We start from the raw sequence: 68,225 nt of genomic DNA on the forward strand, positions 1-68,225 counted from the left end.
AAGAGTAAAACTAACCACATGAACACAGAACACAAGACCCTTTTCAAAATAAAACAGGAAACATGCAGACTTAGACACGACAACACAACTTAACAGGCCTAACACACATGACAGACTAGACAAGGAACCAAACATAACCACACAGACATGACGTATGAACCAGGGAGACTTAGTACAGGGGAGATGACATAACTAAGAAACAGGACTACACAGTAATCTAGAAATTAACTAGGTGAACTAAGCTAAGGCACAAATAAATACAAAAGATACATAAACTCAAACACTGGGTCGCTCGACCCAGGACCATGACAGGTGACATTATGAAAATGTTTACATTTACATTCTTACCATTGCCCAATCCTCTTGGAGTGAACAAATGACCTTCCCAAGGGTCTCTAAGAACCCATGAGCCGTGAACTACTGGTGCTGAAAGCTGTGTCTACTGAATACAAAATCACATTCACTGCATATAGGGCAATATCGTCCATACAGACCCTATCAGTCTTGCCCACAGACACACCATCCTTGAGCTCAACTTCTTTCTGCAAGCCCCATCACATCTTATTGGACATTGGTGGCCATGAGTCGGCATCAGACAGCACGTTGGCTGGGTACCAGGACACCATGTTCCTAATTGTCCCCAGCAAAAATGCTTGGGAATAAGAAGCAATCTTTGGCAAGATGCCCCCTCTGGAACATGCACTGACAGCCCGCCCATCTATCTTATCTCATTGGCATAAGTGCAACAAAATGAAGCCATTTATCCTCACAGGAAAATTGGAAAAAGTCAGTGAAAGATGACTGATGCATCCTACATTTAAACATATGTTTACTTCACAGCAATTTATAGATTTGAAACCAGAAGGTCAAACAAATTATTGACATTTAAAATAAATACGTAATAATTAGAAGGATACGGTGCATTAAATGTTGCAATTCTATGTAGCTAGATCTGGCCACAACCTGCAGCAATCATACTCATAATTACCTTGTGCAACTCTTGCCTCTGATAAATGTGGATCTAAATTTTATTTATTTGGACGTGCAGGCATCTCTTGCCAACAAGGCAGGATGAGGAAGTACACTGACTTGGTGTCAGTAGCAGTGAAAGAATGAATGTGAGTGGGCATGGGCGGATGGAGATCAATGATAACTAGATAGTTTAAATGATTGAAGGTCAGTGTCTCAGAAGAGGTGGAGGGAAGTGGAACACAGTAGCTGGGGAGGGAAGTGGGTTCACCAGCCAGGACTCTATTGTGCCCAATGACTACAAATTAGTGGAGGTCTGTGGCTAAGTCTTTTATGATGATTAGTCCCTAAGAAGGGGAAGTCTGTGGCTGTCAGTTGTGGGCAATTCGTGGGAGTGTGTGTGTTGCAGTTGGTGTAGATTACTTGTGGGGTGCTACTACAAAAAGAATAGGGTGACTAGGCTAAGTACCCAGGTGGAAAGAAGTAGCAAAGGGTGGATAAAGGTGATTGACTAATGGTAGGGAGTTCAGTATCTAAGAATGGATAGAAGGCTCTGGCTATGAATGGACAGAGAAATGGAAGGAGGTCAGCTGCTATAAAATGACGAAGTATGTAAATAAGATTGAACAGAAATGCATGGCTCAAACTGTATGAAGTACTGGAAGAGCTTATCAGCTAGACTTGGCTAGGGTTGTCAAAGTTCAGTGACTAGAAATGGTTGGAAGCTTTGAATCTTTTAAAAATCTGAGTCTAGGAACTGACAGTGGAATGGTAGCTGGGGATGGATGGAAATCAATGGCTAGGAATCATTTGAGTGTCTAGGAATGGACAAATGAATGGTGGGAAGCTAGTAACCATAAATGGATGGAGGTTACTAGATAGAAATGGACAGATACATGGAAAGATATCGGTTATAGTGAAAGAATAGTGAAAGTCCATGGATACAAGTTAATAGAAGTGTCTGGCTCAAAATGTACATGGTAATGGAAGAGCTCAACAGCTAGGTTTGGATAGAGCTGTCACAGTTCTGTGGCTAGAAATAGTTGGAAGTTAAGAATCTATTAAAAGTCAGAGTCTAGGAGTTGACACTGCAATGGTAGGATGGCAGTAGCTAGGAATGGATGGAAATCAGTGACTGAGAATCAGTTGAGTATCTAGTAATGGACAAAGGAATGGTGGGAGGTTAGTAGACAGGAATGGGTTGAAGTAACTGGATAGTAATGGACAGACAAATGGTGAGGGATCAGCAGCTAAGAATTGATGGAGGTCAGTGGCTAGGAATTTACAGAGGAGTGGAAGGGGACACTAGGTAAAGATGGAAAACGGTTGGTGGCTAGGATGGAAGTCAACAGCGTACAAAAGGAAATGGAAAAAGGGCAGTAGCTGTGATTTAAGTAAAGTCATTGTCAGTGCCTCAGAGTCACTGAGGGTTGCCAGTCTGGAAAGATTTAAGGAATTATGAGGTCTGTTTCGAGGAATTATTTAATCAGTGAGTTGAAATGGATAGAGATCAGTTGACGAATGTAAGCTGAAAGTCAATAGCTTTGAAATGGAGGTCAGAAGCCAGTAGCCGGGAATGGATTGTGATCAGTAGTCAGTAATTGGGAATGGATGGCGATAAGAGGTCAATAATCAGTAATGAATTATGACAGCTATTATCTATTATCAGACATATAGCTGCATTAGAAAGGCAGAGACAGAGGGCAGACAGAGACTTTTGTGACATAAGTTCACTTTGGGAATAGCCTACTTATCGTGTATAACCTAATTTAAAATTAATGGGGCCAGTTTTCACGGTTTTGTTGTCTCAGGAGGCATGCTCATCACCGCTCCAAATAGACTCTGCAAGGTGCGCTGGTTGGCCAGTAAGTGGAAATAGGGGCTCTAGACATTGTTTAATGTCTCAATGATGGTGCCATTATGGTTGTGAGTACTGTGTATGTCACCTAAGGCAACATGCCTTCATATAGGTCTACACATCAAAGTAAAACTATCTATATTAGCTTGCACCACCTTCTCAAAGGAAATGACTGCATTTTTTTTCTTTCTTTTTTGTCTTGTGGGATGATGTCCCAGCATAATTAGTAACTAAACATAATTTAAGGCTAAGCGGATAGAGAGCGACATCATCCAAATGATGATTTATAAATTCAATTCTCAGTTGTGAAGTAAATGAAGTGAAAATAATACAGTAAAACAGCTGCTAGTTTCACTTCTTTTAAAACATTAAAGTGACTCTACGTAGGTCAGCAAAAGGGGTGTGGCAGTTGGCATAATCGTTGCACAGAGTGTGTGCTTGTGGATGAGTGAACTTTGTGGTGTAGGATGTAGCACTTAATGGCATAACTCGAAGATGCATGGCGGGAGAGGGGAGAGAAAGAAAAAGAGCTCTATTCAGACGAGGGTGTGTGTGTGCAAGGATTTATGGTATAGAAAGATGCAGTCGCTGGTTTGGCTTGTTTCTCTGTTCCACACTGAGACATTGTTGCAAACTGTGTAGCTTGATGTTTGAAAAGAAAACCCAGAACATAAGGAATATTACCTCTGAATTGTCATGCGAAAAACAGAAATGTTTCTGCAGTGCAGGTGTAACATTACATCGAGACAGTGTGAAGATTTGGACCTTCTCCAAGCGGTGAAAGAACTCAGCTCAGGTTGTTCCTACAAGGCCTGGCAAGTAAACTACTGGGCGTGCCAATTAATGGGCTTCCGGTTGCACTCAATATAAAACCAACACTTCTGCCAACCTGCCTGCTGTGGAGCATCGGACTTTAAAGGGCTACACATTAACAGAAGCAGCATGAGTGGGGGATTAAAAAAAAAAAAATTGAGTGATAAACACTTCACAGTCCACTGCGTCAGAGATTGGAAGATTTCTCAGTCTTTGATATGCAGCAGGAATTCACTGGAATTAAAACATTTCTCAAGGTGAAGGGATGAATTAGACGCGCGTCCGGTTACAGCTTTCTCATGCTGATAAGGCTTTGCCTGCGACTTTACAGCTCGCTCCGATTATTCCACTGAGCTGCATTAGCAGATTGGTTCTGGGCTCCATATCTCGGCTCAGAGTCATGACAAGTGTCAGTTCACTGTCAGGAAGAGAGGGAACCACTGCTCCCGTTCTCACCCCTGCTGTCAGGGTTTGAGGAGGATGATTTGTCACCACCAGTGTCTGTGTATATGCTTCATTACTGCGGGTTCAAGCTGTGACTGTGAGGGTACATTACCAAGAACTCAGGCAAGTACCTTCATGGCTCTGTGGGCAAGAAAGAAGGAATCGAAAATAAGATTTGTTCAAAGTGTGTATCATTTTTGATGTGCTGTACTGTTCTGCCCTCATTCTCCTGTAATTCATATAGGCCTCAGTTTAACTAGAACATTACTAACAGAGATGCAGTGGTCTCTAAGAAAATGGGTGTTTTAAATGGAAGCCTTAGAGTCATTGAAAGAGTGGAGTAGTCGCATGTATGTGTGTGAACTACAACACAGTGTTTTCTGATCATGATAGTATGTAAGATGCTTGGTCCATAATTTGATCTAAACTATATAAACTACTGGCTACAATTGTAGCGACCAGATGATGACTCCAAATGTCTACATTGTCTCATGCAAATTATCTCTGCTGATCACAAAATGACAGGAACGCTCATGTGGTTATCAAAATATCATGCAGGGAAAAGGGCAAAAATAATCCTTATGGTCTGCATCTAGTTAAGTTCCTTAAGAGAGGTCTGTGATTTTTTTTAATGATTAAAATATATTTTTCGCTCAAGTAAATTATATCCATCTTATAAAAATAACTTCAAGTTAAAAATTACATTCGGTGGAAAACCAAAGCCTCTTTAGTGGGAATCGAAAAATTTTTGTATTTTTGAGAAAAACTCAACCAGTCCAGTTAGCTTCTATCAAAAGATTGTAGGGAAAAACAAATAAACAAACCCCAAAACAATGGCCTAAAAGAGACAAAAGTTCTGCAGAGCTGTGGGATTTGTTACTATGACTGATACAGGCAGTCACAAGATCTATAGTTAGTAAATAATTCAATAACAACATGTTATTGATCCATTGTGAGATTTTTTTTTGTTTCTCCTGATGTTGTGTATGGCTGTGTTCCTCTTACCTTCACCTAAATAAAACTCATGATGTGTATTGATTTACTGTGTGTTCACCCTGCTTGGGTATTACAGTGGGTGCATTTTACAGCCATCGAGGCCCCACAGGACACCAGAATGTGAGTATAGGCCCGAACAGCAAATATGTTTCTCGAATGTAAAACGGCTCCAGTTGATACCCTCCACTGAATTTTCTCGCGGTGGAGAGGGGCTTTAAGATGAGATTACTGATGGATGGGGCTGCTGCCTGTTCACACTTCTGGAGATTAATGGCTGCATGGCTTCATGTCCTGTATAGTAATCCATTTGTGGGACACTGCATCATTTTCTGACAGCTGAATTAGGGTTCTGTGTGATTGCTCACCTTAGTTTATAGCACAAAGGCTTGGAACATCATATCCTGTGAAAAGGACAGTGACATTTTTCCTTATAAGACTGTTATGTAATGGATACACATTTCAGTCTACACACGGTGAAGTGAATTGTCAGAGGTTCTCCATTTCACAGACGAAATTAAACTATCCTTAAAGAAAACACAGATTATCGCTCAAAGCAGGAGTCTTTGATGATTTTCATGACTGGACTACAACCAGCAGTGAACTGGTTCCAACGCTAACATTATGCTGAACATTTTGATGGTTTTCTTAAGTCAAAATGGATGTGCTGTTTTTTGTTTTGTTTTTTTAATTAGGGCATTAAATAATGTTAAAAATGTTCATTTATAAATATGTGCACTCTGTGCTGTCAGACACAAATACCTCTTCTCCACTGGCACACTGCACATCTGGATCTGGTTCTAGCTTCTGAGAATGAGCCTACAGCTACTTTTTTTTCTCCCAAATATAATTTGGCTCCTACAAAAGAGGCTTTGGTCTTCCCATGAAAGAAAATCCCCAGGGCTGTGATTTATAACCTTAAGGGATTTTTTGTTGTTGTCATTGTTTTGTTTGTTTGGTTTTTATAAATGGATATCATTTACTTAAGCTTAAAAATATATTTTGTTCACCCCCCAAAAAATTCACAAATCTCTGTTGAGTCCCAAACTTAACTCTATGCAACCCAATCAAGCTTAAGTGCAAAGCTACTACCACAAAGGCCCATTTTGAGCCACAAAGACCCATTTTTTCCAGCTGTACAAGCAGCAGCAGGGAACTACACTACCTGACCAATAAATAAATAAATAAATGAATAAATAAATTATCTGGAACTCTATGTGTCCCAAAATGAGGTCAACTAACTGCCTCCTTCCCCCCCCTTTCTCCTGGTCTGTCACTTTAACCCTCAACACACTTTCTTCACTACAAAAGCAGTAAATTCTTTAAAGATTTAAACGTTGTTTTTTTTTTAAAGTAAGGTCTTATATTGCCATGAATACAAAAACAGCATACTGTCTTATTGAATCACACTGCTGTATTAATCCCCCAGCTACAAACAGTCCCCAACAAATGCACCATTTAGTCCTGCTGGAGTAATGTTTTCCAAAACTCCAGAGCGCAGCTGTTTTAGGAAAATTATTGAACCTAATAAGCCTGGAGTACAGACATAATGGGGAAATCTCAGTGCACCAAGAAAGAAACGAACATATTTTGATGCCAGAAGAAAATCAGAACATTACCATAATGCTGATTCTTTATCTCTACATTACATTACTCTGTGAAAGGGCTAAATTGTAGTGATAAGCCTCAAGATTTATTAGTATCCTGCTGTTTAGTTTTTGTTCTCAAAGTCTTTTTTTTTTTTTTGTTTAAGCCTGAAAATCTGCTGCACACTACCTGCTCTGCACCAAACAGAAATGCAGCAAAAGAGCCCAACTTTGTGGAACAGCAAACCCAAAACAGAGCTAAAAGAGACGAGCTGGCCACAAAAGTGTGTCCAAAGTAATGACAGTGGGGGTCCATAAGAGTAGGATGAGTTAACCATTTGCCAACAACCTCATCATATTAATGAAAAAAAGGCAATGAGATGTCAAAATTGCATTCTCAACATACTTTTATAAAAATTTTACAGGTTTAAGATTATTTCATAAGCCCATGACTTTCCAGTATACAATTGGTTTGTAGCTCAGCCAGTAATCAGGAGCTCCAAAAACATTACACCAACACCTCAAGCCTGAACTTTTGATCCAATGCATGATGGATCCATGCTTTCATGTTTTTCACACAAGTCCTTGCTGTTTCTTTTTAACATTTTACATACCCGAATAACAAAACTACATAACTGTTCTGAAGTGGAGGCCAAGTTGATTAACTTCCAGGAGGAAACATCACATTTATTTTTCTCATAACAGCAGTCATATACTGGGAAAAATATAGTCTTTCTTAATTCACTTCCCACACATTAAAAGCCTCGTAATTTGACATAGAAAGATGTGAGAACCAGAGAAAGACGAAAACAAAGCGTCTTCAAAGGAAATTACAAAAACGTTTCTGTGTCCATTTAAATAGGAGTCTCCACATTACATCTGCCCTCCTCCCTCTTTCTTCTGTTTGGGCTTCTTCTTCTTCTTGGCTGCTTTGCTCTCAGACTCTGTTTTACTCTTTTTGGCTGGGTTGGGCTGTGATGCTGTCGCGCCACCATTGGGTCGTTTCTGTTTATTTTTCTTGTCTTGCTTCTTTTTGCCTTGTCCTTTCTCCGTCCCTGGTTTATCTGTGGAGGCCGTGTTGCCTGCTGCCGGCTCCAAAACAGGCTTATTGCGCTTCTTACGTTTTTTGGTTTCTGGCAGAAAACCCTTCTTCTTTGCGGGGCCCGACTCTTGTTCTGTCTCCTTCTCAGGCTTCGTTTTTTCAGCTTTAGGTTTCCTGCAACACACACAAGGTCAACATGACAGATTTTATTTTTAAAAAACAACTGCTGTGGTCAAGAAATAATTTGTTTATGTAAATAAAGTGCTGTATGAATCTACGGTTAAATGTGACTCGTTGTTTAAACTGTCGTCAGCAGGACTAGAAAAGCACTACATAAACACACATTAAGTATGCTAATGAATTTATGGAGTGCAACATTCGGCATCTTTCTTTAAGACACCTTGAGGTGTGGGCTGGAGTACCCAGGGATCGAACCACTGATCCTCCGATTTGCAGTCAAACTGCTCTACCTCCTGAGCATCGTAATCAAAGCACCGAAAACTGAATCATCAATCAATTTGAAACTCTATTAAAACACAGATTAACTACCCCAAACCTAAAACTTCAGAACAGTTTGTCCTTTAAATGTCCTTTACTCAGTATGTGAGGATTATGGAACTGAGGCAGGAACTTCTAATGGACATGAACAAAATTCAGAACAATCTAATCCAAAGAACGAGAAGACACTTAACATTCGTCCTTGATAAAATGCTGCTACTACTAACACTTCAAAATCCTTCCTAGTTATGACTTCCCATTTATTTTTACATTTTATTCTAGCAGAAATTACAGCAAGTCATTTATACCTGCAGCACACAAAAGAAAGGCTCAACTTCTTTGTCCTAGATTGGATCTTTGGATATTAAATACCATCACAGGCTGGCTTTTTTACATCCAGAAAAACCCGAGGAGATATAGAACAGATGGAGGTTTATTTAATCAATACTGGATATTCCCTTTGAGCAAAAAGAAAAAAAAAGAAAAAAAGTGGATACTTGGCTCAAGGTGTAGAAAAGAATAGTGTCTTATCGCTCAGACAGGAAATAGTGTTTCTATTACTCAGTCAAAGGGTTTCATAATGGCAGAGAGAAATGCGTATGCTCATCATCTGAAAGTGGAAAAGTGATTTCTCTCTCCCCGTCTCTGTGTAAAAGTGTTTTGTTCTTTCCTTTTTTTTCCAATAATGCTGGTCATTCTCATTTTTTATGCTATCAAATAAAACATTTGTACCTTCAAATGCCTTTAAAGACATTTGAAAATAGAGCTTTAAATCACATCAAACGATACTGGGGTATATTAATAAATGAATATGAGTTTTTACTTTACCATCTTTTCCAATCTGGGCATTTGAACTGAATATCAATCTTATACAGACTCAGAAATTTAGATTGTGGATGGCTAGCAACATGATCCATTTATTTCAGTGTTATTTGCTGTGCTTACTATTCAGCAGCAGTGGCTGCTGGCTGATAGAAGGAGAGCTAACATAGCTTGGAGGAAGCATACCACACTGCTTTCCTTATCCTGCTGTCTTAAGTGTAAAGCGACTTGTTTCATGTCTGCTCCACTCCACACAATAAGGAAGAGAACTACTGCAACCATGATTAAGAGCAGAATGCAGGAGATACTCAGGAGTCAAGATACATTTGGTGAATAATAATGCATACATGCATGCATGCATTATTTTTACACTTTCATGCATTTATCTCCCAACAGAGATAGTAGGTGGGGGGGGTCACATCAGGAAGAGCATCTGGTGCAAATTCAGTGTCAAATCAAACATGCAGAGCTACCCGCTGTGACGACCATTTGTGAATAATGGAGTAGCTGAAAGCCGCTTTAACTTTTGTTTTAAAGTCAGGAAAGCAACTGTTATTTGAGCCTTTATTTGATACCGGATCAGTACTCGGTCATCGGTAGATAAGCTGAGCTATCAATATGAGGATCCAAATTGAAAAAGTTGGATCCCCGAAACTTTAAAGTAATCAGCATATGAAAGGAAACGATGGTTTGCAGAAAGGTTTTGTGAGGTTACAGTCAGCTAGACCTTCAAACACCAAAATGTTATCAGTTCATCTTAAACAAGGGAAGATTTTTGCCATTTATCAACAAGACGACCCATAAATCAGAACTCCTATAATCAGTGCAGAAGCAAAATCATCGCAAGGATGTCCATCATTAAAAAAAAATCTCTGCCACTGAATGAATCTGTGCTGTTTAATACGTGTCAGTATTACAGGTTGAGAAAGTCTGCAAACATTAAAAAACTCCAGAAATACGACTTAGTGCACCGATCTTTCCCACTGAGTCCTTCTTGGGGGTTGGCAGCTATTAAGTAAAAGCCTGAGGATTACAATATGCACCCAAGCATGGTGTGATTTATACTTGTGAGCTCCTGGCACCCATGCGTAGCATTTAACAGAAGAAACGAGGATCGAGAACATACCCTTACATTGAGCTTCATTAATACGAGTTAAAATAAGCGACCCCTGGCACCAAACTGGTGTGTGTGGGCGAGGAAATCTGATTACTCACTTGCTGCACGGACACAAGGACTTTGCACAAACCTGATTTCTTCCTTTAATCTGATTTCTGCACAAGAATCACCTCTATAGCTCTTCATTTCAGAGATGCCGAAATAACTCACGTTACTCCAAAGTGTTTCATCACAGCCCAGTAGGTGTCTTCCAGCTTGCCGGTCTTCTTGAAAGCAATCACGCTGGTCAGGGACTGCAGGACCTGCTGGAGGGGCTCCAAATCCACAGACAGCTTCTACACATAGCATGCAACAGAGTCAGAAACTGGAAACACTTTACCTGCTTCTTCTCATCTCAACACTCCATGCAAACCTACCTGCTGGTGAACGTGCTTGACTATAAACTGGCAGAGCTCCAGAGTTTTCACCGCCTTCTCCTTCACCACCTTGCTCTCAGCATGACCAACTTGTCGAAGACTCTAGAAAGATGATGATAATGGGATTAGACTCATGTCCATGTTGGCCTTAATGCCTGATCCTGCTGTTTTCATTTGCTTCTGATTTGACAGCTTGGCCCATTATGCAACTACTGTTTATGGCCGCTGATTTAAACCTCTTGGTAGGTGAAGATGAACCTAATCAGTCAGCATTATCTTAACCATGTCTCCTGTGTTTATTTAAAACATGAGCTAATCACATATATACACTATACTCTGGGACCTTTTTCCTTTCAGATAATGATGAATGAAGGGGCTGCTCACAATCAGAGCGGTGTACCTGAGAGGACCATTTTATATTAGATCCACTCTCTTGGATCCAATAGTGGGAAAAAAAACCCCAGTCTGAAAGTGAGTATTTGGCTCACTTGCACATGGCTTCAGTATTTGAACTCCAGCCATGATTAATAGGAGTATCTACCATTATATAGGGCAGAAATAGAGGGGAAAACATAATAGCTCCACTTTAAGTTCTCTCTTTAGTTTCTCAACTCTAAACTGTCTTTTTATTCCATTTCTGCCACAACAAAACACAGTACAGACTATAGAAACCAACTGCATCTCAAACCTCCCCCCACCTCCCCCTTAGAGTACCAGATGAAGGATATAAACATAATCAGACGTCATCGAGTAATATATAAAAATAAGTGGTCATTTTGTTGCAAACCTCACGTACAATAACGACATTATGGTTGCGTGTTAATAATAGCCGCTGCAATACCTCCAACAAAGGATATAAATGGTAGGATATAATTTCCCAGCAGATCGTCTAATGGTGAATCTGATCTTTTCTAAATGAATATGACACATAACGTCTCTAATGGCCAAATGTTAGAGACAAAGAGTCCTTTTCATCTAGAAAGAAAACAGAGAAGACATCACATTCATAACACGCTCACAGTAAGAGAGATATCTAATGGGATCTATGTAGCTTTGTACATAGTCAACATATGTAACAGTGCAGCTCTGGCCCATCTGCATTCATCACACGTAGCATCCAGGTCTATCTGCATTTCTGATAACCTGACCAATAAAGACCATGTGCAACCTTAAACTCCATTACTGCGTGTCAAAGGCATGCTGAAGACGTATATATCCTCTTTATGACTTTTTTTTTTTTTTTTTGCCAAATTGAATCTGGGATGTTTTCCCCAGTTTCCTATTTAATTTAAAGATACTACACTGGTGAGCTGTGCATTGAATAAACGATACATTCTGCTCAAGATTTTCTTTGAGTCCATCTGGCCTTTAAAAATCAGATCTATAACTGACATCTGAGGACATAAAGGGAATCAATCTGAATTAGATGAAACAACTCGAAAACATTTTGACCTGACTTCATCTGGACAGCTGCTTTCTGTGGCACTGAACACTTCTGCTACACTCAGTCTGGCTACATGTCACTGCCTATCCCTTCATACAGATGGAGGTGGAACTGGAAGGTGAGCGGGGACCTTCTCATGCTACCAGTTAGGGCTGGGCCATATTATAACATGGTAATACCGGTACAATGTTAGGCAACGATAAGAAAATGGAATATCGCGATAGAATGTGGGTAAAAGGCGAGTGCCAGTGCCTTCGTTTTCATACGCACACGGCCGAAAAAGCATGACGGCAACGGAGAATGAGAAGGGAGAAAGCGGATCATTGAGTGAAACTGATGAACCAGAATTAGTTTGTAAAAATGGTGCCACTTCAGTGATGTGAAATTGGAATTTGTCCGTCAGACACATTTTTTTGTAGAACATGCAAGGGGGCCGTCATTATTGCCGTATTTGTCGGACTAAGGCGCTCATAAATCTCGGAGTAATCTGGGTCCTAACGAACACTGCAGCATCACTGACAGTTAAAAAAAATTGTCTAAATTCTTTCATCTTTAATAAAACGATCAGCATTGCTGCTTTACCAGGTGTAACTATGAAGTTTAACATCCAGGCATCCATAAAAACAGAATTTATTACACTTAAAGGAGTTAGAAGCTAGCAGGAAGTTAGCTCGCTAATTTCGCTAGTTACCTAAGTATGATATAGCATGTTCTGACTGAGAGATTTCTGAAAAAATTCAAACATACAGCTCTGCTATCACTTCCAACATAAATGAAGACAGGAAACTAAACAGCAGTGACGTTTGTAAGGTTAGTGAAGTTGGGCTAGCTGGTTTATAATGATGTGCTACGTGATCGCTAGCGACACAGCTATGTTAGCATAACATTAGCACAGTGAAGCTGGAGGATGAGCGCTAATATTTTTCCACTCGATGAAAGTTAACGTGAGAGTTTCTGGTGGTTAGGGACAAATGCAATCACATGTCAGGATGCTACAAACGGACCAAACTTCAGTTAGGAAAACAACTGAGATAATCCATCCACAATACGAGGTTAGTCATTAATATACTGCACCAACACAGGAATAGAGCAGCTGCGAGAGAATTCAGTATTAATGAATCAATGGTAGGGAAGTGGAGGAAGCTCAGGTTTCGGCTTTCCCCATATTCCAAAAGTGCTTCGTCTCTTTGCTATTACTGCCGCCCGGCATAATTTGCAGACGATGTTGTTTGTAGCCGCTGCAATGCTTTCGACCAAAACAGGCGCAGCTTGATGATGACACCATCAACATGCTCTATCGCGGTAGAGCGGTATAGTCAAAATCTCTACCGTTGGCCAAATTTATATCGTTTCTACCGTATACCGTTTATACCGCCCACCCCTATTTAAAACACATTATAATGTAAATGTAAACACCCAAAAGGACATTTTAATGTTTGCTCCAGTACTTTACTATCTATCAAAATAAAAGCCCCCAAGAACAGATTGCAGAGGTTTTTAATTTAATAGACACTTATATTTGAGTACAACTATATCATGTTCCATTACATATTACCATAAATGTTTAAACATTACTTATAAATATTAAAACAGAGGAACAGCTGAGTTGGATAAATGAAAGCCTACACCTGCATTTTTGAAATATTGTTATTGATAAATAATTCTTGATGGAAGAGAAAAGCTAGGATTTATGTGCAATTTCTTTGAAAACACTTTTTTTCACGACTAAGTTTCTAAAGTAGTACAGCTGGTCGTGTCGTTTGGTCTGGGAGGAAAAAGACAGGAGGTGGGGTTATTTGCAGAAGACCTGCAGAAGCATGCAATTAGGCATGTCTTCACCCTCCACTCTCTGGAGGACACACAGAGGACAGCGAGAAGAGCAGCGGCTCTAATCATCATTTATCACAGGACGATGCAATCTCATAAACCTTCTGGAATAATATAATAAAAATGCGAACAAGCCTGAAGCATGCTGGTGTATGAATGCCTCTACTTACAGTGAGGACATGATGTGCAGCTATGGCCTCATGCTGCTATACTCAAGGAAAAATGACTTTCAATCAGTTCCACAAGCAGAGGTTTACAGAATTTAAATGAGGGAAAAGGCCTGCCATCGGGTTCAGTGTCTTGCCTGGGGAGGCTTTGTCATGTGAGGGGCAGAAGATCAAATCGCTATCTGTGCGATTAGTGGATAACTCGCTCTACCACCTGAGCACTGGCTATAATGCAGAGGTGTGTTGACTCACCGCTGCCAGCTGACCTTTGACCTTCTCGCAGAGCTCGGTCCACTGAGGGCCGCTCAGCTGCTGCTGAACCTCCCTGCTTTGCATCGCCCGCAACACCAACACACATGCTTGACCCTGAACACACACACACACACACACACACACACACACACACACACACACACACACACACACACACACACACACACACACACACACACACACACACACACACACACACACACACAAAATGAAGCAAGTAAGACAAAGAATTTAAAGTTAAATTGAGCACTTTAATCAAAAATTAGCATTTATGATTTTTTATAATGTGTCCATGGAATAAAAGGCAGCTCAGACACAATGCTAACAGAAAAATCTCACCTCATCTCATTTCGAGATAAGAATAAACATGCTGAAATGTTTTTTAGTTTATTTTAAATGTGTCAGACGCCACAGAAACACATTTCTGAGAAATGTATTATTCACAAGGCTTGGTGGGAGATAATCTGTCTCCAAACAATTGAAGTCTGATGCAGACAGACTGGTGAAGTTTAACAAAATAACTTTCAATTCAGTTCAACTGTTTTTAAATAGTGCCAAATCAGATCAACAGTTGCCTCAAGGGGCTTTATATTGCAAGGTAGAGACCCTAAAATCATACTGAGAGACCCCCCTTGGAGCAACAACTTGTCGACAGTGGGAAGGAAAAAGTCCCTTTTAACAGGAAGAAACCTCCGTCAGAAGCGGGCTCAGGGACGGGCGGCCATCTGCCGTGATCGGTTGGGGGTAAAAGACAGAACACGGGACAAAAAAAAACAAAAAAACATGCAGCTAATTTCTCACATAACTGCTGGCGTCTCATATAAATGCAGACAGATTGACTGATTGATGGCAGCATGTTGGCAGTCTCCACTGATGAGTGCAACTTGTCTGCAGTGAGTCCGTTTGCAATAGGGGCCTGACTCAACTGGTTGCCAGCTGATTGTATTCTGGATATATTCCTATATAAAAGTAAGGTTACGCTTATGTCATTTTCTAGTTAAATCACTGTTTTGCAACTACATTGTCACTATACTTCTCTTATCCTTAAAGGAAACTCTTTAAAGGATAACTCTGGTGATACTCTAGGAGCAAAACCAGCAATACATTTATTATAAAGCAAGTAAACCCTATATGGTATAGAGTCTGTCGGTGTATTAAAATGATTTGTGATGTCACATGCTTGTTAATGTGCATGGACATGCTGTCCTGCTGCTGTAAATACTTAGTAGAGCGATAAATGTAAATTAATGCTTGCCAAAAAAGTGCAGTTTGCTCCCAGCTGTTTCAGTCTTTATTTATTATAAATATTTGTGAGCTATTTTTTAGTTTTATATCTCATTAAAGGAGGAAAAGCAGGGAGCTACTAAAAACAGTTGACTTTATTGCTTTTATGGAATCTGTTGACAATATAATAAATACAGAATATCACCAGTGCTATGTTTTAATATTGAAACACCATATGGTACAATAAGTCAAGGATCCAAACTCATGAACAGGTCTACTTATTCAGAGTGACACACCAACCGAGGACTGGGCATCACAGCTTTATTTGAAACTTTACTCTAGCAGACAGCACCATATGAGCCATATGTGCTCTAATTGTTTAACTTGCTCATGTGGGAGTTTTCCCAAAGTGAAGATGATCTTAAGTTCTCAATCAGTTAGTAAATGATATCATCTTTCAGTTTTATTCCCATGGCATGATGGGAGAAGAGAACTCTTTCATGTTTGTCATTTAGGATTAGGCTGCTTAACTGTTCCTATAGTAAACAACAAAAACAAAAAACAAAACAAACAAAATTGGGGGGTTTAAAACTTTTTACCTGCTGATGTTCTCTGACTCCAGATGTGATGTTCTGCACTGCTGTGTCCAACAGTTTCACGCATAAAACCTGCAAATAACACACAGGTGTCAGTTACTGCTTCAGAGGCGAGCGGCTGCACTCGGACGGAGGTGTGCGTTTTTACTCACGGGGAATCTGACGAATAAGTCGATGAACATCTGAGCAGTGAGTGGGCTCTTCCTCCGGCTCATGAAGGAGCACAGAGCATCTCTGAAGATAGTGGAGACCCGATCCACGTCGACATTACCCATGAACTTCAGCTGCACACATCAAATAGCAAACAGCAGACATCGGGGTTCAGATGCTAATTTAAAGCAAAAAGAACAAGCCTAAATAATAAAATTAGTCATGGCTGGATTCCAGTTAGCCATTTGTGTTTTTACTGGGAAAGCATGCGATTATTCAAGTAGACGATCGCTGCTACTCGTGCTACTACAAACACTTTCTAGTACAGGGTTGGAGCTCCTTTTGCTTTGAGCACTGCTTTAATTCTTCATGGCGTAGATCAAACAAGGTGCTGGAAACATTACATTTTAGTCGTTTTGATATGAGAGCATCACACAGTTGCTCAATATTTGTCAGCCGAGTACAGTGAACTCACTGAGTTCAAGAAACAAGTTTGAAATTAATGCTGCATCAGAAATCCAGACTCATCAGACCAGGCAACTTTTTTCTAATCTTTGATTGCCTAATTTAGGTAAGGCAGTGTGAATATTAGCCTCAGTTAGCAGCTGAAGAGAGAAGCTCCTGGTGTGGTCTTCTGCTGCAGTATCAGAGATGCTCTTCTGCATATCTAGGTTGTAACGAGTGGTTATTTGAGTTACAGCTGCCTTACTATCAGCTTGAAGTACTCTGGCCATTTCCCCCTGATCTATTGACATAAATAAGGCAATCAATAAGATGGGTATGTGGGAAAATCCCAGCAGATCAGCAGTTTGTGGAATACTCATACCCACAATGATGCCACATTCAAAGTCACTTAAACTGCCTTTCTCCCCCCACTCTGATCCTAGCAGTTGTCCAGGTGCATCTAATGAAAAGCAGTCAACTGTTTCATGTAGCCACTTGCCGCCAGACACCTCTCTCCATGACAGGAATTTGTATGCAAGCAAGACTTAAAGACATGACAGCACGACTAACTGAAGCAGCTTTGCAGTACTTTGATCTTGATTATGAGCAGCTGTGCGTAGGCTGCCTACTTGAATATGAGTAACTACATTGTGCACAGGTCTGTGGAGGGAAATCTGCAAGAAAAGAAATCTGCCAGTGCTACCGCGGCTAACATTAGCCACACTCAGCAAAATAATATTTGTTTAATAAAAAATGTGATTAATGGCTTCAATTAAGACTATTTTCTGAGTGCTTTAGAAAAGGTGATTAGTTAGTAGTTAGTTAGTTAGTAGGTAATTAATTTCTTTTCTTAATTAGTTGCTAAGAACAACTATAATTTTCACTTTGGGTATAAATGTGAGGAAAAAGTTGTGAGGTGAAAAATGTGGTGTATAAAATGATGTCAGAAAAAAAAAAAATCAAAACACAGAGAACAGAGGTGCCCCCCGAGTTCTGAGCGCTGAGGATGTTAGAATTAGGACCAGCAGTATTTCAGTGTACAGGCACAAACAAACAGAAACACACTTTCATTTGCATGTTTTAACAGATATTTGCACATCATTTAGATTGAAACTTGACTACTGTCGTGTCTGCTTGAATATTTGAAGAGAGAAGAGCCATTATTTAAAATAAAAGGCAAAAAAACCCCAAACAGATTAACGGTAACACTATTTGTGGAAAAAGAACATCCACTCACTGGTGTGGAGGCGTGAAGAGACAGATATGTCAAAACTGGGACAAACAAATCCCAAACTGTCTGCTGGAACAGAAGCTTATTTAAGGAATCTTTGTCAATACACTTTTAATAACAAGTCTTATGAAAACATCTGACAGCAGCAGCATCACGCAACGCTGGCGACGTGCATGGAACATCTGGTGAATGCCCCCCACCACCACACCACCACCAATCAGCCTGTCATTAAACTGAGGATTCACAGGACTCATTTCATTATTAACAGATCATTTTCTTAATTAAAATCAATATAGACAAGTTGTTTGGATTTAACTTATTGTTATCAAGCAGTCACTGATTTCATGATGTCATCGCTACAGTTAGCACAGACAGCGCTGGCATTAATATTGGCTTTCTGTAGGGCTCATGTTCGTGCTTTTCTCCTGCTGGGTATTAGCTCTCTTGGGATAATTAAGGCTTGACTGCACAACCAAAACAGGAAGAAGAAAAGTGCTTTCGTCTTCTCTGTAGCTATCAGTAGATTCCCTAAGGTAGCTGAAATAATGGATGGTAGAATAAAAGCAGTAACTGTGGAAGTGGCAAGAGGAAAGAGTGCCCCACTGGCCGAGAAAGCAAGTAAAAAATGGAGAATCGAGGAAACTGAAAGTAACTCAAAACTGGACCACAGACGGGCAAACAAGTAGAAGAAGAAAACTTTCTACATTAATGCTAACTTTAGTACATCCTAAATAGTAATGGCTGGTATGGCTTATTTACAGTAAAATTAAAACTGAACTGGTAAAAACTGCCATGAAAATCACAGGAAACAAATGTTTCCAGACAACATAGGAACAAAAATTGTCATTCATCAGGCGCATAAAATGGTTAATGATCCCTCCTGTATCCTTTTTCACGGCACGAGCTATTACCCTCAGGGAAACAGTACAAAGCAAGCGGCTATAAAACAAACCGCTATAAGCTCTCTTTCCTCCCAGCATCTATTGCACTTTTAAATAGGACTTAGCCCAATTTAAAAGCTCTGGAGCCACATCATCGTGTAATCGAATGTTTGCTGGTGTCATATTATGGGATTTATTGTGGGAATGCTGCTATGTTTAGCACTGTTTGTCCAAAAAAAAATTTTCCCACGTGGGAAAATAAAGTTTATTCTTATCTTCTTATCTTAAAAGTTGAGAAAAACAGAAAATACTAAGAAGTGAGTAAGGACAAAAGTTCGTTCAAGGACGAGAGAATAATCTGGTCAAAAGGGGGCCGAGTTATCCAGGACACTCCTCTAACCCAGTAAAGTCCAGAAACAGACCTGGAATCTGGTGCACAGCTGAGCACAACATGAGAGAAAACATAAGAACAGTACCTGCCTGTTGTGTAAATGTTTAATTACCATCTGTCTACTGACCAACTGTGTGACCTACAAGCAAAAAAAAAAGAAAAAAAAAAAAAGAAAGCCTGTCCTGTCCTTTATGTGACTTGTTTTGGGTAAAACTGGAAGAAAAAACACAAAAAAACAAAACGTACACATTCTGATCTAGACAGGCAAACCCCTGCAAGCAGGTAAACATGATGGCTGAAATTAGTGTGTGTGTCTGTGTACTTGTGTGTGAACATACGTCGGCCTGCTCCTCTGTGGTCTCAGCAGGAGGGGCTCCTCGCAGCACTTTCACCACATACAGAGAAGCACTGCAGGGAGAAAACAACACACTTAAGGCAAAAATAACTCTTCTCACACATTTAGAAATACGGTAGTGTCACATCATCTTCTCTTCAGCTCCGTAAAAAAACATCACTGCTGTACCTGAAGTAGTAAAGGGAGACTGAGGAGTCAGACAGCTTCTGGGATTTGGTGACCAGCTTCTCCAGCAGGTCATGGAGCTCCCCCTGTCTGTCACCGGCAGTCCTGCAGTAAACCTTGGACCTGCACAGGTGGTTCCTATAAAAACAGAGACATCAAACACTCAGGAGGACCTCAGGGGAAGCTGTCATTACTCATCCATTCATCCACTTTCTTAACAGCTTATCTGACTTACAGTTGTGGTCAGAAGTTTATACGTACTCGTCATGGGCATGAACGTCATGGCAATTTTATCCCCTTTGAACTGTTTTTATTTTTTATTCAGATGATTGTGCAGCCTACATCTTTAATGACTTCGAAAACAACAGGGAATTTGAATTTAATATGATTAATTTGGTCAAACTTATACATACACCCAGAAATATGTGGTTCAATGTCCCTTTGATGAGAGGTGCGCATCAACCAGATGCACCTTTGTCGGTTTCCTGGCTTTGTGGCCGAGTTGACAAAACCAGTGAAGGCTGTTCGAGAAACTTAATGTTAGCCTGCTTTATTTATTCCAAAACCAGTTTTAATGTGTTTTTGGGTGCACTGCCTTGTTGGAACACACAAATGTGTTCGAGTTTCAACCCAGCTGTTCATTTGAGGTGAAACTGAATTTTAAGGTACCGCTAGTCCTCCTTCATTACTCCACCATTCCAGTAACACTGGCAGCAAAACAGCCACAGAGCAGACCTACATCATGCTTGGTACAGTGGTAGATTTCTAAAGCCTCACCTTTACTCCTCCAAAGATATCTCTTGTCATTTTGGCCAAACAGCTCGATCTTTATCTCATCTGACCATAAAACATTTCCTGGGTCGTTCCTGAACATCCTAACCAATTTCCTCTCATCTGAGGATGATGCAGTTTGGATCTTCTTCCATACGTTGGCAAATTGGTGAAACATAAGAATAACTTGTACTTAATCTACAGTTTAAAAAAAGGCTCCAGAAGACCTACCCAACTTCTGTAAATCCACATATCTCCTTAGATCACTTTCCCATCTGAGTATTGGTCAATCCAATGAGTGCTGTAACTGCAGTTTTGCAGGAGGGCTCGAGCAGCCATGTCAGTTCAGAACAGGGTTCAAAGACAAACACACAGAGGGCTGAAACCCTGACTGACCTGAACTTAGTACTTAGATTCAAAGACATGAGCTTGGGCCATGTTAAAATCTATCACCTTGTCTTTTAGATACAAGCTGGGTACCTGAAACCTTCACCCTACTGCTTAGTAGGGTAGGGTAAGAAGTGGATGTATGCACACCCTATTAATTCTGTGTGTGGTGGTGGGTTTGGAAGCCATCTGAAACCCCAGAGCAATAAAGTAAATTTTATTAATTTGAGAAAATCTGTTTTGTCTAATTCAGCAGATTAAATTGAAATTTACCCCACTGATGTTCATAAAGTCTGTTATTGTAAAATTGTTCCTCCAAACTGATTTGCTCTGCCCACGTCAGAGATCTAATACAGTTAGAGAAACTAAACGTTCAAAAGCAGCAATAGCCACTGTTGAAAGAACATAAGCCATTATCCTCTGAAATTCCTGCCATCTATGGATTTATAAATTGTCTCTCAGTTTCTCCAAATACACTCAAATCACCAGCTTTGAACTTGAAATTTTACAAATTGCAATAAATAAAATGAAGTAATACAAGCAAAAGTGTTTTGTAGTTGATCTCCAGTGGATAAAAACGCTGACGTGAACATTTCAAATTAAACATGAGACATAAATCGCAACACCAAAGATTTAAAATTAATTATGACACTAACAGTCAGCTCAGTCCACAGCTCACATGTGTTTACCTGAATATGTCTGCTGTCCGGCGCAGGAAGTCCTGCTCCTGCTGGTCACTGCCGGAGCTCATTCCTCGCTCGATAATGGCGAGCAGAGGCTCAACCAAGCCGAGGACGAGAGGGCTGCCAGCCTGCCGTGCCACAAACACTTCAATCAGGTCCAACACCTACAAGAGCAAAACAATGGGATGAGAAAGGTCTGTATTTTACTTCTCGCCGTCTCTCCTCTTAGTGACATGCTGTGCTGGGTTAAAGATGTGTTTGACAGGACTGAGCTTAAGCTACCTTGATCTTAAACTCTCTGACCAGCGTCTTCTCCTTTTGTAGTTTTGTCTTTTCATCCTTCTTGGCCTGGAGCTTTTTCTTCTGCTCTGAGAACAGCGCTGACAGACTCTTATCCAGCTCCATCATGGCTTCATCATCCAGATCTTCATCACTGCTGGCATCCTCCACTGTGGCCTGAATATGAAGTACAACTGTGTTACTTTGACATTGAAGCACTGAATTATAGCTCTAGCCTGAGGTCTCTGAGGTGAAACATCTTCTGTTAGGCTCCACCTAAACTTAAATTATTCTAGCTGAGCTTCAAACACATGTAGTAAAATTAATAAATGGAACTGGGAGGGAGGTGGGTTGCAAAGAGGCTTGCAGTTATGCTGCAACTGAAGTCGGGCTAAAAGAGCTTAAACAGCAGACAAAATACAGAATACTTGCTCAGTTTTTATTGCATCTTTCTAAAAATTAGCTGTTAAACAAGTTACTGGTGACGTTCTGTTGCAATTTTATCTTCCTGCTTTAGGCTAAAGGATGACGATGGCATTACAAAATACAGCCCAAAATGTGGTGCTGAGGAATACAATCTCGTCATCCTAATCTCTAATGAAGAGAGAGGTGGACTAATGACAAGATGTATGATGAATATTAATTTGCAGGATTTTGCTTTTTTGTAGATTTCATGCCGGCACTGTGGACGATGCTGACTTAACGGCTGTGAAATTTTAATTTTGGTCACGTTTTCTATTTACGCACATAAAATTTGCTCCCAGGATGACAAAGATTAATGTACTTAATGACCACGGTGTCTTTACACAGAACACTTTGGTGAATCCTAATGAACACTGCTGCTGTGATGAGCCTCTGCTCGGCCTTAGTGGGCTCTTTGTATTAAAAGTTCATTTGAAATCGGAGCGGACAAGCTGAAAAGCCTGACCACCCACCAGAGCATTCTTCTGCTGGAGGACCTTCATGAGCTCCATGCGGAAGTTCTGGTCCACTGGTTCCTCGTCCATCTTCTCATCTTCCCCTTCCTCCTCCTCCTCCTCCATTGCTTCATCTTCAGAGTCGTCATCCTCGTCGTCGTCATCATCATCATCATCATCATCATCAGATTCATCAGATTTGTCATCCTGAAAAAAACAAAAAAACAACAACTGAATAACTAAAATAAACAACGTTTTGTGTCTAAAAGAATAAACTGTAACCGTAAAGATAGAAACAATCGGCATGTGAAAGATAAATAATTTATGTTTGAGTAGAATTCAGTGCATAAGACAGAAAAAGGTTGATAACAGAAAATGCGTTTGACAACAACTGACCTCCATCTCCTCATCATCTTCCTCGTCATCCTCCTCGTTTGTTTTCTTCTTTTGTGTTGCGTTTGAGTCATCTTCGACAACCACAGCGGCGTCCTCTTCGTCATCCTTCTCTGGGTCTAAAACCTACACAAAATGTTGTTGTTACAAATAACACCGACTTTGTGCGGAAATCGCTGATGCATTCCTTTTTTGGCTGTTTGGCAAAATTAAGCAGGAAACTCATTATTTTAGGCAGATTTTACAAAAAATAAAAATAAAAAATTGCCGTGGCTAACCAACACATTACTCTTCACACAGGCTGTTTACCTGCAACCAAAGCCTCCACAGGTCAATAGCACAGGTGCAAAACAATCGTAAACAAAAAGCGTCCAATACCAGGAATCTGTTGTGTTTATAGATAAAGGCATAAAATAAATTTGCTCCATGGCTTTACTTCTTCAGGTCTGTGTAATCAAAGCCGAAAATAGATATCTGGCCTAAAATTAGAATAACATTGCTTATCTAGTTCTCTACGTAGCTATTACATAAATAAATAGCTACAGTTAAATAGCTGTTTGAAAATGGTTCCACAGAAAAGGCGTGAAAACACACTAACTTCATCACATGTTTTGATTTGGGGGTTTTATGAGCAAACTAATAACAGTAGAAAGCTGCAATCTGGCAGTTTTCCTATTAAGATGTGTATCACCACCCTGGAAATTTTTTTTCAGGGGAATTGGAGATGGTCAGATTGGAAGCATTTGCTCAGTTAATGTGGAATGAACCAAAAGTGTCATCAGGAAACCCTGAAAAACGCAGAAACCCCACAGCACTCTTGGTGTATCTTTGTCACATGACAAAGAAGTGGCCATATTTAGGTCATGTGATGAAAGAAGAACAGAAAAAAAACTTAACTAATAAAAGGCTCTGGTTAAAGTTACATTACACTGATAACCTGACTTATGTTAATTTCATGAGTGTCTACAGGGAATCCCGATAATGACCCCGTATGTGTTACTTACATCTAAGATGGCGGTGAGGGCGGCTGCAGTAACGTGGGGGCAGATGGAGGAGAAGACCGTCTTGCACACCTGTCTGATATGTCTGCTCTGCTGGGAGAGCAGCGACAACAAGATGTCCACCATCACCTCCACCCACTCGGGCTCCTCCTGTTCTGTGGCTGCATTTCAAAACATCCAACACATTCATACACTTAAAAGCAGCACTCGCTTATTCATTCTCTGGCTTCCTAAGAGAAAGCACAATAAGCTAAGAACACAAAATTCTTTTAATTTTAATTGGAATAAGCCGATTATTAAGAAATTCTGCAGAAGGTGAACAAAATTATGCCGAATAATCTGCTTTTAGCTTCGCTTTTGGTCTCCACCAACTGCATGGACATTTCTACAGGGAGTATGAATTAATTTAGTTGATTAATTTGATCAAAAACGGGAGTAATTACTGATACTTAAATACGGAAGTTCAGTCTTACCTTAAAAAAAAGGTACAGCTTACAGACCGTCAAATATGACGCTAAAATATGTTTGGATTTCTAGGTTGTTCTGCTCACTTTCATTTTCTGTGAGGCATATTTCAAAAGTTTGGGCATAGCGAGGTTGTCTGTGTCCTGCTGCTTCGAGTGTAGGAAGCAGTGGGAAGGTAAGCACAGACATGAAAACAATGTTGACCTTCTCATAACTCCTGGCATTGCCAAAAATGCTCAAGCATTTCTTTATATATATGAAAAGAGATGTGCTTCGTGATGCTGCTGCTTTTTATCACAAGGCCTGACCTTCTTTTTTCTTTTTCTTTTTGGCCTTCTTCTCCTGAGCCTTCTCCATACAGCTCTGCAGGTCTTTCATGATGTCCAGCAGCTCCTCAGGGGCCTTTGGGAAGAAAAGTGTTACTACGCTGCTCTTATTCAGCTAATTTAGGTTTAATGTGTACAAATAACCAACTGTAAACAAGCTGATGGATGCTGTACCTTGAAGAGGTGCATGCCGACCAATAGGAAGAGCTGCTGGAACGCGCTGCTCTCTGCTGTTTGGCTTTTCTTTGCCTTCTTCTTCAGGTTTGCCACAGACTCCAGCATGCTGGAAGAAAACAAATCAAAAATGGCACAGGTGAATAAGCAAAACTCCTTTAAATGTAAAGATTACATCATATTCCAGCTTCCCTACCTGTCCCAGGCTTGTCTCTGCTCAGGGCTGAAGGGCTGGCTGCTCTGGACGTGTTTTGGCTGGTTAAGCAGGGCTTGCGCGTACTGAACCAGGTGGTAGATCCACATGGTGCCGTCAGCCGTCACACCCAGAACCCGCTTTTGGCTGACAGCTGCACCTTCGGTTGCGTCCTCAGTGAGCGGCATGTGGTGCATGGACAGGAGAAGTCTGGGTAGCGGAAAAACAGAAGACAGCTGAATGACAGCTCAATTTTTCTTGAAGAAAAAGATCAGAGAAATAAAGTACAGCCATCAGCGGGTGATATTTAAAAGCTGCAGAGAAAATGTCAATTCTCACCCGAAGAAAGAATTAACGAGCACGGCTCTGGTTTTATCGTCGATTGGGACAGAAAGCTTCGTCTTTGTCTCCGAGATGTCGGCCGAGGCCTTCTTGGCGCTGAAGAAAGCATGGAAAAAGACAAACCTGGGGAAAAAAAACAAAGAAACACTAGTGAATAACCTCCTCTTCATCAAACAAAGAACTTCACAGCGCTCAAACAAGTCTTACCTGGCCACATCCATGATGAGATCCTCTTGCTTCTTCACCTGGTGGTTGTCAATGATGGAGGCGAGCCGGGAAACAATCCACTTCCTCAGGCGGAATACAGATTCCTCCTTCCTGAGGAAAGATAATCAACAAGTTGCATTCATCCACTTTCCGTGCCTCTTTTGCCCTGTTCAGCACACATTCTCTGCACGATCTAGCAAAAACAACAGCAGATGCACTCACTGATCTTGTCCTCCCTTGCTGTCCTTCTTCTTGTGAGTACTGATGTCCAGCAGCTTGTCCAGCTGAGGCTGCAGGAATATGTCCTTAAGCCATTCCACATAGCCCTGCAGAGCTGCAGGCTGAAGGTGCTGCACCACCTTCCACACCGACGGCACCACGGGGTAGCCTCTGTTGGTGAGGGAGGAGAAACCCACCATCACTGCCAGCTGTTTGTCTGAGTCCCGACAGCCTTCCAAGAAGTCCGACACAAAGACGTCCATCTCAGGGGCCAGCTTGAAGCGGTCCGGTTTCTAAGAGTGAGAAAAGATGGAAGCGGACCTACATTAGCTTTAATATGTGTGAGCACGGCTTTAACATGGTGACTTGGCACTGATTCTGCAGGAAAGAAACCCTCATCAACAAGCTGGAAGTGATACAGTGCTTTACAAACCAGTGATATTGCTGCTTGGTGTCAACTAAAGTAAAATGATCACATGACCTCTGTGTTTGGTGAAAGACTGTAGGTCATTTGCTGGGAAATTTTCACTTTATGAATTATAGGCATGGCACATTTTACTACACAAATTACTACAAGTACAGTAACACTAGGCTCATTTTAGCAGGTCTTGTAGCAGAAAGCATTGCAAGCAATCTCCTCTAGTGTGCAGATTTTATTAGCTCGTCCCATTAGATGACATTGAAGAGTGGAAGCTGTTCTTTATAGTCAAGTCTAGACGGTGGCACTGACCTGAGCAGACACTACGTGTTCCCCATAGTTCATCATCACCTCTCCAGACAAGACGTCCTTCAGCTGGGCTGTGGACAGCAGAGGGAGGGTGCTGCCCAGCAGACGGAAGCTCATGTAACTGGACACAGATGGGAAAGCAGCAGAAGGGCTGAGCACAATGACATAATAAACAGGACAAATCAAAGAAAAAAGAAGAGTAAATCCTGCAGAAACAGGTGTGCTCTCTCTCCACCTCTGTCAAGTGTTACTAAAGCAAAGCAGCAAAGTGAGCACTAAACACAGCGACAATATAGTGTCAGATTTGCTGTTGCAGATTAAATCCTACACCCTCCTGCTCCAAGTTTGACTTCAAAATCAACACAAACTGCTGAGTTATTAATTTTCATGCTAAATTCCTGACATGAAGATGTCTGCACTTACGTCTGATACAGGATAACGAAGTCAGTGGTATTAAAAAAGTGCTGTTTCATCTAGTGCAGCACTCAGTTGTCTACCACAGTTAGTTCACATCTGATAAAACCATTTCCAGTGAGCATAACAATATTTAATTACTTCATTTTAAAGGGCTAACTGTTCAACGGGCTGCAGGCTCCCTCTAAAGCTGACAGGACTCACTGAGTTGGCCCCGGCTGTTCCTTTAACATGCCATCGGTGATGGCTTTATTCCAGAAGAGCTCAAAGCTGTCTTCCTTCAGAGAGAGCTTCAGGAGGTCCAGGACCACTGCTGGGAGGATGCGCTCCTTTTTCACAGCGTGGGCTGCCGTCTTCAACACTTCTGTTATTCTGCCAGACATCAGATTAGACAGTTCAGTCAGAAGCTGCTGATTAGCAGACCCAGAAGGGGAAAGTGGTGCATAATTATAGGATGCACTTACAGTAGTGTAGCCAGCACAGAGCAGTGCAAGCTAAAATGAACATTCAGATCAGCAGCAGAAGATGTGCGTGTTTGTGAAAGCTTCTTACTTGGGTATGTTGTCAGCGTTGATGATGGTGGAGGAGCCCAGCAACTTCTTCAGTTTCTTGGGTTTGAGGGTTTGTGGGAAGCGCTGCAGAGCTACCAGCAGCAGCTGCAGCTGCTCCGGAGTCCTGAAAGCAGATTTCAGGTCAGTCTGCAGGGCTCCCATGAGGACCTCCTCAAACACCTCCTCAGGGACCTGATGGACAGGATGACATACACTAGAGTCAGAAAACCCCTGAAAATAGTTGAAAAACACTATTTTTGTAGCAGTAACTAGGCTGCAGCTGTCACCTCAGCGAGGATGTCCATCATGGTCTTGGTGGGTAGGTCCTTCAGGTGTTGTTTGTGCTGACTGAGGCTCTGCAGGAGCTGCACACATCCCAACACCACCTGCGGCTCCTGCACAGAAACAAGACAGAGAGCTCAGAGACCACAACGTATTTGACAGAGCATCAGCTGTCCTGGATCTCCTCTGTCACCTGGATCTTAAATCTCTCGTGAAATTTACAACCGCACAAAGATCTGAAAGTGATGATGATGACACGATTGGTATCCCTTAAATATTTGCAGGCATCCTCAGTATATTGTCTCAGGCACATTCTCCTCTTTAATGCAGCAAAATTTTTTCCAAGTATGCTAAAAATGTGAGAAAACTTACCTTAGAGAGGCGGTTGGACTGATGAAGGGCAAGAACACCAAACACGTTTCCAAACATAGCATTTCTGGAAAATTTCTGAAAGACAAAAGATGAAACAAGTTCAAAGATTGCATTCATCAATTTTGGTGCTAAAAGAGACCAAACACCCAAAACTCACCTTTTTAGCTCCTTGCAAGTTGTGCTTTTCTTTGATTCTGTTGAGTATACTCTGCAGGGAGACATCTTCAAAGGCACTCAAAACCTAAAAATAAGGGAAACTTTACTGCTTAGCTCAGTTATTATAGAGCACTTTCCTAACACTAGCAGCAAAACAGCATTTGTACACACTTCAAAACCCACATTAGGACCAATATATTCAGTTCAATACTCATCTTAAAATAAGGCAAAACTAGCACTTTAAATTGCATGACGCTGTACAGAAGGTGATACACAAATAAAGGGAGACTGTCCATGCTAGACAGAAAGCAAAGGATGATTCATTCAGGAGGTATGTCCATGTTTGACAAGGGGGAAAAACAAATTCCAGTGTACGTAATGACACCCTGGAAACTTCTGGCTACCACCCTAATTTAAGATGAATATAAAGCGGGGCTTTACAGCTGACTGGTTAGCTTTTAACATGATCACATCTACTCCTTAGACTTTTGAATTTGCTCTTTAATGAAGAGTAACAGCAACACATCTTGACCACTTTATTAGGTATATGTGTACATGCTGATGTCATAACCTATTGCTATACAAAGCTTATAGTGACACTTTTGTACGTACAAAAATGTGCCAAAAAAAAGGTGTGTATAAGTCTTTTACACACAAATCATCGCTTCTCTCTCTTTGTCTCTATCTTCTTTGTCTTCTTCATCTGCTTCTGTGACTTCTGTGACATTTGCCTCTTTCTCCTCATCTTCATCTTTGACATCTAAAGGTCATCACGGCAGATCATCTGAACATCCCCCCAGCATCTTCCTCTGTCGTGCCAACGCTCTGCAATGTCTTCCTTATCTACACATCATCATAAACCTGCTCTCTGGTCTTCCTCTTTTCCTCCTGGCTGGCAGCTCCGTATTAAACATCTGTTATCCTTCCTCTCTACATCTCTAAACCAACCTCAGCGTCACCCCTCTAACTCTTTAACATCTTTGAGATCAAAGCAGCTAAAAGCATCTACTCCCAGAAGCTGGAAGAACGGCTCTCAGCCAACGACCCTGCGTCAGTGTGGAGGGGCCTGCAGGAAATCACCAGCTACAGACGCCCCCCACCCACTATTGAAGCAAACAAAGACCTGGCCAACGAGTTAAACACTTTCTATTGCAGGTTTGAGACGGACAGACTCCCACCCCCCACCCTCCCCTCCCCAGGGACATTGCTTCAGACATTGACCCCCAACACACCTTCCACCTCTCCCCCCTTCACCCTGCCCCTCCCCAATCCAGACTCAACGACCACCACCACCCTCCCCAATCCAGACTCAACGACCACCACCACCCTCTCCAATCCAGACTCAACGACCTCCACCACACCTTTCACCCCCCTTTCCTCCTCCAGGAAACTCAGAATACACACTCAGGATGTGAGCCGACTATTCCAGAAACAGAAGCCCAGGAAAGCCCCCGGACCAGACGGCGTCTCTCCCTCCTGCCTCAAAACCTGTGCTGAACAGCTGGCTCCCATCTTTACTCGCATCTTCAACAGATCCCTGGAGCTGTGTGAAGTTCCCTCCTGCTTCAAACGCTCCACCATCATCCCTGTTCCCAAGAAACCCACCATCACAGGACTGAATGACTACAGACCTGTCGCCTTGACGTCTGTGGTCATGAAATCCTTCGAACGACTGGTGTTAGCCCATCTGAAAGACATTACAGGCCACCAGCTGGACCCTCTGCAGTTTGCCTACCGGGCAAACAGGTCGGTGGATGATGCAGTGAACATGGGGCTGCATTACATCCTGCAACACCTTGACCGCCCGGGAACTTATGCCAGGGTCCTGTTTGTGGACTTTAGTTCGGCTTTTAACACCATTGTGCCTGAACTTCTTTCCTCCAAACTCTCCCAGCTCAGCGTGTCACCAGCTACCTGTCAGTGGATCACCAGCTTCCTGACAGACAGAAAGCAACAAGTGAGGCTGGGGGAGATCACCTCTGAAACCCGGTCCCTCAGTATTGGTGCCCCTCAAGGATGTGTCCTCTCACCACTACTGTTCTCCCTCTACACTAACGACTGCACCTCCAAGAACTCGGCTGTCAAACTCCTAAAGTTTGCAGATGACACCACTGTCATTGGCCTCATTCAAGATGGTGATGAGTCTGCATACCGGCAGGAAGTTGAGCGGCTGGTACTCTGGTGCAGTCAGCACAATCTGGAGCTGAACACTCTTAAGACTGTAGAGATGACAGTGGACTTCAGGAGACATCCCTCAACTCTGCTCCCCCTCACCATATCAGACAGCCCTGTGTCAACTGTGAAGACCTTCAAGTTCCTGGGTACAACCATCTCCCAGGACCTGAAGTGGGAGACCAACATCAACTCCATCCTCAAAAAGACCCAGCAGAGGATGTACTTCCTGAGACAACTGGGGAAGTACAGTCTTCCACAGGAGCTGCTGATCCAGTTCTACACTGCGGTCATTGAGTCTGTCCTGTGCTCCTCCATCACAGTCTGGTATGGAGCAGCCACTAAACAGGACAGGAGCAGACTGCAGCGGACTGTACGGGCAGCAGAAAGGATCATCGGCACCCCCCTGCCCTCCATCCAGGATCTGTACCTCTCAAGAACCAGGAAACGGGCAGGGAAAATCATCGCAGACCCCTCACACCCTGCACACAGACTTTTTGATCTGCTGCCCTCTGGCAGACGGTACAGAAGCCTGCAGACCAGGACCACCCGACACAGGAACAGTTTCTTTCCCCTCGCCATCTCCCTTCTTAACAGTTGACCTGTCACACTGCTCCCACTGCAGCTGCACCTTATGTACATTTTGTAGTATTCATTCCACCTCATTCATTTCTGTATTTTATGTATATAAGTTTAGATTCGTTATTTATAGTTGGTTTACACAGCTTTGTGTATGTATGTGTAATGTGTATATATAGACACTTGTGTGTGTGTGGGTGTGTGTGTGAGATTTACATTGCTGTGCTTGAGAGCCACCATCTACCAAAACCAAATTCCCTGTATGTGTCTGCACATATACTTGGCCAATAAACACGATTCTGATTCTGATCTTTGGTTCTGCCACCTCCAACTCAGCTTCCTATTGTTTTGTCAGTCAAAGTCTCCAAACTATACATCATAGCAGGTCTCACAACCATCTCTTAGCACATAAAAGCCACATCCAGGAATTTTTATCACTTATGAAGATAAATAAAGAGGATTTTTGTTATTAAAAGTAGTGTTGAACTCCTGCACTGTGTTTATTACCCCCAACCCTGAAACAAAGAGATGTGGCTGAAGCTGTGGATGTGTGCGCAGAGGCAGGGCTGCAGACAAAGATAGATGGGGATAAACTCCACTCACCTGCCCCAGAGCGAGGCTGAACCCAGGTCTCGCAGTCTCCCGTGTGTGAGCCAGTCCATCCACCAGCCTTTTAAAGGTGTATTCCAACTCATCCTCCTGCAAAACATGAAGAAAGATGATTTAAAACTTTGAAACTACAGACACTTTAACACTGTGTGGAATCATATATATGCTGGAATATACTTATACAAGAAATACTACATACTAAACCTCAGACATTTTTATAAGTGCACTCTTTATGCTTCATCCTTGACCCTTGACAGTAAAATACTTTACTGTGCTTTACAGTATTTCTGCTTGCAGTACGGTAAGAAAAGGTTTACTATATTTTTAAGTAATTTTATTTAATGTTTTGATTCTTATACCGTATACAAGGTATTTTAACAAGTTTTGATAAAGTAGGTAGTTACGGTAATAGTGCCTTATGTTAATAATATAGGCCTGAAACTGTTATATGAGTATTTAAATTCTTGATACTTGAAATACTTCAGTGTGCCAATGACATCCTGTATGATATCCAGTCATATAATCAGTTACATATGAAAACATCTCCACCTCTCCATACGACACTATGTGTACAACTACTACTTCTAAAACTACTAGTGGAAAACTTCTGAGGAGTACATGTGCAGCGGGACCACGCTCCGTCTCTCAGTGACACCGATCGCAGTCTGCCTCACCTTGTTGTTGGTTTTTAGGTACTGTATCAGGTTTTCCACCGCCTTCAGTCGGACCTCTTGATCCGGTTTGGCCAGGTCCCAGAAGAAGTCGAGGAAGACCCGGTTCTGCTGCAGGTTACCGGCGGGCCGGAGCGGTTCCGCCGCCTTCACTGAGAGCTCCACCATCTCTACAGACATCTGTTCCAAATGCCACCACCACCTCAACTCATGCTGCTGCAGGGGGAACACGTGCCTCACTCACGGAAACTACATCCGGGTCAACTCACCAGCCATGTTTTTTTTTTTAAGAAGAAAAAACTTTATTGAGCGAGTCACAGAAGGGAATATATAATATAATATAATATAATATAATATAATATAATATAATATAATATAATATAATATAATATAATATAGTTAAAAGAGTTGTTAGAAAATGAGCATATATAGCCACATATTCAAATAATAATAATAATAAATAATAAAAATGTATCAATGCATTTATTTATTGAATTACATTTAATTAATATCATAAAACATGTTTTTGTTACCATGAGCCTTGTTTTAAGATTTATTTCATCCAAATGGTTAAAATAAATGGTGACTTTTTTCATTTGATTTTCCTTGATTTGTCCATCCATTACATTTTCACTAGAATTGGAACATTTTATTTTAATTTAACATTGCACTTTGTGTGCCTTTGTTTGAATATAAAAAATTCACTTTATATTTTCAATCTTTCATATTTATATTTTCAGTGTGAGTAACAAAACAATTTCCCTCTGGGATCAATAAAGTATTCTGAATCTGTTCTCCACCCTATAAATGACTTATAATTTTTTATATAAACTACTCAAGCCACGCATTACACTGGATCACCCCGTTTTTCTGATTAATATAACAGGCCCATGTCTTGGTCTGAAAGACTGGAAAATAACTGATTAATGTTGTTTAAGGGAATATTATTTATTTTTTTGGTGTTGTTTTACAAAATATTCATTCTGACAGTCTTAAAAAAATACCAAAAAGGGCACAGAGATTCAGAATGTCTTCTATTAAAGCTACAAAAATTAATCCAGACTGCACAATTGAATTAAGATACTTAAGGCCTTATTTTATACCCAAATCCTCATACACAAGCACACTGTAATCAAATATATGCCTTTATTCAAAACAAGTTACAAATTCTGCAAATCCTGAGGATTATTTTGATATGCTTTAACTTTCTGGGGATTATAGGACGCTCCAGACTTCCCCGCTACAACTCTGTTTGTGAGGATCAAATACACCTTCAGTGGGCTGCTAGGATGGACTGAGGAATAAGCTAGTTTTTCTTCCCCAGTTTCAGTGACTTTGAAGGTTATTTTTATCACTCTGACAGATCCGAAGAGGTGGTTTCACCTGTGTTTTCAAGATGCCGGACATCTTGCTCACACTTCTTTCAGTTAGTTGTACTTAAAAGGCACCTCACAATTTACGTTCTGCTCTGAAGTCAAATCCTCTTATGGTATTTGCACTGAATTGTACACCCATGTGAGAGTGCACAGGTGTCAACTGAGGCCTAATTTTTAACTCTCAATAGCAATGCCATTAGATAAAGCTTTAAGGATTTCAAAGAGGAGATTTCCAAAGATTTACTTTGGCTGTAATAAGCAGAAAAGGAATTTTACTGCAGCGCCACCCTCTGGGAAAATATTACACTTTTAACTTTTTTCACAGCAGAAATTTTGACCTACCACAGTAGGAAAAGCAAAGGTGGACATTAACATTAGTTTGTGTTCAAAGTTTCACAGTGAGTCAGCACAGACAACACCTGGACTTGGAAATGAAGCACCCAAACCGACAGTGGCCATTAGATGTTAAAGGGACTGTTAATCTGTTCCTTTTTCCACATAGTGACTCTGAAGAACTATGAGACCAATTTCACAAACTATGACAAATCAAACACAATCACAGCACATCACACTCAGAAGTCCAAATGTCTCAAATCAAACGAAGCACTTCCATAAAAAGATACCTTTTATTAAACTGCATGCAAATCTCATCTTCACAGTCCAGATCATTAAGAGGCAGAGGTGACTATGCAAACAAATGATTAGCAGAGTCTGACACTGTCACATTCAGAGTGTGATTTCCTGTTATTTCTGTTTAGTTGGAGGGGGCAGCGAGCACAGCGTCCAGGGCACTCTGAGCCTCTTTGATCTGCTGCTGCAGTCTCTGCTTCATGGCCTCGTTCTGAGCCTTCCTCAGCATGTCCTGCATGTCTTTGATGGCAGCCCGGTAGCCCGGAGCATTGTGAAACACTCGGATAGCCTTGTCGCCACTGCACACCAAGAAGCGTCCGTTAATGTCAAACCTAAGGTCCGTGATCTCCATGCTGTGGACGCCGTGCATCTCCTCCTCCAGCTTTCCGCTGGCAGCATCGTACATGGCCACGTTGCAGCCATCGCTGACGGCCACCACCCGGCCGTCTGGAGACAAGGCCACCCGGCTGCCTTCAGACGAGCTGCAGGGAACGGTTTTCAGGAGGTAGGGATCCTGCTGCTTTTTGTACTCCACGTCCGTGTTCCATAGCTTCCACGTGCCGTCTTTGGAGACGCTCACCATCCTGAAAAATGAAAAGAAAGTATTACTGCTTAACACAGCAGGCTTCTTTACTCTCACCTTAACGTTTATATGCCATTTTATGTTGTCTCAGCTTATAAACAACCATTTATTTTCCATCTCAAATATTGCAGCGTATTACCTGCGAGAGTCGTTGGAAAAGGCAAATGCGTGGACTCCAGCAGAGTGGCCCTTCAGGTCAAAGGCTCGCACCACCTCTCTGAAGTCTCCTCCTTTGCCGAAGCAAACCTCCCACACCTTCACATCAGGAGTGAAGCCGCAGGACGCGACAAACCTGAGCGAATAGATGAAGCAGGATCAGAGCTCCCAAAGAGTGACACGCAATTCAAACACTTATTTTTATTTCGATTTTTATTTTACTGAATGGAATTTAAAAGTAAAAACAATATGAAGAAATCATCTTACATGTGGGAAAATTACTTTTCAGACCTTTACTTTTCTCAACAACAGTTTAAAGCAGAAGAACCTACAGCTCTTACTGTAAAACATCGCTTATAGACACTTTTTCTGTTTTAATGTCATGAAACAGTAAAACAATAAACTTACAGAGTAGATGTATATCATTTCTAAGCTTTCAAGTGTAAGCTGTGCAGTAAATAAGGAGTGGGACTGACCTGCCACACGGGGAGATGGCAGCATAAGAATTGGTTATCTGGTTCGTGTTGATAGAGGCCAGCACCTCTCCTTTCAGGTCCCAGATGTTGATACAGGTGTCGGTGGAGGCACTCATGATAAACTTGCCTGTGGGTGAGAAACACAATATCAGCCCCATAAACTGGTGACAAATACTGAAAAATCAATAAATCAATAAATCAATAAATAAGGTTTTAACAGATATTCCCTTTTTTGACAGCTTTCTTCTCATGTGAAACTAGAGTCAACTTTTGTTGCTTGTTGGTGGGTCGATTTTTTTCTTAAAACAGTTAGGCTGTCAAGAGGCTGACTAACCCAAAGACTGGACAAATAATCAGAGAGATGGAGCAGATGAATAAAAGAAACATTGAAATGAATTTACTGATTGTTAAATACTAAACCACAAATGGTTTCACACACTTTCAAAAACCCAGCTGGTGATAAAAACAAACCCAGCTGTGTTAACTGCGTTACTAGCCGATACTATAAGTAAAAACTTTTAAGTTATTTCGGCATTCTGTACCTGTCTCTGCGATGCCAATGTTGAGGATGGTGGCCTTGTGCTTCTGTGGGAAGTCCTCGGGAGCAGCTTTGAAGCTCATGGAGCCGTCATCCTTCTTTGTCATTTTGAAGATTCGTATGCAGTCTCCGTTGGCCAACCAGGTGATAAACGCCCTGTAGAGAAAAGGAGAAAATCAGTGAAGATTTTCTGAAGATTACCTCACCATAACTCTGGTTGTGTATAATACTTTGAAAAGGTATTGGTCCACTTACTGATTACTTTTCTTCATATTTTACATGCTTACATGTTTCAGATCATCAAACAAGTTACTTCACAAGTCTTTTCTAAACCTCTTTGACCTGGTTTATGTTAAACTTACACTAGCTCTTGTGTACAATTCACTTTCCTTAGGAAAGAGAAGAAATGCTTTATGTCAGTAAGTGTAGTTAAAGACCTGGAGTCAGGGCTAAACCGGACCAGCGTAGCGTGATCCAGCTCCACATTGGCTCTCAGACACTTGTGCTCGCGGTCCAGGAAGTCCTTGGTGCTCCAGATCCGAACAGTGCGGTCGTCAGCACAGGACGCCAGGTACTTCCCGTTACTGCTAAAATCGAGGCACGTCACATTTCCACTGTGGCCCTAAAAGGCACATGGAAACAAGTACACACATGCTGAAAAATGGCTATGGAGAGGGTGCAAGTGAAACCTTGTTAAATTATTTCAGAACAGCTCACTGAGCTGAGCGGCATCTAGACCAAAACAAAAGCAAGGCTTTTAACTCGCATAACCTACAGTGACTTAAAACAAACCAAACTCCGGTCTCTTATGAAAACTCTTCCTTGTCCTCTGAGGCTTTTACAATGTGTGTGTTTGATGATTGTTTCAGTTTACCTTCAGAGAGGCTGCCAGCAGCGGATGGCTGAAAGTGTGTTGTGTAGGTTTATCCTTGCGGCCACGCTGCTTCTCCTGCTTCTGCTTCTTGGATTGGGAACCCTTCACAGCACTGGCTTCAGCTGGAAGACACACAGGAAAAACATGACCATTGATGCCCACTAAGACTATTTTAAAAGGATATATACAAACTATTACTCAGATGGCTGTATATCAGGAGAATAAGCAGTTCTACTAATTGGAGCTTTGCTGCTTTGATCACTGGCTGCCTCAGTCTGCATGCCAAAGTATCCTTGGGGAAGATAGTGAACCCCAAGTTGCTCTCCAATGGGCGCATAGAGCATAAATATTAGGTAGTAAGTAGTTAGGCACAGGAAAAAAGTGCTTGTGTTAATAACTCTTGTAGTACAAAGCACTTACAAAACAGAACCAGTCCATTTATAATGCTATATGTTTAGCATTATATAGATAATAACATATCATATAGAATTTGTAATTTTGCACAATTTCTAACATAAATATAAACAAAATACACGTACTCATTTTGTTTTTTAGGTTTCCATTTTATTTCTTTACTTTTTATTATAAGTTTTTCTATTATCATTATTTAATTAAGTTGTGTGGTTTGTGTGGTTTGTCTTCTGTAATTTTACTAACAATATAAGTGTATCTAACTTTAATAAGCAGTCTAACAATAACAATGTACTCTTGTGAGCTGCTATGAATCCGTTATCTCTGGGGAAAAATCATTGATGGAAAGCTCTTGTTTATGGATCTTCTTCAACAAGCCTGCACATTAGCATGTATGTCAAAGCCCAGTCATAAGGAAAAGGCTAAGAACATAAAAAAAAGTTTTATTTCCACACATTTCATTTTAGAATAAACCATTGGTTATGCTATTTCTGAACATGATCTGGGTGTTATGAAGCATTAACAAACAGCTAAAAGATAATTGATGTGTAATTTTCCAATCCTTGGTATCATGACAACCCCCCCCAAAAAAAAAACAAACTCTGGAAATCAGGGAATTAGCTCTGGGAGGTTTTCTATTCACTGCATGCAATGTTAACAGAATGTGGAAAAACACTCTCAGCATGATTATTATAGTGAACTAAAATTAAATTAAAAGCCAAGAAAATTTTGGAAATAAGCTATACGATTGAAAACTAAGAAAATGAAAAAGTAACCAAAATAAAAATTTTTTTAAAAACGAATTACTTAACTTCCTCCTTTAGTATAAAGACATACACATTAGGTTAACTGGTGACTCTTAATTGGCCATAGGTGTAAATGTGAGTATGGGCAGTTGTCGGTCTCTAAATTAACCCAGCAACAGAGTGGCAACCTGTCTGGGATAAGTGGAAGAAAATGGATGGATGTGATGGATAAAAATCTAAACTAAAACATCCAAAATAACTCAAACTAACCTCAAAAGAAAAACAAAATTCAAAATGAAACACAAACAAAACCTATTTAGACAACACAAAACTATAATAAGTTACTATTAAAGTGATTAACTCCAAGGTTATAAAAATTATGCCCAGGATTATTACTGTATTATTATTCAATTATAAATCCTATTACCTGGAGAAAAAATAATAGTCTAACTACGTCTTTATTAGTCCAAAATTTAATTTAATGTAAATTCTTCTTCAAACATAGTTAAACAGACTCAACATCAGATGAATGTGCTAACCTTCCTCTGTTTTATAACTTTTAAGTACTATCTTTATACAGTGAGCTATTCTACTTTACGCTGTAAAGCGCTTTGGGGTCCTTAGGGACTAAGTAAAGCGCTATACAAATACAAGCCATTTACCATTTACATGTACAGGAGTGTTGTCATTAACTAATGTTACGTGGTACAGATACCGATTTGAACCTTTGTCATCAATGAAGCGTTAAAAAACAGGCAGTGACTCGACAGAAAGCAGTGCACCCATTGGTCTGTTAATGTGACAGTGACAGCCACTCAAAAGTTACCGTAGCTTGTACTTCTAGCTCTGAGTTCGTGTTAATATCGTTGGCACGGAGCTCTTTTGTTGAATGAATCGATTACTGAGTAAGTGAGTGAGTGAATGAATGAATGAATGAATGAATGAATGAATGAATGCAGTATGACTGACTTGCCGCCTTCTCCACAGTCTCCCCCTTCTCCAGCTAGCTAGAGTTACGTTAGCCTGAGTGGCTCTTACCGGCAAACTCCGCTGCCTGCTCCGTTTCCTCTCTTATTTCTTCTTTCCGTCTGCCCACCGCTAACGCAACCAGAATAACCAGTGCACCCAGTAACAAAGTTAACGCGGCCAGAGCAGCTATCTCCATGTTGACACCCTTCTGCCACGTATTTTGCAACGCTAACGTCTCCTAAACTAACCCCGCACGACTGGGGCACCGCGCATGCGTCCTAATAGCACGCTTCATCTAAGGCTGCGTTCAGTTTACGACTGCAAATAGTAAATACGAGAATCCCCCGTCCCCAAACATTTCCGTGAAACATATAGTTTATTTTAAATGTATAAACATTCCGTTTCCATTCAGTTTGGCTTGCATGATTTTAACATGACGTTAAAAGACAACTTAATCTCTTAGATTATTCGTTTTCGTTTTTTTCTTAGTTTTAATGGCGTTACCTATCGTAACTGCCACAATTTTCACATTTCCTGTTCTGCGTGTAGTCATGAATGCAGCACAATCCGGGTATCAAATCGTCTCTAATGCCACCTAGCGGACTGGCGTGTGTGGAATGTTTGAAAACTTTTCAGGAAAAAGGTTGGAGCCATGCTTCCACGATGTTTACACCAACATTTATATCCTACCATCTGAGTATTTCTGTAAAAATCAAGACTCACCAGACCAGGCAAATTTTTTTCCAGTTTTTTACTGTCCGTTTTCTGCGATCCCGCGTGAAGAGTATCCTCTGTGTCCTTTTCTGAGCTGACAGGAGTGGCACTGATTGTGGGGTGTCTGCTGCTTTAGCTCACCTACTTCAAGGTTTAACATGCTGTGCATTCAGAGATGCTCCTCTGCATTCCTGTGTTTGTAACAAGTAATTAAATGAGTTTTTGGATCAGTTCAAAGTTGTCAGGCATTTTCACCTTTCAAAGTTTCTTAAATTACCCATCCCCATGCTGAGTTGAACTTCATTTTGACCATGTCTACAAGCCTAAATAAATGTGATTTAGATATTTGCATCAAGTATACCTGAAATATTTAAAGTAAAAGCATGTATTCTTCAGGAAAGTAGCCATTTACTGTTCCGTGGCAAGTGGTAATACTTTCAAATATGCTTTAAAACGCAGTGTGATTATTTTCTGAGAAGAAAAAGAAGTTTGGACTTATATCTAGTCTAACGTTATATTGAATCTGATTTCAACTCCAGCTTTCTTGAAATTAAATCACTTAAATTTATTGGGACTAACTCGTAGACACAGTGCCCAGTAAAACACTACTTAGATCTCTCAGAGTATGTTGGATATCAATTCTTGACATTCTTGTGCTGTAAGCAGCGTGTCATTAACAAAGCATTTTTCCAATGTGTTTCATGTTTTTGGCAGGGGAGAAACCCGAATTCAGAAGAGAAACCCACAGAAGCTTGGAGAAAAAAAAAATCCAGACTCCATAAAGAATCACTTTCCCTTCTTGCTCTGCTGTTCATCCACCATGTGTAGCAAACCCCTCTTTAAGGGGTTCTTCTGATTGGATGCCCCTCACAAAGAGAGGTGTTAAGGATTACTCCTCTCATAAACATCATACCGGTACAACCAGAAGTAGTAGAAGAAGAAAAAAAAAAAAAAAAAAACTATCAGAAACTGTGCGTTTGGAGAAGTTTGACGCCTGACAGGGTTTACTTGTTCATAAAGTGAACAAATTACTCAAAACTCTGGCCAAGTTTAATACGAGGATCCACTATTGTAACAGTATATACATGACAGAAAATAAGAACAATCATAACAGGTCCTCTTTAACTTCCTGCAACATTACTAAGCAATACTTGTATATCCACTACAAAAACAGCATACTGCTAATACACAGTATGAAGTATAGCCTCCACATCTTGGGAAGAAAATTTGGCGATCTTTAAAGGTTTAATGTGGAACATCCACAACTCACATTTTTATTTATTCAAATTTGACCATCCAAATAAAAAAAATAAAAAAAATAAAAAAGAAGAAAAAAGAAGAAACAAAGACAGACACCCCCCCCCCCAAAAAACAAACACAAAACCCAACTGGTAACGGCTCACTTTTCACAATAAGAGGTGATTATTACTGAGAACAGAGATCATTTGAATAAAACAGCTGACATCAACTGCTTTACTGTCCATGTTTGCTGCATGCTCAAAAACAAAAATAATAATAAAAACAAAAACGAAACAAAAAAAATCCCTGTATCGCTGTGAGAGATCCAATAGAACAGACTGTAATTTTAGTAAATCTGACATAAGGTAGCAGTGACATTTCTGAAGTGGGGATGTGTTGCTGTGCAGATATTTAAAAACTCACCATTTATCACAGTTACATGTGCATTAACAGCAGGTAGGCTGAAGGTAAAATGTAACTGATTCTAGCAGATTTGTTACGTTTCAGTGAATTAACAAGGATTCAGTGCCTGGGCGCAAAGAGAGGTAGTCTGGCACAACAAACACACACACAAGCACACTCTCATCTCAAGATTCTTTTCACAGGGAACAAGCTGAAGAGTTGGCTTTGGTTTGTCAGCGCTAGTCGAGTACTCATCCTACTCACATACTGACCTGCTAATTCAATCAGTTGGCAATCACTATCAAAAAAGGCCATCCACAGGAGGACTCTGGGAATGCTTGCAATGACAAAGAGTACGAAACAAGAACACAAGGGTCTGCACAAACTACGTTAAGACATTTACTAAGTCACCCTTTTAAGTGCAGAAACACATTATTCATTTACAGGGTCAGAGAGCCAATTAAAAAAATAATTTAAATGCAAACTTTACATTTACACTGCAGTGTTGTGTACCTTATCTGAATTGACTGTGCATTTCATCCCATTCAGACTCAGTCAGAGAATGTATTCAAATATCCAGGTAACATACAAACCAGCGAGCGTTTCACGTAAAAAAATAAATGTCTGAGCCCAGCTCCACCTTTAGCTCGACTCAACTTTCTCCTTAAGACGAACCAATGGGAGTGTCCGTGTATGGTAAAAGGAAAAAGAACTTTGGATATGCTTATGTTCAGCATCTATCAAATAGTTTTTTCTCTTTCAAGTATAGTACATCATTGTGGTTTCTCTCTCCTTACTGCTGCATTCCCTCACTGGGTCATGAACTCAGTAGGCTAATGTGCTCTATCTAACTCGTCTGCAAACTTCGGGCCAGCACAACCCACTGGAGGAGGAGACGGAGGAAGCAGAGGGCATGGTGGTAGCCTGATGGGGTGGGATGTTGGGCTTAGAACAGAGCAATGTTAGCCAGGTTAGCCATAGCAGCAACAGCTGGAGTCCTCCGAATGCGTTGTTGGAACGACGTGGCAGGCTACTTCTTCCTGTTGTGTTGTCGCCTCGCCTGCAGCCTCTGCCGTGCTCCGGATGTTTTCGATCCAGCTCCGATTGAGAAGGAAGGAGTTGCTGGAGATCCTAAACAAAATAAAAAATATATGGATATGTAACAATTTCTGCTACAAAGTATCCAGTTCTTAACAGTGGCATCAAATTTTCAAACTTCAAAACTGCCTCTTAATTTCATCTAAATTAGGATCAATATCAGGTCTGACAAGGAATTCTTATAGTGAGGCAACATGCTTTTAAGTATTTGGCTCCAATAAAAATTCCCATAAGCTTGCCTCAAGCCCACCTTTAATAACAGAACCCATGTGTTTCCACTTCGGCCTCACAGCAGTAGATAAACAGGCTAAATCCCACTACATTGCAATGCATAATGCTACAGTGTAGCATCCTATTACCAACAGAAGAGGTATAGAGTAATTTAACAAATTTATCAATAAAACTTTGTGATGGTGCTGCACTCTCACTAAATAAAATCAGAAGACTAATTTGTTTAAATCACTGGGTTACAGCTCCTTGAGAGCAACCATCGTTTAAACATCTAGCCACACATCCCTACTAAAGCCCCAGCTGGGCATCACCTCTAAAAAAAAAAAAAAAAAAGAAAAGAAAAAGAAAATTGATGCCTCACCAAACTGAACAGCATTGAAGCCTTGGAGTGGAGTTCCAGGACTTCCAAAGGGAATTGGACCTCCAGCAGCACTCTGGCCAAAAGATGGTGTTGACGTTCCTGCAGGGAAAACAGCATGCAACTTCAAACACCCAACACCTAAAACTCTGATAGACCAACATAGTAACCTAACCACAGAAATCTTTCTGTCAGTGTGTGGCACAGTAGGAAACCAGCACTCACACATAAGTGCAACCATACAGCGATGTAAACAAACAAAAATGCAGCCCACCCTCCCCACTACTGAGACCCGTTAATTCAACTACTGGTTATGTTTCAAATACCAATCATTTCAATTAATTTACTATCATTTACTGGTAATCAAAACTAAAATTATTTTAAGATATTCGCAACAGACAAAATTAGTGTAGTGGTTAACATCTTTGCCTAACACGAGAAAGATCCCTGACTTGAGCCCAGGAGGAGACACAAAAAGGTCACCCGGAGTAAAATCTGTGCCAAATCAAATGTCTGGTGTGATAAAAACCCTTTCAAGCAAGGGAACAGCCAAAAGAAATAGCTAGCCAACATTACATTCATTGCTTGAACCGCTCTACAGGTGGGCTTAAGACATAAACAAGCAAAACAACAACAGTCTTAATTCCTTACCAAAAGCTGGTTTGTCTGTAGCAGCAGCCCCAAAGTTGAAGCTTCCCATCTGTGGTGCAGGATTATTGGAAACTGGTGTTCCAAACTGAGGGCACGGCATTCCAGAGCCAAAGTTAAATCCACCGGATGCTGGCTGAGCTGGTCCAGAGGGAGCCGGCTGAGGAGCTGCACTGCCAAATCCAAAGGTGGGTGTGGAGGAGCTCTGAGCCTGGGTTGCTGCACCGAAACTTGGTGGAGCTGAGGGTGCAGCTGAGGGAGCGGCAGTGCCACCGAAAGCAAAACCAGCAGTGCTGGCTCCAAATGCTGGTTTAGCTGGGGTACCAAAAGTGGCTGCTGTGGTGGTAGGAGTTGCCCCAAAGTTGAAAGGAGCTGGGGCAGGGTTAGAAGCAGGTGTGGATGACGCTCCGCTGCCTCCAAAAGTGAATGGCTTTGGCGCTGCTGCTGTGGAGCCAAAGGTTGTCTGAGCTGCTGGGGCTTCAAAAGATGACTTTCCAAAGTTGCAGGTTGACTGTGTGGTAGCAGGAGCAGCAGTGGAAACTGTGTTGCCCATGGCAAAGCCTCCAAATGAAGCAGTGGTTGTGTTCTGATTGGGTGCTGTCTGGCCAAATGTAAATACTTTCTGGCTGGCAGCCTGAGCATCTGGCTGTGTGGCACCAAATGCAAAGGTACCCTGGCTGGAGGTTGTGGTTGAAGCAGTAGCAGGTCCTGGAGCTGGGGCCGTGGCTGCTGCTGTAGTAGTGGTAGCAGTTCCAAACTGAATTGTGCCGACAGCATTCTGAGCCTGATTCAAAGCTGAGTTGGTGGTACTTGTTGTAGATGTTGTGTTCCAGTTTCCAAAGAGGGATTTCATAGCTGGCTGTGGAGCAGGCTGTGAAGTGGGAAGGGAGCCTGTGGATGTGCCAGCTGTGGTGGTTGAGCCAGAAAACAGAGATGGGCCAGCTGTGTTGCTGCTTGTTGATCCACCAAATACTGAGGCTGTACTGCTTGTGCTTGAAATTGTAGAGGCTGCCTTTGCACTTGCAAGGGATGGAGGCTGTCCAAAGCCAGTAGCCGCAGTGGCATCTCCAAAGATGGGTTTGAAATTCTGGACAGGTGGTTTGCTTTCTGAAGCTGATGTAGCTGAAGTGGTGGTGGCGGTTACAGCAAAGATGGGCTTAAAGCCTGAAGCCATTAGTGGGTTGGTGTTACTGACTGATGCAGAGCTGCTGGCTGGGGCTGCAGTAACAGCAGTTGAGTTAGATGTTGAAGAAGCAGAGGAGGCGCTGACCTGACTAGCCACCCCAAATAGGCTTGCCATAGGTGGGGTGCTGCTGGCAGCCTGGGAGACCTGACCCAGCAGGACCTGAGCAAAGGCGGAGGACTGCTGCACAGACGCAGAGGAGGACTGGGAGACTGCAGGGATTTGTGGGGAAGCCACTGTTGTTGATGCCTTTAGGATTGAAACACTGGGTTGTGCGGGTGTGGTTGATACAGACACTAAGGGCACATTGGGAGGAAAAAAACATGAGTGTACAGAACAAAGAAATTAAAGGTAGTCAAAATTAAATCAAGTGAAGAGCAGTTGTACCTGAACTTGCACTGGTAGCGGATGTGGGAGAAGGAGCACTAGCTTTCTTCAAAGCCTCCAGCAGTGGGTTGGGGGATGCAGGCACTGTACCGGCACTGCTCACTGGATTGGGATCCAGGTTAATGACTGGGGTGGCAGAGCTAGATGTGGGCAAGGGAGCTGCCAGAAGGCTGCTCAAGGTTGTGGTGGAAGTTGTAGCAGTAGCAGTAGAGCCAGCAGAGGGGGCAGGCAGGGTGGAAGTGGTGGCTGAGGGGGAGACAGTCTTCTCAGGCTCTGGAGCTAAAAGAAAGAAGAGGGTCACAGACATTCTAGGGCTTTTTCCTCCATTTTGGTTGAAACACATTTATGTAGATTGACTTCTTTCACAATGGCTCTATAGTAATATAGATATATTTTATGTACATTTTATACATATCTCCATGCGATTTTTCTATACACATTTCTGTACATTGTTACCTGTATATGCGGACTTCAGTTGCTTATGTATAAACGACCACTTTGTGTCTTTGTTTTATATTCCCCTTACTATAAGAGCTGTGTAACAACAAAATTTCTCATCCGTGGGATAATAAAGGTTTATTCTTTTCTATTCTATAAATATTTTTTCTGGTGTTTAAATCTTTACATGTGAATGAAGGGTTAACAGATTGAACTGAATGCAACTTACCAGGTGTCTCCAGGACCTTCTGTATCTTACTTATACCAGCCTTTTTCTCCTCATCTAGATCTTTAACAGTAACTGTATAACCCAGTTCAGGAGGTGGGGGCTGGAAGGAAGCACAAGGAGAGACTAAAAGCACTGTAATGGCTAAGCATGAGAACAGAGGTTTCTAATGAGACTGCAGTAATCCTTACCAGAGAAATGTGATCATCCCGGTTGCTGGACACCAGTTGAATCTTCCTTTTTCTTTTCCCACTACCACCAGAGTCTGACGAAGTATTGAGTTGGACCTTGGGCAATGGAGCCAGTTTGACTGGAACATCATCATACAAGGCACAATAAATAGAAAGCAATTTAATGTCTCTGAAGGTTTTTTTCTTTTAAGTCAACTGCATTCATGTTAAATTTTTGGGGCACACGGATTGAACACTGCACAAATCCCAACTTGTTGTTCGTTCATTCAGACCCACTGAATGAATGAACATTTGCCACAAGAAGAAAAAAAACAAAAACAAAAAAAAAACCAAAAAAAAAAACCAACAGCCTTTCTTGGGATGTTTCTGGAAACCATTTTCTTAAACCGAGTAATGAGGGGTCAAACTGGCTAATCAATTTCTCTAAAAGTAAAGAAGCAATCTAAATTAAGCACAATTGCAATGATAATGTTCAAACGCATGAGTTTGAGTCCCATTTGAAAACTCTGATAATATTCTTCAACAGTCTTAAGAGTTAACTTAACAGTAGAGGGCCACTAAGATAAACCCCATGCTGAAAAATGGGTCTTTAGGGTACAAGTGAATGAATTTCTGGGATAAGGAATGACTTTGTGTAAATAAAGTCTAACTAGCATTACCTATGATCACTTCCCAGCAAATTAGCTCTATGGATTTTTAATTAGTAGTAGAACTTTTCAGTCAGTGTTGCATAAATCTAAATAATCTGCTGCACAGAGCTGCATTTCTAGGACAGATGAATCCCTACACAACACAGCTACTCAAGGTATGACACTCACAAGAGACGAGTGTGTTGTCCATAGACGTGTGATCTGACTTTGCAGAGGATGCTGAGCTGGGAGACTGCGTGTCGTCCTCTCTGGAAATGAAACTTAAGGTTACAATCCGCAATACTGGATTAAATGTCAACAACTGATCAGAAGCCTAACAGAGACACACCTGGGTCTTTTTGAGATGCCCTCTGGAGTCTGACAGCGAGATGATCCAGGGCTGGACAGAGGGGAGCTGGGTGCTGACGGCTTCTTCCACTGTGAAGGGAAAACAAGATTTAGAGTGTCATAGCTCCACTGTTTCCTCTAGAATCCTGTGCGTCCTTTAATGCAGCAGAGAAGAGTTACCTGGTTGAGACCCAATGAAGAGCTGTAGGAACTCTGGATGGCATTTCTCCTGGTGCCCGGGGTTCCTCTTGGAGCATGAGCTCCACTGCCAGAGCTGATTGAGGATGTCCGAGACCTCTTCATAATGGACTCCTCAGTCAGTGAGGTCATCCCTCTTTTCAGACTTCCTGGCCTGGGAAAAGGAAAGTATTTCTCTTAATGCACAGGTAGCACCACACTATACTTCACCCTGCACCACAGGCTTTCATAAGACATGATCTAACTGTATGAAAAGTTTAACTTACTTAGGAACCAGCTGTGACGGCGTGCCATTGGGCAAAAGGGGTTCAAAAGCAGAGTGTGCACTTCCACCGCTGTCATTACGTCTTAGGAAGTAAAAAATTAATTAAAAAATAAAATGGAAAAAACCAACAACCATTTATTATTTTGAAATATAACAATAGAGAAAACTAGAGCAGGGCGATATGACCAAAAATATTTATCGCGATATACATTTGAAAATTTGCGATAACGATATAACTGATGATCTAATTGACACTAGACAAAATACTTTACAATTCCACAACTTTATTAGTGCAAAAAACCCATCAATGTATTTTCACTTAAACAAGCAGCTGTTTTTTATGTGCATTAAAGTTATATAAAAATGTAACAGTGCAAATTCCTTGCTGACAGTTTAATCAAAAGGCATTTCCAGTGGAAACTGGCCGACATATCATCAGCATAACCATGTATAATATCCACAAAACTTAAAAAGAGGTTATACACACACAATACGGTAATATTATGTTGAAGCACAGTACGTATCACTCCGCGAGGCGCCTGCCTAACATAGCCATAATGCTCCGACAATCAATCAAGCGGTGCGGGTTCGTAGCTTAGTCGTACTAAAACATTTGACAGATTTTCGAGCGCCGTGTACGACATAAAATCGTTTCGAGGTCAGTAAACACAACCAGAATTCATACACAAGGCACACGGGATTATAAGGGGCACTGTCGATTTTCAGAAAAATCAAAGGATTGATTTTAAGTGTGCCGTATTTTCCAAACAACACGGTGATGACGACGGCCCGCTAACATGCTCTACCAAAAATAGTGCTTTGTTGTGTATCTGACGGACGAAAGCTAAACCAGTTCCACACCACTAAGGTTGCAGCATTTTTACAAACCAATTCTGGTTCATCCGTTTCATTCAACGATCCACTTTCGCTCTTCTCATTCTGCCTCGTCGCCATGTGCGTATGTAAACAAAGGCACTACGCACGCGTGTTTTACCCATATTCTATTGTGATATTTCATTTTCCTATCGTTGCCCAAAATTACACCGGTATTACCGTGAACGGTATGATATAGCCCAGCCCTAGAGAAAACCTATGTAAAATGTGCTGTGTTAAGTGTTAGTGATATTTCCAATTTTCTTGGCATCCAGTAACTCAAAACTGCATTTGAGCTTCGGTAATGTATTTATAGAAGACTTTAAGGCCACATTTGTACGTGTGATCTGTATCTATTCAAATTACTGGGGGAAAAAGGGAAGAAATGAATACAGCATTATAATGCAGATGTTATATGCATTCATAAGAATGCAAGGCCCCATGTGGGAGTGTATATTTTGTTGGAACATTACATTAGAAGAGTGAGCTTTCCAAGTGCACCACAAATGGACTGGGAAATGGTGTTAATAGGAAAAAGCTATTCATCCATTCTGTTTGCAGCTGTCCGTAAAGCTAAGAGACCGAGACAACTAAAAGCATCAACAGGCTGTTTTTCTGTAGCCTTGCTAATAACCACACTATGCATTACCTACAGACCAAGAAGGTTTAAACAAAACACATGATACTTTTTATGTCTTAGGTTTGCTGTGCGAGTATAGGAAGTCCTTTTTTTTCCAGTCTATTTTTTTAATTTATTTCAGTTGAAATGTTTTTATACCTACTTTTAGTTTACTACAATAACCTTACAGCTATCAGACAAAAAAAAAAAAAGTGTCACCAAGCTACATAAAAAGGCAAAAATATAAAGCTTGTCAGCATTCATGTGCTGCCTCGTACCTTCTTTTGCTTTTCTGCTCAGTTGTAAAGCTCCTGTCCTCGTCGTCCACTTCTCTCTTGCGGCTTTCCTTCAGCACCTTGAGGACACTCTCTCTGGAGCACGGATCGGCAGGCGCTCTGGGGAGAACGGCATAACTCAAATGGTCCATGCTGAAACAAAAGAAAGGTAAACAGCCATTACAAAAGTTTTATCAAAAGGGTTTTGACATTAATCTCTTAAAACAGGTTATGTTAGAGTTTAAAGAGATCTGACTCAAGCTGATGATCTAGACTGAAACACTGTAATGCATAGATCGCACAGAGACCTGGGGGAGCTGTGGTCAGGCCTGGCGATCTTCACTGTGACAGGGCTGAGGGCAGCCGGGGAATTGCGAGGGCTGAGGATGTTTTTCTTTCTGAAACCGTCCCATTTGACGGGAGGAAGGATTCCCACTGACGAGACACCCGGCTGCTGCAGGGGGTAGTGGCGCTGGGGTGTGATGGTGAACCTGCTCGCTGCTCCCGGTGTCTCCCTGCAGGACAGAACAATTAGAGGCCAAGGCAAAATGAAGGGTCTGAAAGTCTGCTTTTCGTAATCCCACAAATGGCCATAATAGATTTTTCTGGGAAAACCCAAACATATAATACTCACTAATATTACAGAAAACGTGAACTTTTGTTCCTGTCTCTGATATTTCATGTTAAATACCATTCGTCAGTCTCTATAATGGTTGGGGCGATAGCGGAAATAAATCCGATTGTCAGGTAAAATTCTATGCTTTCTAAATACATTACTACATTGCCAATACAGCAAACCTGCTAAATATGCTTTTCAGTACTAAAGTAATTTATATGGCCAACAATTCAAGTTTTCTGTCATAACTGTTCACAGATTGGAAATGCCGGTACTATATTAGTAGTAAATTACTGTAATGAGAAACTCTTGCACATGACATAACCTGTACAGATATATACGCATAGGGTTGCAGTAACGTGTAGCACATTTGGATAGCTGTGTGGAGCTACAGAGATCGCTCTGACGACTCGAAGGTTAGTCATTAAAAACCGCCAAGCTGCACCTTTAACCTTTTGAATTCCAACAACTTAACCGCCTCCATTCAAAAAGACCGGGCTGTATTACGCCGGTAAAACCGAGATGTGATTGATTTGATTTTAGCCTGAACATACCCAGCAAATGAAAGCCTTCTGTTTGGAGTATAGACGGCGTGGTTGGGTCTGGCCAGCTTTTCCCGGAGCTGCTCTCGGGGATTTCTCACAGCTCTCCGCCTCCCCGAGTCGGCGGTTGGGCTCTCCGGTTTCCCGATGTAACTCCCCATGAGAAAATCCCGGGGGCTAAAAAGAAAAGACTCGCTTGATAAGGATTCCTTTCGATAAACTCCGCTTTCAGCGAGTCTTTGACTTAAGTGTCCCTCTGATTCCCGGAGCTCGGCTCTGTTGTTGCCGCTGCTCTTCGCTCTCCCCCGTGCGGGTACCGAGACGCCGGTCGCCTCCCAGCCCCACAGCCAGCGCCGCAGTACGGCCGGAACGTTTAGCCCACCCCGAGGATTCGGGCCTAACCTGGCGGGAAGCGGTTCTCCGCTATGATAATAACAGACAATACAACAAACTGCAAGAATTAAGGTCACATAAAGAAAAGTGGGAATATAATAAAAAGCGAGAATAACTAGGCCTAGAGCAGAGAGAAGCAATAAATGTTTTTCTCTAGGAGACATGGCGGCAACGCGCCGCCGGAGGACTCTCATATCCCATCATGCTGTTCTTCCGACATTACTTCTTGGATTTATATTTGTATTCACGCGCATTAGCGCCATCTACCGAGGTGGGGCTGTAAAACGCCGCCAGTGTTACTGCTCATTAAATTAATCTTCCTTTTGCTGAACCTTGGACAAATGTAATGTAAACTCTTGTGTAAAATATATGTATGATTATTATTTTTATTTTTTGCATATTGGTCACACTTAAATGTTTCAGATCATCAATTCAATTTTAATATTAATTTAATTTATTTAGGACAGTGCATGTTAATGAACATAAATGTAAAAAAAAATTACATGAATGTAAACATACCAGATTATAGCCAAGGGCTAATTTCCATCTGTTGTCCATAAAACATAAAGACAAAGTTAACTGGAGTAAACATAGCATGCAGTTTGTGAAGGGGATCCTGATAATAGTTTGGGAATGGTCAGAGAGGAGTCTTTCCAGGGTCTGACGTGGAAAGTCAGCGCCACAGGTCTGTAATCCCGGGGGCCGCTGTGACGTCTTCCACTCTGTGGGCTCAGATTCACCATGAACAGTTAATGAAAGACTCCTCAAAGCTGGGGGCACAGGCCTTGAGGACAAGGGGACTCACCCTGTCTGGTCGAGCAGACTTGCCTGAGTGGAGTCTTCTCTGTTCTCTTTGAACCTGGTCACGATCGAAAACGATAGGTGTGGGAGGGGTGTCAGGATTTTCTCAAGATTTTATGGTGCAATGTGTAGAGAGAAAGAGAGTGAGTGGCTTGGCAGTGGATTGCAGGCTAACTACAGGTAGGTCAGTGGGGGGGGGGGCATTTACTGCAGTGTCAAATCTGTTGAAAACAAATCCAACTCATGGGATCTGCCCTCACCGAGGTGCTGAGTCTGTAACTGGGCTATGACAGAGTGCTAATGTCAAATGCAGCAGTGGGGTTAGCAGAGGGAGGAACATAAACAGCCACCAAGATTACATGGGTAAAATCCCTGGGCAAATAATCCGGCCTGAGTCCAACAGCGCACAGTTCAAAAATCACCAAACAACGGTGGACCTTTAAATTTAGATTTGCCATGCTACTCTTCTATTCATCTAGACAAGACCACAGACAAGTGACAGTGAGAGCAGGACATATGAAGCAATGTTGGTGAATCATTAGTAAAGAGGAACTGAGGGCAGCTATGAATAGGATGAAAGTGGAAAGCCGGATGGTCCAGATGACAACCTGTAGAGGTATGGAGATGTCTAGTAGAGCGAGCAATGGACTTTTTGACCAGACTGTTTAACAGAGAATGCCTGGATGAGGTCAGGTACCCGGGGTCAGCCATCCAAACCAATGGAGAGGGGACAAGAAAGGTGAAAAAAAGAGTGCATGCAAGGTAGAATAGGTGGAGGCCGGTGTTAGGGGTGATTTGTGACAGAAGGATAGCAGCAGGAGTAAAGGGTAAGATTTACAAGATGGTAGTGAGACCTGCTATGATATATGGCTTGGAGCTGGTGTCACTGAGAAAAAGATAGGAGGCTGAACTGGAAGTGAGACAGCTGAAGATGTTAAACATTTTCATTGGGAGTGAGCAGAATGACAGGATTAGAAATGAAAATATCAGGGGGGCTGAGCAGTTTGGAGACAAAGTTAGAGGCAAGTCTGAGATGATTTGGACAAATGCAGAAGAAGGGATAGTAGATATATTGGACAAAGGATGCTGAAAATGAGGAAGCGCACAGAGAAAATGCATGCATAGGGATTGGTGTGACAGAAAAGGATGCTATGGATAGGGTGAGATGGAGGATCCACTATGGTGCCCCCTAAAAGGAACAACTAAAAGATGAAGAACAAAAAAAGAGGATAAATTTTATTTTACTTGATTTGAAATAAATCAGACACCATGTTATGTCAAAACATACAACAAGGAAAACAACAGAAATTATGGCCTCCCTGAGATTTATATTCATTAATATGATTGTCATTACTTCAGAGAATGTCACAGCTGGTGTACAAAAAGAGGTATGAAAGCCATGTTTGTCTTTAAAATTTAATAGATCATTGAAAATTACTCAGTTCACCTACTTACATAGCAAAATAATTAACTTTCCACATCAAGAAAGTAGATAAAATTACTACAACTGCAGATTCCTAGTTTCCACAAATAAGACCTGTTTTCAGTTTCTAAAATATAGATTCCTCATCCTTTGCATGGCTTCTGTTTCTTGCACTGAGTGGAGACATTTCGACTTCAAAGGTTTTGTCAAACGCACTGCAGTCCACGAGGAATGCTCCTTTTTCCAGGGAAATGCACGAAGCAAATCGGTGACCCCACAGAATCTCATCCTGTGTGTAGGATGTCCTTGCCTGGCATGTCATACCTGCAGAAAAGCATCAGCGGGTTAGGAACCGGTCACTTTATTGGAAAAAGATCCAACAGATTTTATCAGGACATAACTTTATTGTGTGCAAGTTTACATGAAAGCACATCTTTTTCTCTGCATTTATGCACTTTAGCCAGCACTGAGCCATAAGAATAAAGTTTTTTTTATGAACACAAATTTATTAATATTTTAGATGGTGAACAGTAACAGTAACCTTTTTCTTAGTTGGTTTCAGTTTGCCAACCACTCAAACAATGGCAAAAAAACTACCACAAAGCAGCTTTATGAAGATCTATGCTACTGTACGTGTTACTGTAACATCACAAAACAACCAGTAAACATCACAACAAGCAATAAAATCCCAGTTTAATAATAACACACATACTTAGCTCTTTTCAAAAATGACAAACAAGCAAAGTTGTAAACGTAGCTGTATCCATATTAAACAGCACAAGCACCACATTTCTACAAACCTGATGCCTCCACAATGCCTTCCAGGATAACGATAATCTCCAGTGTCTCCCTCTTCAAGCGCTTGGCCCCCACCTCCCAGAAGGGACTACTGTCATTGATGATATGGGCAATGGTTTGGGGCTCTACCAGGAGAAGCCTGTCTCCTCCAGTGTCATAGCCCAGATTGATCTCTGTCTGCTCCAGTGGGATGAACTCTCCCTCCTTGGTCTGCCTGGATTTGATCAGCTTGGCTCGGATCTTGGCGTCCACCATGTGGCTCTCTCGAAGGTCACCTATGCGGAAGAGCAAGCAAAGCTTCTCGTCACGCTCGCAGATGACGCAGTGTTTGCTGAAGATCAGTGTCTGGGCCCTCTGCTGTGGTCGGGAGATTTTAACGAACATACAGCCCACCATCACGGCATCGATAATGGAGCCGGTGATGGACTGGACCATCAGGAGCACCACACCCTCAGGACAATTAGCTGTTACCCTCCTGGTGCCGTACCCAATAGTCCTCTGGGTCTCCAGAGATAGCAGCAGGGCTGCGAGGTAGCTGTCCACATTTTCAAAGCATGCCTGCCACTGGGAGTCGTGGGCGTGTGCAATGTCGTCACGTAGCCAAGCATCTAAGAAGTAGATTGCACCAAAGGACATCCATGTGAGGATGTAACAGGCAGTGAAGACGAGAAGGAACCAGAGATATTTAAGATCTACTAATGTGGTGAAAATATCTGAAATGAAGCGACTCTTGTCTTTAATGTGTCCCAGATTAACCCTGCACTTGCCGTCCTTGGTGACGTAACGCTGGCGCTGATTGTTGGTAGTGACACATAGAGGCTGCTCGTCTCCCAGCAGCTTGCAGCGCCTCCTGAAGCTCTTTGCACTGTGCCGCTTCTCTGTTGGAGAGAGAGCAATGTTGCCCCTGAAGGTTGATTGCCATTGAGAGCTCAAACGTTTAAAGTGTTTGTTACGATGCATGTGCAGAGATTTCAAGGTGTCTTCTACTGATTCTAGAGGAGTTTCTTGGATGACGTCCTGTTGATGAACCTCATGCTCAGCTGGAGCGAACACCTGAGAGGAACTCTCAGGTGGACACTGAGGCCCCTCTTGGGATGGTGGGGGTGACGAGCAGTTAGTGATCATCATGGATCAAAGTGAATTTATCTGCAACCTGAAATTGCAGAAAATATTACATAATATTCACAATATTCCAAAAATATTGCAGAAAAATGTGGATATGGATGATGTGATGTGGCCAACAATGATTCAACATTGCACACAGTTCATGCTTTATTGTCGGGGAGAGTTAGTGTACACAGAACAGAGTGGCTGAGTAAACCAATGGCTCTAGTCGTGTAGACGTTCAGAAACCAAACCAAGCATCATAGTGAAAAAGAAAGGTAATATGTGTGACTTCAGACATGACATGGTTGTTGGCTGAAACCAAACTTCCATTCTAAAGTAATTTAAATTAATTTAAAACAACAATCAAAATAATAAATCTGGTTCTTGTCATCCTTTTACTGAATAGAGAGAACACGACTCAGTCAAACTATTTATAATTATTTTATTTAATCATCTTCCGGAAGAGAGAGACATGCACAGCCCAAAGCCATTTTGCAGATCTCTAGCGTTAGAAACCAAAAATGGTTTGTATTATTTTGGTCCTTTACACGTCACACATAGTTTCGATAAAAACAACTCCTTCTGTGTTACTTAGTTCCTACTTAGTTCTGTCTGGTTTCCTGTATATGCCTCTGCAGCTCTGCACTAAACTTCCTGTTTTTCAGTCTGGCTGAGCACTTGGTTTATGAGTCAAAGCTGGCCTTGCTTTACAGGCCTTTATTATTAAAATACATAAAACAATATAATCTAAAAAAAAGGACTAAGAACATATATTTATTCTTTGACTATGTATTTACTTATTCATGCTCCCAGGTCATCCTCTATTTATATTCAGGTGATTCACGAGGTTACCTCAGATTCAGATCAGCATAACAGCAGGTTTCATCTGTCTGAAGTGGGCTGATCAGTCACCGCTGCAACTTGTTGCACATGCAGGGATTGTCCTAATCCTTAAAATTAATCTGAACTACACCAAAGAATACAAAGGATTTGAAAAGATTACCAACTGTATTTGCCTGAAGGCTTAAATCTAGAAAGTAGTGTCCAGATGTGGCCAAAATTCATCTTGACTACATGTGTGCCCATCTGTGTAATACATTTACAGCTATCAAGCAACATGAGTCAGGGAGACAGGATTTTACTACAAGGAAACATTCGAAAACAAATAACAACTTACAATCTTAAATCTTTCTAGCCCATTTATGCTTTAGAGTTGCTTAAGGATTTTGAGCAACTAGTAGCTGTTTGTAGATGAGGGTGTCGCATATCTCACGTGTTGTATTGATAATATAAAACACCTAGCAAGATTTTTGTTTTAAAAATAAGCATCAGCCATATGTGATAATTGTCAAATAAGATGTAGTCTATAAATAAAAAGTAAACTATTATAAAATATAGTAGTTTATATAGTTTAACAATGATAAAAAAAATACTGTGTTACAATAGCCAGTTACAATCAATATAATTTAATATGAAGCTTAATTATGAACTCAGTCCAGACATTTTGTAAGGTGCAAGAGTATAAACAAATATGGTGGAAATACAGATTGATATTCAATTAGTATTATCTTCTACAACTTTGTAACTTTAGAGGTTTTATATAAACAATAGTCATTTCCATACATGTTGAACAGCTGTGGATGGGTTTCAGTCTTTTTTTTCTTCCTTTTTTGTTTCATTTTCAATGTAACCAGTCCTTGTGATGTTTTTTGTAACTATATTTACAATACGTTAATACTTAGTCAAAAAATATTTTGAGTAAAAAAAAATTACATTGCCAAATATTCCATGTTATGCTAAGCTGACCTGATTGGGGCACTCAGACTGACTGCTACTCCAGGCAACGAAAACCTGAAGTAAGTCGACAAGTACAGTATGCATGTATTTTTAAATTTTTAATGAGTTATTTCCAGGATATTCATTGGAAAGTAGAATATGTAGCGCAGTTTAATCAATAAGGGTACTGGCAGAAAATAATTCACCCACATTAGACTGTTTTTTTGTTGTTGGTTTTGACAGGTAATCTTTGATGTTTCCCTCAATTTTCACTTTTTTTTTTTTTTACATTTTCCATATCCAATCAATCAGTTAACCAAATTAATCCAAATGTATCATTATGAATAAAAATTAATTTAATTTAGATTCCTGTGAAAACAAGCATTACATAAATACCACACAACAGTGTATCTGTGTTTTCTATTGCTTAAAATACAGGACAAGTAACTGAGTAAGTTTAGATAAAGAAAGCAAAGACAGTATTAATGTCTTATAGATTGAGTTCACATGTTCAGATTTATTTACTGAAAACGTGAAAACCCCACATACCTCTGCAAAGCATGTCTTAAGATGAACGCTGCTGCTGGTATAATGTAACTTCCTTCAGCTCATCGGGGTAATCAAATGGAGGAGGAGAGAGTTTAGAGTGAAGAGCTGCTGCTGTGGAGCTATGCAGCTGTTTGTCTCCTCCCCCTCAATCGTTCAGAGCACAAACACTGACAATGTTTTTTCATTCTTACAGTCTGCTTTCACAAACCTAATATGATTCACGGTGCATTCAAAAGCCTGCAACAGTTTTTGGAACATTTCAGCCCAGATACTCTCACCCTAGTCAGATAATTTAATCAGCCCTGAACATAATAAAACCTGGGTGTATACAGTTTTCTTTAACTTTTGTAAAGCGATTTGTTGAAATGATGCTGGAAAAAGTTCCACAAAAGCATGGACACTTAAGGCTGTTTTATAGGTCATCTATCAGTGGTGGCAGCTGTAAATGAAACACAGACCCGACCGAATACAATACAGGGATCAAATTAACGAATGGAACTTACAAAAATAAGCTGCTACTATATTCTCTGCATACTGAGCATTATGAAGTTGTATGATGGCAAGACCCATCACCAAGAACACTCATCATTTCTATTCATCAAGAACAGCCTGGACAAGGTCTCGAAAAAATTGAGTGTTTCGGTTTATTTGGATAAGTTATATCAGAACACACAGACACACATGGAAAAATTCAGTTTCACTGCTCAAACAAGATAATTTGCAATACTAAGTGCAAGGTCCAGAGCAGGTCTTTCACAACATAATGGTCCTTTAGAGGCGCTTAGGTTCAAACAAATAAACTCCTGAAATCACATCAGTAAGTTTGATTAATGAAGTGCAGCAAAGTTACCCTGAATACAGCATCATGTGTCAATGGAGGGCAAGGTTCTGGTTACACCTCAGGGGGCTGGGGAGTAATAAATCCCCAGTGACAACACCTCAACCATTTATGTGATGAGCTGTTCAGCCTGTATACATGTAAATGTTTATATTTTATGCAAATAACAGAAAATAGAAATGAATAAAGGCAAAGAGTCCTTATTTCCACAGTGGAAAAGTGCTGTAGTATCTTGTTGGGATTTTTTCTCTTTCCAAGAATCTATTTGATTTTGGCCAAAGCTGCAGCTCTCCTCTCCGTATTCTGAAACAAAGCTCGGACCAGATTCTTCACCTCCGAACTCGAGAACTCCAAAGCCAGCGGACCTTTACTGTCAGCCCACCTATGGAGACGAATCAGAGACAAGTCAGACAGCCACACAAAAGAAAAGAGATATAGTAAGATACTTAGATCTTCCAGTCAAAGACTATTAATGGTCCCACAAAGTCATTTTAAGACCAGGGGGGATAAATCCTTTAGAACTGTGGCCCCCTCCAGCTTTAAGAAGCAGCTGAAGACTCATTTATTCAGACTGGTTTAACTAGTTTTAGGCAGTATGATGTTTTATGTATGCTGTTATACATATTATGGCTGTTACGGTTCGGCGTTGGCAGTGTGTTGTTTTTGGCGTGACTGTTATGTGTTTCCTGTCTTACTTTGAAAGTCTGTGTTATCTTAGTGTTTTCAGTTTGCGTTTCCCTGTCTCGTCAGTTCTGAGTTGCCCCAGCTGTGTTTCCCTCTTGTTGTCCATTTTCCTGATTGCTCCCTCTAGGTATTTAAACCCTGTGTTTCAGTGTGTCATGGTCGCGATCTTCCCCCCCGTTGTAAATAGTTTGGCGCCTTGTGTTGTGATGTAAATAAATATCATATTTTGCTTTAAAGAAAATAGTGGTCGATACTTTCGTTTTGGGATGATTTTTGTGGAAGCCCGTATTAGTTTTGTCTCGTGTGTTTTTGCCTTATTTTTATTTTTCCTGCGTTGCACCCCGGTTGCCTAGGCCGGGGTGTAACAATGGCTATGTTCACACTGCAGGCGAAAGCGCATCAAATCCGACTTTTTTGACCCTATGCGACCCATATCCGATCATGGTATGACAGTGTGAACAGCACAAATCCGATATTTTCAAATCCGATCTGGGTCACTTTCGTATGTGGTACTGAATCCGATACATATCCGATGTTTCAGAAAGCGACTGCTGTTTGAACGGTGAAGGCGCATTAAATCCGTCTTTTACGTCACTGACACAAGACAGACGCCAATTATCAGCGCCGGAGAAGCGCCCGATAAGACATCGCAAACGCTTCCTGGCTATCAGGTGAAACTGCTGGGAAGACAACGTTGGAGAAACATGACCATTTTATTTGTACTGCATAATCTGCAGATTCTGACAAAAATCTGCAACTATCCTTTGAAGCACCGCTCCTCTAAAACAGCAATAACGATAATTATTAGGTTATCTACATTATTATGTAAATAACAAAATAGCTTAAAGCAAAAAATTGGGAAACGTAAAGTCTTTATATTAAGGGCCATCAGTCAAACAATACTGTTTGCTCTGGTCTAAACAGAGCGCGTTGTGTGTGACATCTTCTTTTGCGCATGCGGGCCGCTTTGAGCGTTCACACTAGAGCGCGTTTGCTGTCGCATTTTATTTGTAGTGTGAACGAGCAGACAAAAAAATCGGATTTGATCAAAAAATCGGAATTGAGCATTAAGACCTGCAGTGTAAACGTAGCCTATGTTTTTATCTTCTGTGCTTTTTTTTTTTTTTTTAATGCCAGTTTTTAATGCAAAGCACTCTGTGGATTATTTTCCTCCCCCCATGACAGGTACTGGATAAATAAATACATAAATAAATAAATATGCATGCATGTAAAAGCAGACTTATAAAAATTTATCAATGGAGAAATATCACTGTAAATTCCTACATACTAACTTTTCTTTTATAGCTATAAAAATATAACACCGTCACACTTACAAACAAGCCATTAATTTAAAGGCTGAATGGATTAAAAGTAATGACAAGCCACTGTTACACCACACCTTTATGTTATTTTCTGTGTTGTGAAGTTTCTTTCTTACCTGTCAACAATCTCCTGCAGATTGGCCTGCAGCACGATGACGAGCTCCTTGAAGGTGCCCCACTTCTTCACATAGAGGGGCACTTCCTCCTGATATTTCTTATTCTTCTTTTCCTCAGCCAGAGGGATAAAGACCAGCGGGCCTTCATCAATTATAGTTTGGCACAAAGTCTGGAGATGGTTCCCATCCTCAGAGGAAATGTCCTATAGTGACAAATACAATCCTTATTAAAGATTAAATATGTCAACTCCGAGCATGTAACACAGCATCCTAGTATTAGAACCTGAATTTCATATTTCATCAACCAAAGACAACATCTTATTAGGGCTTTATTATGACAAATGTTTATTTGCTTGATTCGTCAACTTTAATTTCAGTAACGCAAACCTCTAGCATCATGACTTTGGCAGTAACTTCTGTGATGGCTGTGTTGAGGAGGTTGCCCATGGCTTTACAATAGATGCTGACCGGAAGGACATCCTGCCAGACTGTACCCAACTGCTTCAACTGATGAATAACCTGCAATCAAACAAAAAGATGAGTGGAGCATGAGTAAAAAGCACTGCACAGCCTAAAGGGTGAAAATGGACTAACATGTATGTAGTGCTTTCCTAGTCTTACTGACCACTCAAAGGACTTTGAATGGATATTTACATTATACTCATTAACTATTTAATAAGGATATCAATTAAGAAAGCATTTCAGCTGCCCCTCGTGTGGCTCTGATGGAATTGATCCCCCCATTTAGACACCCCCATTTACCACAGTCTTTGAAAAGCCTTATTGGAAGGTGTAACTTAACCTCATACGCCTCTTTTCCACTAGCACCTATCTGGCTCAACTCGACTCTTAGTGTTTTCTATCAGTTGGTACTACCTGGCACCGGGTACTTTTTAGTACCACTCGGCCAGGGTTCCAAGCACCCAAGAGTCGAGCCGAATGGCTCTCTTTTTCCTTAAGCCAAAGACCCAGCAGCAGACATTCCTCAGTGTCCTCCATTGTTGTGTTGCATTTGTGTCACATACAAATAATGTCACGGGCCTCCTTGCTCTAATGACCCCAGTTACACTGAGGTTATACTCAATTATAGTTCTTAAACTACAAAACCGAGTTTAGTCGAGTAAGAACAAGTGGAAAAGAGGCCTGATCATGATATACTTCTATTCAAACCTTCTTCTAACAACAGTGCTAACCACCACATCAGCTTGGTGCCCAAACTCTTTTTCTATAATGAGCATTTCTCCCCACTCACCTGCCGTACTGCTTTGCTAGCTGCAGTGTAGTTATCTTCATCATCCAGGTTGCAGAAATTGTGAGCAGTGGAAAGTCGCTCCAGCAGTTCAGCTCTCTGAACATTCAGCTGGGCTAAGAAGCATTGGGCACCTGCAAGAAAAAGAACAAAAAGGGATAAATGTTTTTGGAGAGATAAGTGTGCTCATATTTCAAAGCAAACTGTAGATTGAATGTTGGTCCTTGGTAGGAAACTTTTGCCCCGATTTTGCCATAAAGCCCCTTTCTCTCTTTGGTCCAGCGTGACAGAAACTTGAAATCAAATCTTGAGTATCTGAATCATTAATAATTTGCATCTGGCAACAACAGAGGGCAGTTCATAGTACGACAATTCATGACAGAATGCTTACCCAGTTTCCTGAATCCTGGCACCATGTCAACAAAAGTTGCGACGCCCTCGCTGAGAGGCTGCGGCAGGTGGTTTCTGAAATGGTGACCCAGGGTGAGTAGATGATGGGCCAGGTACATGCAGTTGTTGTGCTGGATGGCAGCTAGGTGAGGAAATTTGAGCAGGTTTTCCCTGAGTAACAGAGAAACAACAGTTACTCATTTACATTTTCGCAATACATGTACTGCTTTTGTCCGTCACATGTTATGTGATGGAAACAGCCTTACTTGTGGTACGTTGGCACAACATCGTAGAACAGCTGGAAAATGTTTCTCACAGTGAAGAAGAGCTGCAAAGCACTGCAAAGAAGAACAGAACAGTTTTCAAATTGAGTGCGTAAAGAATCAACCTTCCCCGTGCAGTGTAAAGTCTATATATAAATAAAAGGATATTTTGACCTATTTTGGACAGAGGTATTGAAATCACTTTGAAACTGCAACAGCTAAGGGACAGTATTAGATTTCTCATTTTAGAAAAGCACAGAAGGATTATTATCAGGACTCAAGCATACATCAACACAAAACACAGTGAGCTCTCTCAGAACTGTAACAGACCTTTGTGTTGAGCTCCCAACAGCTTCACACAGAGTGTCGAGTGCCAGCTCCATCAGCTGCTGCACTGACTCACTGATGCGACAGGCTGGCAGCCTCAGACTCCACGCAGACAGCTGCTTTGAGTTCTCCATTGTCACCTCCTCCTTTAAGCTCTCTGGCTTGACCTTGCTCTCTGAACTTGGAGCTGGCAGCTTGGGGAGGCGAAGTTTTGAGTCTGGTGTGATCTATTACATAAAGTTTGTAAGAAGGAAATAATTTGCAGCAGGGGTAATTACAAGCGTAATCACACATGCATGTAATTTTGTACAACTCCAGTGGAATAGTTATTTAAATACATCTTCACACAACAGTTTTTGTAGCATATTTAGGAGGTGGCCTGATGAAAACCATTTAATGATTTTTACACAAAGATCTTAAAAGGATAAGGAAAACTTCACAATATTAGCTAAAAATACAACATAATTCATTTTTTGACATTCTGTGGAATGTTTTTCACATTATGATAAGAGAACACTCAGACACTCAGCCTCACATACTTTGACTGTGTTATGCATCTTTGAGGTCATGAGTTTACGGGCTGCTACAATGACGTCCTTGCACTTCTTGCTGGCAAAATGACAGTTAACATCTCTGGCATATTTGAGCAGGTCTGTGGAATCACCCTGCAGATACTCCATCTCCTTTAGAGACTTCTCGAACTCCTCTGTTTCCTTTATCACCTTCAACACAAAAAGAGAACAAATACATAGTAAAAATGTAGTTGCGTGTATTATAATATTATTATACTAGACAAAGAGCTGTTAGGTCCATACAGTGTTGTATTTCTCCAGCTGGCTGCTGTTGGTGGGGATGGAGTGCACCAAGCACTCATGTATGATGGTGTGGGACATTTCCTCCCAAATCAGCTCCCCCAAGATAGCGGACAACTTTTTATCACCAATCGACACGTCTGGAAAATAATAAACAAGTGACTTGCCTCTTCAACAAGACTCAGATGCAATATTTCAGGTTAGCATGAATAATTTCTCCTCATATTCAGTCTGTCATTGCTTTCTATGTAATGACCCCAAAAGATGTAAAACCCAGTATGTATTTTACAACCAGTACGTGCAGCCATACTGTACCTAGGAGGTGTGAATGAAGCGTCTTGAGCACCAGCAGCAGCTTGTTGTAGACCTTTGAAGGTGCGCATCGCTCCTCGTCGCTCTCCTCCAAACACTGCAGGGCCAGCGTGGTTCCCTCACCCTGCTGCTCAGTCACTCTCACAGACAGAGACGCGTACATCACCAACGGCTTCAACATGTTCTTCAAAAGCACCTGACCTGAATATCAACAGAAAGCATAAGTGAGCGGGGTTCTGACCTCAGGTACATTGTGCTTCAGAGCTAAATAGATTAACCTGGCTGACTCACTTGAGAAACATCTTTAACAAAGAAAATTATGTTATAAAAATTGCAGCGCTGTACCACAAATATGGTATAGAACAGTCACACATTTATCATAAATATTTTAAATGAAATAAAGTACATACAAGGTATTATACACATTTTAAAAGAACACAAAAGTACTGCTGCTTTATGGCGGTGCTGCTTCTTCTTACTGAAGAGTTTGATCTTGTGCTGAAGGTCTCCCTGGATGGCCAGAGCTTGCAGGACAGAGCTCAGTAGTGTAGGTGGTTTCAGTTCGCCATCCTTACTGCAAGCATTGCTCAGTTTCAGCTCCACCTTCAAGAAAGACATCTCCCCTGCAGGCTCTGGGAACACACACCCAAAAGCTACAGCTCAAGTATACTTTAAGATTATCTTATAAAATCTAACTAATGTGTTCAAGCCTGTTGGGCACAATCGTGGATAACGTTCTCACCTGGAAAAAGGTGAGAGCTAGTTAGCAATAGAGCTTGGCTTGTTTATTTAGCACATGAAATGTGGAAAAGAGCTCACACAAAGAGTGGTACCCTGTTCTTTCAGGATGTCTTACCCTTTGTGGATGGTAACTTCCAGATGACGAGGCGCTTCCATTCATCTCCCAGGTGGTAAATGAGGTTCTCTCTCTGCACTGTCAACTCAGAGCTGAGAGCACTGAGGAGCGGCAGCTCAGAAGTCTTCCAGCGCTTCAGTGATCCCACACTTTTCCTTGCCTTCAATAAAAATATGACCCATGAAGTAGTCTGTTTATGTCCACTCAGCTACCGAGAGAAAGCATCTTACACAGGCAACAGGACAACAACTGTGGAACAGTAACCAGGTCACTTTAGGGAAACAGTTCCCCTCTTCTTCATTTAAAAGAGTCACATGTACGCAGGAGGCATTCCAGCCATCTTTTTCAGTCTATTTAACACAGTTGTCTGGGGTTCTCTTTTTGTATAACTGAACAGCATTGTTAGTGCAGCGTATCTGGTCACAGTAACTGACACACACACAGACCCCAAAGGAACTAAAAAAAATCTTTTAACAATGGCCCATTTTATCATGGTATTTGTGTGATTGTATTTGTTCTGCCTCATCTTTACTGACACAGTCATGCCTTTTGTTTTTCAGCTGTACTTCACTTAGCTTAAAGCCACTGTATAGGCTCACTGAGGTGAATTGCACATTGGATTAGATATGTCACAAAAATGCCATTGAGTGAAAAGGCCAAACATAGCTACCTCTGTTTGAATTAACTACAAACAGCATACAACACTGACTGGCAGTGCTTTGTTCTTTTTTGGAACAGCTTTTATTATAATCACATTTATTTCAGATATATTGTAAGTGAACTTTCTGAGGAAGCAGGCAAATATGATCAAGTCATTACACCAGTTTTCAGTCACCCTCTGCTTTTTTCACCTCCACATTTTGTATCACTAAATATTTTAACTTGTTTGTGAAACATTAAAACAAATTTCTGTTTATCAAAATGAAAGGAAATGAAAGAACTTGTTAAGTAAGGTAACACAGACTTATTACCTTAACAGTAAGTAGAATAAATTAAATAGTACTGGACTGATGGTTAATGATTGCCTTTCTAGTAAGTTGAGCACTCAAAAAGTCTCAGAAGCTCACATTTATCTATGCTTAAGCACTTTCTAACATTCACACGCACATTCAAACTCCAATGGATGTTATTCACAACTCAAGGTTTGGGATCTCGCTCAAGGACACTTTGGCATGCGAACCGGAGGAGTCCGCGACTGAACCTCTAACCTGCTTTACCACCTAACCTGGGGCTCATGTGTGCAGTCACCTTAAAAAGAAATTTCTGAGGCAGATAAATGCTGGTTTAGCGCTGAGTATTGTTTAAAGTAACCTAAGGCTGTGTGGACATGAATGAAGCAGCTCTTACTCTTTCCAGCCGGTTGGCAGCATCCACATACTTCTTCTCCAGTAAAGCCTTGTTGAATTCTTCCATTGCACTGTGAAACTGAGTCACACGGCAGATACATCAGTCACAGAAACATCTATACCGCCTTAAAAACAAACAAACAAACAAACAAACAAACAAAAACCACACACACGCACACAAAAAACAGGATCTTTGCTAATAAAACACTTTGTCAAGTGACAGAGAAGCTGGCCAGTTCACCCTATTTTTCAGGATAATTTACAATCATAACTCATTGTTATTATTTTTATCATTATTGTTGTTGTTATATGAAAATACATTAAAAACAAAAACACTACATAGAAAAACAGAACACACAAATTCTCAAAAAATATAAACACAAAACATACAAGAGAATTAAAAACGAACATACATGCAATTAAAAACCGATAAGAGATGATTAAAGGATCACGAAAAGAACACAAACGAGAGAAGAAGAGACACTATCACATCAAAGCAAATAATTAAAAATGTGTTTTCTGAAGTTTCATGAGGAAAAATTGATTTTGCAAGTCTCAGCTCGTCATGCAGGATTGTTCCATGCCAAGGGGTCCTATTACATTTAAGTGATGCTAAAACTAGTAAGAATATGAACTTCTGCATTTTGAAACAGTTGGTGTGCTTTTCCCTTTATATTTAAAAAAAAACAAAAAAACAAAACAAAACAAGAACAGTAGTAAAGTATCCTAGAGCAATAGAGACCTTTATTATGGGAGCTGTTTGGAGAAAGGACTGGTTGGAAGCATCCATGCAATTATTTGACTTTAATATAAAAACTCAAGAATAGTGTACCTCTTTTAGGTGTCCAAGCATTGTTATGATGACGGTATTTTTCTCCAGCTGTTGCTTCAGCTTTGTATATTCAGCCACGGCTACATGGACGTTCTGCACCTACGTCCACATCAACAAATACTTTAAAAGCATGCTACTAAGTTATACCACAAGAAAAACCTACTTCATGAAACAGAATGAGACCTGGTTCAACTTTCACTTTAAACAATTTCATACATACTTCATTCTCAATGCAGTTTTTTAGAGTGTCCATTTCTTTGGAGACTGCATCAACCTGTAACATCAGCTCCTCTGATGACTGGAGACTGGGCAGGAAATCGTTGTATCGCTTATTTATCATGTCGCACACCTCTTCCTGGAGAAAAGACATAAAGACAAACGAGTCTTTTATTTCATATTAATAATTATGAGACAACCATTTAACTTTTACTCATCTATAACCTGCTGAATAAGCTCAGATAGCACATTTTTGAAGTTTCTTAACGATTACAATTATTTGTGTGTTGTTGAAAATAAGCCTAAGGCTTAGTGTGTAGTGTAACTCCTATCAAAACACACAACAGTTGATATAAATACACTATGGTGGAAATCATGCAAAACCCAAATAAGAGCAGTTAAATTAATTTAATGCGGCAGACAAACGTGGAAGAAGGCTGTCAGAGCTGGCTAAAACTTTAACAGGTGTCCTGAAATCCTGTTAACTACAGCCTATTTATTACTATAAGTAAAGATATTAGACCTAAAAAAAAAAGATCAGCTGGCGATAACTAGTCACCTGGTGTTTGTATCACCTACGATGCCCAGCCAGAAACATTAAGCCTGTTTAACCACGGCACGGCAACTCACATCATTCATTATAAGATCTGCATCAGACCAAAAGTCGTCTCTAAATCTAGAGAAAGCATAACTTATTTCTTAAGCTTACACACCTCCTCCCGTTGTACAGTAATATTTACAAGCCACGTAACCTAGGTGTCAGTACTGAGTCTGTACCACAGATAGCTTAGTCCAAATCTTGCTAAACAAACGAAGTTAACTCGCTTTGAGCTTTACTGACAGTCTGCATGTATTATCAGATTTTCTGGTTAATTTCTACATGCAGCTGAGTGTAACTTCAGGTAGTAAAGTTAAAGCAATGACGGGGACCTAACCGTAAACCCGCTAACAGCTAAGAGTTGGTTCAAACTTTGCGTAGC

At 41.0% G+C, this 68,225-nt stretch overlaps 5 protein-coding genes across 5 annotated transcripts in view; all 5 read right to left on the reverse strand.

Moving 5' to 3' along the window:
• Window positions 1-7,052: 7,052 nt before the first annotated feature.
• mybbp1a (MYB binding protein (P160) 1a) lies at window positions 7,053-32,848 on the reverse strand. Its single transcript, XM_026181528.1, has 27 exons — window positions 32,600-32,848; window positions 31,920-32,015; window positions 28,567-28,650; window positions 28,410-28,484; window positions 28,043-28,150; window positions 27,757-27,947; window positions 27,409-27,576; window positions 26,794-26,911; window positions 26,067-26,356; window positions 25,845-25,955; window positions 25,635-25,760; window positions 25,299-25,505; window positions 25,103-25,211; window positions 24,911-25,004; window positions 24,141-24,298; window positions 23,140-23,262; window positions 22,762-22,950; window positions 21,830-22,003; window positions 21,554-21,711; window positions 19,710-19,844; window positions 19,525-19,594; window positions 16,242-16,373; window positions 16,093-16,161; window positions 14,249-14,362; window positions 10,559-10,660; window positions 10,353-10,477; window positions 7,053-7,879 (listed from the first exon to the last, which is right to left on the reverse strand). The coding sequence occupies exons 1-27, from the start codon at window positions 32,774-32,776 to the stop codon at window positions 7,537-7,539; spliced, it is 3,846 nt and encodes a 1,281-aa protein (XP_026037313.1). The 5' UTR covers window positions 32,777-32,848; the 3' UTR covers window positions 7,053-7,536.
• Window positions 32,849-34,579: 1,731 nt separating this feature from the next.
• Window positions 34,580-39,652, reverse strand: tbl2 (transducin beta like 2). Its single transcript, XM_026181529.1, has 7 exons — window positions 39,425-39,652; window positions 37,230-37,351; window positions 36,793-36,977; window positions 36,360-36,511; window positions 35,818-35,944; window positions 35,325-35,477; window positions 34,580-35,186 (listed from the first exon to the last, which is right to left on the reverse strand). The coding sequence occupies exons 1-7, from the start codon at window positions 39,549-39,551 to the stop codon at window positions 34,727-34,729; spliced, it is 1,326 nt and encodes a 441-aa protein (XP_026037314.1). The 5' UTR covers window positions 39,552-39,652; the 3' UTR covers window positions 34,580-34,726.
• Window positions 39,653-42,095: 2,443 nt separating this feature from the next.
• pom121 (POM121 transmembrane nucleoporin) lies at window positions 42,096-51,455 on the reverse strand. The gene is made up of 13 exons (XM_026182600.1): window positions 50,848-51,455; window positions 49,986-50,192; window positions 49,681-49,830; window positions 47,912-47,992; window positions 47,628-47,799; window positions 47,449-47,537; window positions 47,289-47,368; window positions 46,471-46,589; window positions 46,283-46,382; window positions 45,616-45,894; window positions 44,049-45,524; window positions 43,401-43,499; window positions 42,096-42,841 (listed from the first exon to the last, which is right to left on the reverse strand). The coding sequence occupies exons 1-13, from the start codon at window positions 51,420-51,422 to the stop codon at window positions 42,741-42,743; spliced, it is 3,528 nt and encodes a 1,175-aa protein (XP_026038385.1). The 5' UTR covers window positions 51,423-51,455; the 3' UTR covers window positions 42,096-42,740.
• Window positions 51,456-53,239: 1,784 nt separating this feature from the next.
• On the reverse strand, window positions 53,240-58,238 carry LOC113030612 (G protein-activated inward rectifier potassium channel 3-like). Its single transcript, XM_026182210.1, has 3 exons — window positions 57,683-58,238; window positions 54,253-55,403; window positions 53,240-53,776 (listed from the first exon to the last, which is right to left on the reverse strand). Exons 2-3 carry the CDS (start codon window positions 55,376-55,378, stop codon window positions 53,580-53,582), a joined length of 1,323 nt encoding a protein of 440 aa, XP_026037995.1. The 5' UTR covers window positions 55,379-55,403; window positions 57,683-58,238; the 3' UTR covers window positions 53,240-53,579.
• A 65-nt stretch (window positions 58,239-58,303) lies between these two features.
• Window positions 58,304-68,225, reverse strand: part of zw10 (zw10 kinetochore protein) — a 10,189-nt gene continuing 267 nt past the window's right edge. Inside the window, exons 2-16 of the mRNA XM_026182209.1 lie at window positions 67,250-67,384; window positions 67,030-67,128; window positions 66,199-66,276; window positions 64,852-65,011; window positions 64,475-64,627; window positions 63,999-64,196; window positions 63,687-63,823; window positions 63,411-63,593; window positions 62,875-63,098; window positions 62,548-62,619; window positions 62,283-62,452; window positions 61,895-62,025; window positions 61,030-61,161; window positions 60,643-60,845; window positions 58,304-58,902 (exon numbers count right to left, since the gene is read on the reverse strand). Coding sequence (XP_026037994.1) covers window positions 58,782-58,902; window positions 60,643-60,845; window positions 61,030-61,161; window positions 61,895-62,025; window positions 62,283-62,452; window positions 62,548-62,619; window positions 62,875-63,098; window positions 63,411-63,593; window positions 63,687-63,823; window positions 63,999-64,196; window positions 64,475-64,627; window positions 64,852-65,011; window positions 66,199-66,276; window positions 67,030-67,128; window positions 67,250-67,384 — 2,196 coding nt within the window. The 3' untranslated portion in view covers window positions 58,304-58,781. The remainder of the gene's footprint in view (window positions 58,903-60,642; window positions 60,846-61,029; window positions 61,162-61,894; window positions 62,026-62,282; window positions 62,453-62,547; window positions 62,620-62,874; window positions 63,099-63,410; window positions 63,594-63,686; window positions 63,824-63,998; window positions 64,197-64,474; window positions 64,628-64,851; window positions 65,012-66,198; window positions 66,277-67,029; window positions 67,129-67,249; window positions 67,385-68,225) is intronic.

The sequence above is a fragment of the Astatotilapia calliptera genome, chromosome 10, assembly GCF_900246225.1.
Source record: "Astatotilapia calliptera chromosome 10, fAstCal1.2, whole genome shotgun sequence".
NCBI lineage: Eukaryota > Metazoa > Chordata > Actinopteri > Cichliformes > Cichlidae > Astatotilapia > Astatotilapia calliptera.

What these genes read in the sequence shown, in the direction of transcription:
- LOC113030612 (XM_026182210.1), bottom strand. Translation starts at nt 55,378, where the DNA reads ATGATGATCACTAACTGCTCGTCACCCCCACCATCCCAAGAGGGGCCT. An exon ending in AGGCATTGTGGAGGCATCAG is followed by an intron (nt 53,777 to 54,252) that starts GTTTGTAGAAAT and finishes GCTTTTCTGCAG; the next exon opens with GTATGACATGCCAGGCAAGG.
- tbl2 (XM_026181529.1), bottom strand. Translation starts at nt 39,551, where the DNA reads ATGGAGATAGCTGCTCTGGCCGCGTTAACTTTGTTACTGGGTGCACTG. An exon ending in TGCTGGCAGCCTCTCTGAAG is followed by an intron (nt 36,978 to 37,229) that starts GTAAACTGAAAC and finishes TGTGCCTTTTAG; the next exon opens with GGCCACAGTGGAAATGTGAC. An exon ending in GCCATCTCCCCGTGTGGCAG is followed by an intron (nt 35,478 to 35,817) that starts GTCAGTCCCACT and finishes CTATTCGCTCAG; the next exon opens with GTTTGTCGCGTCCTGCGGCT.
- pom121 (XM_026182600.1), bottom strand. Translation starts at nt 51,422, where the DNA reads ATGAGAGTCCTCCGGCGGCGCGTTGCCGCCATGTCTCCTAGAGAAAAA. An exon ending in GAGCAGAAAAGCAAAAGAAG is followed by an intron (nt 47,993 to 49,680) that starts GTACGAGGCAGC and finishes TTACTTCCTAAG; the next exon opens with ACGTAATGACAGCGGTGGAA. An exon ending in CGCTACCAGTGCAAGTTCAG is followed by an intron (nt 45,525 to 45,615) that starts GTACAACTGCTC and finishes ATGTGCCCTTAG; the next exon opens with TGTCTGTATCAACCACACCC.
- mybbp1a (XM_026181528.1), bottom strand. Translation starts at nt 32,776, where the DNA reads ATGTCTGTAGAGATGGTGGAGCTCTCAGTGAAGGCGGCGGAACCGCTC. An exon ending in AGTCCAACCGCCTCTCTAAG is followed by an intron (nt 28,151 to 28,409) that starts GTAAGTTTTCTC and finishes GTTTCTGTGCAG; the next exon opens with GAGCCGCAGGTGGTGTTGGG. An exon ending in CCCTCACCGCCATCTTAGAT is followed by an intron (nt 23,263 to 24,140) that starts GTAAGTAACACA and finishes CATTTTGTGTAG; the next exon opens with GTTTTAGACCCAGAGAAGGA.